The following is a 72,089-nucleotide window of genomic DNA, read 5'->3' as shown; positions in this document are numbered from 1 at the left end:
TTATCACTTTTGATTTTCTGTTTGCACTTATTTCACTGAACTCGAAACTTTAAGTGGTTTGTACCTGAAACACGCAATTCTATCCTTCCTTAAAAGTTAGTAATTGCGAAAACAGAATTACAATGTAACAGAAAAATCTAATGAAAGATAAATAATTCAGTGGCTGGAAAGAGACTAAACACTAGATCAAATAAACTACGTTTAAAATCTCTCACCGCATAAAGCTTGAGAACAAGAATAAACTCATAAAACGTTTACCTTCTTCCCCTAAAGAGACTAGGGAGAAGAGCAAAAACGATAACAACGTTACTCGCTTGAACGAAACGTTTATCCAGCTCTCTCTCCCTCCGTCTCTATCTCTCTCTCTCTCTCTCTCTTGACTTAGAACCTGAGAGAAGAGCCCAATCATATATATCGTTAAAACATATTATTGTTAAAGGAAAAAAACTGAAATATTTCCCAAATAAAAAGTTCCTTTATTAGAATTAAAACCATTAAGCTAAGAAAGAATGAACAAAACGCTAAAAACGGTTACTCTTACTGCAACGTGACACCGTGAAAATTCTCTCTCTATCGTAACGATAGAGCGCAAGTTGAACGTTCTGAACGTCAACAACTGCGGAGACAAAACAAAACGTTAGTTCAACTTTGAAAACAGTACGAGACTATCAAAGAAATTCTTTCAAAAACATTAAAATAGCATAATATGTTAACAGGTAAAACCGAAATGACGGGCTCAATGTTAATTAACTTCGGTACCAAGAAAAGACCGCCTACTATTAGGAAAGGTCGAAAATAAACAAATATAAAAATTAATTTTAATAAGTTTATAATAAAAGGAAGTTAACCGAAGAGGCCTATAAAAGGCGGAGAGATAAAAAAATAAATCTATAACTTTTGTTAAGCAAAATTAAGAAAGAGAGTCTATACTCTCTTAGACACCAACACTTCCGTCTAAGGGAAGGGTCGGCCATTTAAAGGTGAAAGAGAGTTCATACTCTCTTCGTCACCATAATTAATCAAATTAATTCCAAAAGCTAGCTAAGCTAATAATAAAACTTCCTGAATAGCGAAAGCTGAAATCTTAGAGCAATACTTCACCAAAAACCGTGAACAAGACTCCAAAATTATAAGCGTATCCATGAACGTCTTGCCGGAAGCACGACAGAGGAAAAATTGAAGTGGTGTCAACAAGAAGTACTGCAGTACCTGGCCACAGGTGGCGCTTGTGAGTACACCCCCCTCTTGTATAGCGATCGCTGGCGTATCCCTTCCGTAGAATTCTGTCGGGCAACGGAGTTGACAGCTACATGATTATCGGGTAAGTTTAATATTGAAAAAAGTACTGTACTGTATTGAACATACCTGTACTTTTCTTTATAACTGACAGGCAACTGAGTCTTCACTATACGAAGTCTTGCTGAGCTAAGTGCTCGTGCTAGCCAACATGGTAAGTCCAATTTAGTTCCTTGTTCGATGTCTTTATTACCACCAGATGGGTCCAAAAAACCTGAAAATATAAATTATAATTTTAAGTTCAAGATATTAACTACAATCATGATAATCTATAGTATTCTAATTTCTCTTGAATTATGGGGAAAGTATTTTCATGAAAAAGTTGCTTAAACAGATATATGTTAATATACAAGAGATTACTGAACAGGTACCTGCATATGTTAGTATTACTCTATTTGTCATTTATAGAAATATTTTCAAAAATTAATTCATAGACACTAGCTCTCTTTCAGTTAATATTTTGAAGGCAATCTATAATGATCACAATATCATAGGCCCAACAAGGGTCAAAATTGAATCCTTAATTGGTCACAGCTACTGTCGGGAAATTCGAACTGATCATTCGAAATCCCCGTCATTTAACTTCACAGACGCTGCGTTAAATTGGGGCAAGGCTGGAAGATCTCGCAGGCGTTTCTATGAATGAGCGCTGTCCAATACGTGACAGTATTGAGGCGTAAATTTCTACCACCTGGCGGGGAAGGAGCAGGTGTCAGAGGAACAAAGTCTTTATTATTTACAATTTACGAAAATTATATTGTATTCATTCATGCAGACAAAATTATCATTGTATATGTTTAGAGCCAAGGTCTCGCTAGTTTGTTAGATTCTGGCAAATTACGGCCTTCAGCCGAAATATTGAGTTTATCCTTTGATCTAACATAAAGCTTTAACTGTTTTTCTATCTTGTATTCTATAAAGAAACTCAATTAAACCCCTTGTTAAGTGAGAGTTCCCGCGCATTTTACAAGGACCCTTTAATTAGTGCGGGAGACAGTAGTTTTCCTTTGAGCTATGCTGAGCGATGCCCCGCATTCCTGCCTAAGCCCCGAACGGCGTAAGTACCGTCTATGAAGTTGTAGTGTGTCTCTCTGCCTCTGGCTCCTATCTACCGCCATGCCAGGTCGCTTCCTTAGTCAGTGTGAGTTATGTACAATTTTTATCTGTCTGTAAATTTGTCATCCCTGGGATTAGGGATTTGATTTATGCCTCTGATGACGTCTGCAGACACCGGTATGTCATTTACCATAGAATCATTACAGTAATGTTGTAATTTCGCCTTGTTTAGTCCAACTGTGGACTTAGAGATTTTCGGAGCACATGTTGCAAACATCCTAAGGGTTACCGTGTTCTAAGGCCATGAGAGCCTGTATTTGGTTAAGTCAATTTCTTGTCAATGTCGAGTAACTGTGTGTGCAGTAAGGTTGAACACCTAACTTTCATTTAAGTACACATTGGCTTAACCACCTGTGATGTCCTTCAGATTGTATTAGCGTGATTTGTTATTGTATTTTTAAATGATTATTTTTGCAATAAACCAACTTTTGCGACCATATTTTATTGAAACCCTCCTGAATTGTTTTAGAAACCGAACCTCTTCAAGGTCTTATCATCGGCCCACTCCATCGGGCCTAGAATCATTACAGTCTTAAATAAGTCGGAGAAAAATTCCCGACAGGTACTATAAGCGGAGAACATTGTATAAAAGCAGAATCATAAAATGGAAGCAAATGAAAAAGTACAATTGGAAAAGCTGACGAGTAGTGTAAATGTTGTACAGGGTGTTTAAAAGTATCTCCACAGGAACCTTTTTGCGTGATAACTGACTTTTGAGTAGTATAACAACGCTACAAAAGTAATGGACCTCAAATGCTCGCTACGGAGAGAATTTTGAACACCCTGTAAACAACTGTACCGGGTGCACAGATGTCACATTCGATACAGTCTGAAATCCAAAGGATAGCTTGACCTTACATCCCTCGGAATGATTAATGACATAGGAGATGCCAAGCAATTCACCTTCTCTCTTTACCATGGCTAGGGACAGAACATGGTCTAAGTGTCAGACACCTGCCCGATGCTCTTGAGTAATCACACGGAGCATGTTTAAGACAGCTGACAACCTTCGTAATATCCCAAGCTGTGTGTCTGAGTTCTCTGAGAGGACAGGACTGCTTCAAGCTCCTCATAAAAATGGACAACTCCTATAATGAAGAAAGGTCCAGGTCTTTGTCTGCAGACTTGGCTCACCGCTGAGCAATAGCTTTTTACTGCAGAAACTGACAAGAGCTTCTCTCAGGTTTCTTAATGTTGCTTTCAGTGACTCACAGATGTATGAACAGGCCATTGTATCCCTTTCTCCTACTGTACATAAAGTGGAAGGATGACAAGAGATAAACACCCTAAAAATTAGTTTCTTCATGTTTGTCTTGAAGAAGCTGTTATTTTTAAATTAATTGCAGAGAGGCTCCTACCAGAGAAGTATCCTGTTTGTGACACCAATTGCACAAGATGGCCCACTTTCCTTCGAAGATGGTTGTAGAGTATTTGAGGAAATATCCAGACATCTGTACAGTGCCATGCAAAAAGCATTTCACTCTGAGGAAATGCTGGATAGTATTCACCTGTAAACTGAAAGGAAGGCCACAGAGTTGTGGAACCTCTGTAGATGAGACTAACGGAGAAGGTTGGGCCATTAGGATAGTTCTACCAGTATCTCAACGGACCATCAGTAAGTTTGGAAACTATTCAGCCTCTAACAACTTGGCAGCAACCAATGTTAACCTAATGTTCTAGGTCATCAACAGTCTGTTGATTAATCGATGTATCAGGCAAAACTAAAGGGTTGAAAAGCATAAGAGTGCAAGTTGTCCCAGGAGTGTCGGAATGCGTCTTCCATCATGGTTGACAGGTCTGGAACTGGGGAACAAAACGCTGGCAACTTCTTGTTTGGCCTAGGGGTAAATACTGTAGGACTATCGTTGGGAACCTCCAAATGGGCAGAGTCTTTCTGCCATGCAGAGAAGTAGGGACTACAATATTCATACTACAGTACCTGGTTATGATGGCTGAGCGAGAATGCTGGGACATTCCTCTTTCCTGGAATGTATTGTGCAGACAGCTCTACTGTGTTGTCACATGCCCAAGTATGTGCCTGCTTCACCAACTCACAGAGGGGTTGGAGCATGGTCCTTAATTGCTTCTAAACGTATGCTACTACAGTAGTGTCCCTTATCAATAATACCAAGTGCCTATCAAACTCTGTTGCAAAGATTGCAAAGCTACATGTGCTACTTGCATTTCCAGCAGGCTGATGTGCAGGCTCCTCTCTTCAACAGACCATAATCCCAGGGTGATCCAATTACTCAGGAGCGCGACCCACCCCTCTTTGGATGCGTCTGTGAATAGCAGCATCTCCAGAGATGAGGAGTCGACTGGAACTCCCTTGGTGATGTTTTTGTCATTTAGCCACCATACCAGAGATCATCCACCACTAGAATTTGAAGGTGTAGTGTTGTTTCAGATACTATATTAGCGACCTCTCTAACAATAAGAGATGTCCCAGAAGACGCTGCCACTACCATGCTAGTAGTTGTTGAACAGGCATGACTAAATGAGTTAACTCTCTCAGTCTATAGATGAAAGGGTCTCATGGTGAAACTCGCTACTGCCAAATCTATCAACATTCCCATGTATTTAATGCATCTCTTGGGCATGAGACTACTTCTGCCAATTTATCATTATTCCCAATTTATGGCAATGGAAAGAAGTTTGTCTAGATCCTTAGAGCAACTGTCATCACGAGGATGAAGGATCAACCAATCTCGAGATATTGAAAATGCTGTTCATGTGGGCCCAAGCTGAGTCCAGGGAGAACACTCATGTGAAAACTTGGAGAAGTACACAGTTTGAAGCACAGGACTTGGAACTAGTAATCAACTTTCTCTAGGATGCTAAGAAATCCCTCAGACAACTACTTCCTCTTCTTCGCAAACTCCACCCACTGCAGGGGAGGCCACTCCCTACACTCTTACCAAGAAGATCACAAAAGGCTATGAAGTCCACCTCTAAATTGGTCAAGAAATACCTGCAATGCCAGCCTTCCTTACCTGAGCAAAGCCACATGTCTGGCTCAGGGGTGGACATTAACCCACGAAGGACGACGGTCGGCGTCGCCAAAGGACGAAGACGGTTTATTGATATTTATAGAAAAAAAAAAAAAAAAAAAAAAAAAAAAAAAAAGAGTAAATATATTTTTCACTCTAATATATAAGTATTTGGTATCATTGAAACCGCAAGAAGATGAGCTTTTTTAATATGGCATTTATTGTTTAATACATTGTTAATTACTTTGGATATAAAAAAAAAATTCTTTAGAAATCAGTCGCGAAAAAATCAAAGTCACTTTGAAGCTGGATTATTACAAAACTTATTATTCCTATTTGTTATAACAGTGCTCATTTTGTAAAGAATGTAATTTTGAAAAAGACCTAAAAAAAAAAACAGAATATTCTATCTAGTAATAGCGTGATAAAAAAAAAATTATATATCAACATATCAAGTGACACTTTTTCACCATTTGGTAATGCGGATTTACAAAAATATTACAGTGTTCATAATTATCTCTTGGATGGCCTATCAGCATTTTGCTGATAAATGATATTAACATTTAGAACTAAATCTAGAATTAATCTTTATTGTTCCTGTGAGTGATGTCTTTTGTGCTAGTAGGGCTTCTGCGCAGCTAGAGGATGAAGCAACAGGTTCAATGTCAAGATCGTCGTCATAAACATCACTAATAGTAATATTATCATCATTATCATGCTCACTATGGCTGTCCAAATCATCAGCACTTGTTTCTGAATCATAAAGGTAATCGATATCTTTTCTCAATATCTTTTATCCCGCCAACCAATAACAAAATCTCGATCGATAAGCCAAACGGTACCTACCCCCATCGTCAACGGCGCATGCTCAGCACACTCCTATAACCTCAAAGTACAGTATAAGATTTCTGGCAACTTTGCTTTGTAAATGATCACTGATTGGATAAAGTAGCCTGTGACGTCAATAGAAGGCGGAGCTAGAGGCATACGTATGAGGGAGCAAAGATGAAAAAAATGCATCCACAATATACACTCGCAAGTTGATGGCAATTAATGCATCCATTATATGGACGGGTCGTCCTTCGAGGGTTAAAGCAAGAAACTAACCAATCTGGAAAGAGACCCAAGACAGTGATGTAGAAGTGTACACTTGAACACAGCTGAAGCCTTGGCCAAAATGAAGGTTGTCCTGCCTGTTGGGTGGATGGGGCTTTCCCGCCATCTGGCTACTAACTATGTTAAAAGTCCAGCAGCCATTTCAGCTTTGCATTATGTGTAGGAACAAATATAGTTCATGTAAGACATGAAATTGAAGTACTGTATCATAATTACATTTAATCTCTATGACATCCCGCATGTGGATGTGCTACGTACACTATTAACACGGGTCACTATCAAGGTATCAAAATTACTTATGATTATATTACATCCTTCAAATGATTTCTCATCAGCTGTAACTCGCTTCACTCGCAAATAAATATCTCCTTGCTCTTCCATTCTGGCAATCAGTACTATAGATGGATGTGCTGCACACACCAACCATGCGAGTTATTACTTTGATGCAATTTATGACTTTCAGATAAGCAACAATAGTTATACAGTATACTAACCAGAGAGCATTGTAAATATAAACGATTACCAAAATAGATAAAATTGCACAATTTCCAAGTACAGTACTGTAGATTGAACTCCCCTGGAATTTATTTTCTTGTAATGGTTGTAACGCAGGAACTGAAGCGGGGGAAAAAAGGGCTGTTGTAAAACAACTTCTAACAACTTATGGTTACTTATGCATTAATAATTGGAAGCTTTTAATTATTTCAAAAAGTCAACTTATGCATTAATAATTGGAACCTTTTAATTATTTCAAAAAGTCAACGTATGTATTAATAATTGGAAGCTTTTAATTATTTCAAAAAGTCAACTTATGATTACATCAAACAAAAAACACTGCCAAAAACGAATGTAGTAACCTACCATCCATCAGTCTCCCAAAAGTAAACAATGGGCTTTAGACAAGAAATGGTGTCCACATAAATACGTAAGTTATCTAAGTATCATATGAACCTATTGAAAGATTTTGAAGTACAGTAATATATCATGGATTAGTTTAAACAACCTAGGCTGACTTTAGATTTATGAATTTGGGTTATATAAAGGTGCTGGATGAGACTTCACCCCCCCCCCCCCAAGTAATTTAGTAAGGAGAACCCCACTTCCTAGGATAAGTTAGGTGGGTGAGATTAGGTTAGACAACATCCCTGTATAATACTTGTTCTATGATTTCCCTTCCTTGAAACACAATTTCTCTAGGTGTTCCCCAATTCTTGCTGTTCACCAAAGTGATTCCGTATCTCTGAAAACATTCAGTTCAGATAAAAATAAAAGACTCGATCAAAAAATAATTATAAAATGCTAATTAATTTTTTACCTTTTTCTATCGAGCGAAAATACGATGAAATGGGCGACCTGTCCGCAAATCTAAACATTAACTTCATTAGGTTTCACCTCATGAACATTGACTATACCCAAATATACAAAAGACATATTAAATGCGGGCTGGAACAGAATAGCCTGAGAGTGGGTAAAACTGGAAGACCCTCGGCTCAACTACGGTACCTTATGTAGCCCCTCTGCACTTTACACTAGAGACAGTGCTGTATTAATAACCCATGGCAGGGTCCATAAGCTTCTACCTTCTTTGGGACCCTAGATATCCCTCAAACATTCCCCAGGCAAATTTCATGCTTTCGTTTAGTATAACTTACTACAATATCCCAATAATAGGGGTATATGTATGATAGCGGCCACCTGTATGTATTATTATGGCTAACTTAGAATACGGCAGTATTAGGGGGGTTGCAGGGGGCGTTAGCTCCCCCGTTTAGTAAGTAGGTAAGGACACTGCTTGTAGGTAAGGTTAGGAGGGAGAGTTTAGGTTAGTTGATGTCCATTTTTAATGAACGCGTGAGGAACTGGCAGCTGATATACAAAGGCTCCCAATAATATCACAAATAAATTAAATGACCCATAGTTTAAATGTTTAACACTAAAAGAAAAAAAAAAGATGCATCGTCAGCTGCTTTTGGTGCTACCTTAGGGATAATACGGCACTGACTACAGAGGCAAGCCATTTGGTCATAAATTAAAAAAAACTCACCTAGTCCATAAACGGGTACTTCAAATTTACATGGCACCCTATCCTGCGTGGACAAAATGTCACTAACGGAGAAATAACTTGGAAAATAACTCGAAGTGAGAGGCATTGTTTTGATTTTGGCCGGGAAACTCTTCTTCAGTGACACAAAATTAGGTCTTTAGTACCTCACGTTGGAAACTTCCGTAGATTTTAGTAACCGTAATGCATAGCAGTTGTCATATTAGCCACTAGATGTCTCTATAGGGCTTTCGAAGTTAAACTATAGATATAACAATTTTCTTATGGTAAAAGACATTATTATTATTATTATTATTATTATTATTATTATTATTATTATTGTTACTTACTAAGCTACAACCCTAGTTGGATTAGCAAGATGTTATAAGCCCAGGGGCCCCAACAGGGAAAATAGCCCAGTGAGGAAAGAAAACAAGGAAAAATAACATATGTTCAGAACAATTTTCAGAAAAATTTCCTGTAAAAACTATGAAAACTTTAACAAAACAAGAGGAAGAGAAATGGGATAGAATAGTGTTCCCGAGTGTACCCTCAAGCAAGAGATCTCTAACCCAAGACAGTGGAAGACCAAGGTACAGGGGCTATGGCACTACCCAAGACTAGAGAACAATGGTTTGATTTTGGAGTGTCCTTCTCCTAGAAGAGTTGCTTACCATAGCTAAAGAGTCTTTTCTACCCTTACCAAGAGGAAAGTAGCCACTGGACAATTACAGTGCAGTAGTTAACCCTTTGGGTGAAGAAGAATTGTTTGGTAATCTCAGTGTTGGCAGGTGAATGAGGACAGAGGAGATTCTGTAAAGAATAGGCCAGACTATTTGGTGTATGTGTAGGCAAAGGAAAAGTGAACTGTAACTAGAGAGAAGGATCCAATGCAGTACTGTCTGGCTAGTCAAAGGACCACATAACTCTCTAGTGGTAGTATCTCACCGGGTGGCTGGTGCCCTGAAACGAATATGAGACTTATGTAGATATGGTGTTATTTAGCATAATAGGGAGGACGTATAGTAGAATTTGAATTGATAAAGTTGCACAGTTATTAAAAAGAGAGATCGATAGAAGAGTATTGATGGTGTAAAACCACTCAAAGGTTTAGGATTTTGAAACCTTAAGCCAATACAATTCACAAGATATTACAATGAATGCTTGTTACGACTTACGAAAGAGATCATATGGGAACTTCAAAATTAAAAGGAAAAAGATGTATGAATTACACATGACCCTATACTTTTGATATATTCAACCACAAAGTAGTTGAGATGATATTAAGCGTTGACTGACTTTAATGTAAAATTGGACCTTTTATAATGATTATCAGTTCCCATGGATGTATGTAATTTTATGCATGTGGACATAACAGTGATATGCGAACATAATTCATGATTACTTGAGGTCAGGAGGCATTATACTGCAGAAAGGAGAATGTGAAGAACTGCAGAAAATAATAGATCTTTAAAAAATACTTGCGAGAGACGAGAGGTGAAAGTCCGTAGGTACACAAGTAAGGTTATGGTGTTAAATGACAACGGATATATATATATATATATATATATATATATATATATATATATGTATATATATATATATATACATATATATATATATGTATAGGCTATATATATATATATATATATATATATATATATATATATGTATATATATATATATATATATATATATATATATATATATACATATATATATATATGTATAGGCTATATATATATATATATATATATATATATATGTATAGGCTATATATATATATATATATATATATATATATATATATATATATATATATATATATATGTATATATATATATATATATATATATATATATATATTTATATATATATATATATATATATATATGAGGAGATCTAGGTACTAATGAACTTTTGGTGTAGTTGTGGGAAATGGAAATGTTGTGGAAGCTTTATGCATAAGAAGTTTATCCATGATTCAGCAGCTAAATTATGAATGTGACAGGGTCCGCTGCGGTTTTGAGATTACATGGAGCTACCCCTGTATGGGAAACTGTTTTAAAAACTAATCTGTATCTTATTCAAACACGGTACGCATTAAACCCTGTGAATTATTGACATATATAGAAGCCATCAATCTAACATACTGTATATGTTCAAAACAAAGATATAGATCTATCTTCATAATCTTACCTATACTTTAGTTTATATTACTTTGACGACTGTTTCCAAGGTCTTGATTGTACCCTCAAGCAAGATAACTCTAACCCAAAACAAGAGAAAAATGGTTTTATTTAACTGGAGTGTCCTTCCCCTAGAAGAGTTGCATACCATAGCTAAAGAGTCTTTTCTAATCTTTCCAAGTGAAAAGTAGCTAGTGTAAAATTATACTGCAGTAGTTAATCGCTTAACTGAAGAAGAAATCTTTGGTTATCTTGGTAGTGTCAGGTTTACGAGAAAAGAGGAGAATATACAAAGAATGTTCCAAACTATTCGGTGTATGTATAGGCAAAGATGAAATGGGCCGTAACAGAGAGGGGTCCCCTGATCCATGATCCAATGCAGTACTATCAAGCCAGTCAAAGGACCCCATAACTTTCTAGCGGTAGTATCTCAACGGGTGGCTAGCTAGTGCTTTGGCCAGCCTACTATCTATTATTATTATTATCATAATTCTTCTTCTTCTTATTATTATTATTATTATTATTATTATTATTATTATTATTATTATTATTATTATTATTATTATTATTATTATTATTATTATTAGCTAAGGACACAACCCTAGTTGGAAAAGCAGAATGCTATAAGCCCAAGGGCTCCAACAGGGAAAAAACAGCCCAGCGAGGAGAGGAAATAAGGAAATGAATAAAATATATGCAAAGTAATGGGAGCTTATTATACAATCTTTCAGCCATACATTTGAAAGACCGAGATGCATATTAACTCTAATAACTTAAAACTTTCAGTAAGTTTCGTGTAGGTACGACTTGTTGCGGCTGCTTAGTGTATAGCAGACCTCTTAAATATTTTGAACGTCAAGTTCAGATAACTTGATGAGCCATTTCTCGTATCTTCAAAAAAAATTATTCTAGCCTACCTGGGTAACAAGTGTAGTTCATTCAGTACAAGGGAAATCCACTTAAGTTTTGTAACTTATTAAGTTGCTCTTTTGGTAAGTGTAAATATAGTTGCAGTGATCGATTCTGGTAATAACACAGTTAATCACAAGTTTCATTGTAGAACACATTTATCCAGATATTTCTTTACTAAAGCAATGTTTCTGAGATGATATCCAATGATTCTTGTTACTTTTTTTTTTTTTAAATCCTAAGAGACAAATTATAGTTAAGCAACACACATAGGACACAAACTCTACTTAATATTGGGCACAAATTGTCATTAATATCTATTTGGGTACCACCACAGGTTTCTTAAACTAGTTTTCTTTGTAAATATCATAAACTGTTTTATTTTAATTTAGTTATAACTGTTTCAATTACATCAATTCCATAACGCTAGTTACGACGTTGTTTAATTTCTCAGTGAAATATGTGTTTCATCTGATACTCCATACCTCTGTAATATTTTTGATGGGTCAATGATACAGATAAGAAATACGATTAGGGAAAATAAAATGATTAATAAGAGAAATAAGAATATCCATTCTGTACATAATACATACTGTCATTCAAGTAACCCATCAATTAGTTAAGAGCATCATCATTAATACCAACAGATCGTAAATAATTGTATAATTTTACTATTATAAAAATGAGTGTTATATTTATAAATCAAATTCAGTCGCTCCTTTCCTCTTGTGAAGGGTAGAAGTGACTCTTTAGCTATGGTAAGCAGCTCTTCTAGGAGAAGGACACTCCAAAATCAAACCACTGTTCTCTAGTCTTTGGTGGTGCCATATCCATAGCCTCTGTACCTTGGTTCTCTATTGGTTTAGGGTAGATTTCTCTTGCTTGAGGGTACACTCAGGCCCGCTATTCTATTTTATCTCTCTTCCTCTTACTTTTTAAGTTTGTATAGTTTATATATGAGAGATATATTTTAATGTTGTTCATCATCATCATCTCCTCCTACGCCTATTGACGCAAAGGGCCTCGGTTAAATTTCGCCAGCCGTCTCTATTTTGAGCTTTTAATTCAGTACATCTCCATTCATTATCTCCTGCTTCACGCTTCATAGTCCTCAGCCATGTAGGTCTGGGTCTTCTAACTCTTCTAGTGCCCTATGGAGCCCAGCTGAACATTTGGTGAACTAATCTCTCTTGAGGAGTTGAGGAGTACGAAGAGGATGCCCAAATCATCTCCATCTACTCCTCACCATGATCTCCTCCCTATACCTGTATGGCACTCAAGTAATTTCTCTCATAGTTTCATTTCTAATCCTGTCTTGCAATGTACCTGTGGGCTTTGTTCACAAATCTACAATATCTGTTGGATATTGTTTCATTGTTATACTACGACTCATGTTTGTACAGTAATAGTAGGTAGTAGGTTGGCCAGGGCACCAGCCACCCGTTGAGATACTACCGCTAGAGAGTTATGGGGTCTTTTGACTGGCCAGACAGTACTACATTGGATCCTCCTCTCTGGTTACGGTTCATTTTCCCTTTGCCTACATACACACTGAATAGTCTGGCATATTCTTTACATATTCTCCTCTATCCTTATACACCTGACAACACAGATTACCAAACAATTCTTCATCACCCAAGGGGTTACTGCACTGTACTTGTTCAGTGCTACTTTCCTCTTGATAAGGGTAGAAGAGACTCTTTAGCTATGGTAAGCAGCTCTTCTAGGAGAAGGACACTCCAAAATCAAACCACCGTTCTCTAGTCTTGGGTAGTGCCATAGCCTCTGTACCATGGCCTTTCACTGTCTTGGGTTAGAGTTCTCTTGCTTGAGGGTACACTCGAGCACACTCTCCTATCTTATTTCTCTTCCTCTTGTTTTGTTAAAGTTTTTATAGTTTATATAGGAGATATTTATTGTTGTTACTCTTCTTAGAATATTTTATTTTCCTTTTTTCCTTTCCGCACTGAGCTATTTTCCCTGTTGGAGCCCCTGGGCTTATAGCATACTGCTTTTCCAACTAGGGTTGTAGCTTAGTAAGTAATAATAATAATAATAATAATACCGATCTCACTAATTAAACAGAAAAATAGCCTGATCATATATGTAATTTCCGGCGATTTGATTTCCAAATTTTACTCAGTCTAGCCATTGTCAGAGTTGCTTTTTTCAATCTTTCACTAAACTCCAATTCTAAAGAACCCGTACTAGAGAGCATAGTTCCTATGTATTTAAATGATTCTACCTCATTAAACCTTTCTCCCTCCAATGAAATTCCATCTTCTATTGCATATTCTCTCTCTCTCTCTCTCTCTCTCTCTCTCTCTCTCTCTCTCTCTCTCTCTCTCTCTCTCTGGTATGTCATACGTGATCAGCATACTCTAGGTCAGCTAATTTCCTGTTACCAATTCAGTCCAGTCCTTCTCCTCCATCAAATGTTCTTTGCACTAAACAAGTTGTTACTGTTCTTGGAATATTTTATTTTAATTGTTCATTACTAGTCTAGTAGTTTATTTATTTCTTTGTTGCCTTTCCTCACTGGGCTATTTTTCCCCGTTGAAGCTCTTGGGGTTATAGCATCCTGCTTTTCCAACTGGGGTTGTAGCTAATAATAATAATAATAATAATAATAATAATAATAATAATAATAATAATAATAATAATAATAATAATAAGGTATTATTGTACTGCATTACAGGGTAATGTAACTTAGGAAAAAAATACTTTTTTTTGCTATAGAAAAAGGTCTGGTCTCCTCGAAAATGACACTCGTTCTTGTCGGAAATAAATAATAATAATAATAATAATAATAATCGATAATAATAATAATATAAAAAAAAAAAACTTTTATGGTAGGTAAATCCATTTTCTATGATAGTACGATAATTTTTAATATATTAACCGCCCAAAATATTCCCGTCTGTCCTCCAAGATTCTTCTTCTCTTGCCGTGTTGTTTGTGACGGTGGCCCTGAGTCGAGCATAATATCCTAGTAGACATGGCTGCGCTAAGGATCTCATCTTGTCGAATGGTAAACAGCCTACGGGGGCCAGTCCCTGTCAATGCTGCTGGCATAGCAACAACCAACATCATGGTGAGAGTTAACTCTGGAATGTTATCTTAATTATTGGTTTTCTTTTAAGTAGAAATTACTGGTATTAGGTTTAACCGTTGCGTCGTCTGCGGGATTTCGCCGGTCCAGTAAAACATCGGCTGTAGTAACGTGATTTTCAGAGATTTTCGGGAAAAGGATGCTGGTTTTTGAGGCACGCCCATTTTAATTAGCGCATGCTCATTTAATGTATTTTCCAGATATTATTTAAGACTTTATGAGAGTAGGGTTGCCTGGTGGAACCAGATTGTATGGTTGAATGCTTAATACGTTGGTTGATATTTTGTTACCCTAAATCTTATATAACCAGATAGATGATAACTTCTTTTGGTCCGAGATCTTAAAGGTGATGGCTACTTCTTGGTTATTGATCACCTGTTCATGAATTGTTTAGCCTAATCTCTAATAAAGGGAGTTAAGAATCGGTGAATGTATGATACTCTCTAACTTCTAGCCAAATACATGAACCATGTAATTTTCCTACTCATTATCTTGTGTTTTATGCATTTCTGGCTATTATTATTCGGGCAAACCACCCGTTCATGAAATCTTGGCCTCCTTAATATAAGTATAATTATGGGGACACCAGTTGAAAACCAGGGGTTTATTGGGTAAAAAAAAAAAAAAAATTGTTTACAAGAGCACGCTCTCCATTCACTCCAAAATTATGCAGTCCTGCAGCACTTCTCTTCTTGTACAGTAATTAGGAGGTTCTTTAAATGCTGGGAAAGCAGAGAAGTGACTGAAAATGAAAGTATCAAAATTCTCAATGATTCACTTTATGACCCTCTAATAGATTTTTCTCTGCCCTGGCTCACTTTTCTTGCTAAAAAAAAAGATAATCTAATTGCTCCTATGGTCTGGCAAATGGTACGTGGATGTGCTGCCCACGCCAGCCCTGTGGGTCACTGCGGGGGATATTTTATTACTTTCACATGAACAACATTAGCTGTACACTGAACAGGGAGCATTTTCATTATAATCGACTGCTGACATAGATTAAATGGTTAATATATTATATTTTAATTGTTAGTGAAACTGGAATTCGCTATACGAAATGGACGAGTGCTGGCTAGTTTGGCATTTTTATACATGTTTAATTGGGGATGGGACATAATAACTTAACATGTCGGTCTATTAAAATGTGAAGTTTATTTTTCATAAGTCCATTGTTTACATTTGAGAGACTGATGGATAGTTATTGCACATGCGTTGGTTCCGATTAGTTTGCGGAGCATTCTATGTATTTACAATGACTTAATAATTACCTGTTTTTTTTTTTTTTTTTTTTTTTTACCAATTACAAGCTTCTAAATATATATTCTCAAGTTCCCGGGTGTTGTTTTACAACAGCTATTTTTTTCCATCCTCCCATTCAGTTTCAACTTTACTACCATCATAAACTTGTTTACTTACTTGTTTACTTGTTTTGGGTTTAAATCCAACCCTCCACTGAAGTCAAGTGAACTACTTTCGGGCGGATCCATATTAATCATCTAACGAAACATTTTCATTATAACTTATACAATTCTTTGATTGTAGTATCTTCCAAATCATATGATCTTGTGAAAAGTAATGTCTTTAGTTTCTTCTTAAGTTCAATTGCTCCCTTCAGGTCCTTCATTTCCTAGAGAGATTTACAATCTATTTTGAAATTTAGTGTAATTTAATCTATACTGGTAATTATATACAGTATTATGAAAACACACTGCGTTCAGTGTATAGCTATTGATGCTCACGTGAAAGTAAAAAATATTCCTGAAATAGTGTTCCTTGGGGGTGGTGTGCGCAGCACATCCATGTACCGTTTGCCAGAATATAGGTGCAGTGAGATTGTTTGTTTGCAAGTGAAGCGAGCCACGCCTGAGGAAAAACCATTAGAAGTACTTGAAGTGAATCATAGGGAATTTTGATACTTCCACTTATATGAACCATATAATTTTACAACTGGTTATCTTGTGATTATTTAGCATTTCCGACCATTATCATTGCTGCAAATACAGTAACTCGTGGTGTGTTTTTTTTTTTTTTTCTCCCACCCAAAAAGTCTTGGTTTCTCACTGGTGTCCCCAATAATTGTATTTATTTAAGAGAGTCCAAAAACTCATAAATGGGTGGTTTGCCCCCCAATAATCATGGTCAGAAATACATAAAACACAAAATAGTAAATGTAAACAAACAATGGAGTCAGAGAGAAAAATACTTCACATTTTAATAGACTGATACGCAAGTTATTATGCCCCATTTAACATGGAGAGAAAAAATCTCAAGCTAGCCAGCACTTGTCCATTTCTTACAGTGAATTCCCGTTTTGATAGTAATTAAAGTCATATATTAACCGAAAAATGGATACAACTTGCATTAGTATTGGTTAAATGTTTATTTACGTGTTGGCAAGTAAATAGGGTCAACATTTATTATAGTACAATATTCCTAATGAAGAAAATAAGAAGTGCTCCTGGTGTATTTATGGGAACTTTGAACTAATATCTGTTGAAAATGATTGAGAGGAAATCAGTATTTTGCAAATTATAGACCTTTTGAAATTCCTGAAGTTTTGACTGAAAAATCGCTTTTAAAAGGGAAACGGAACATAAAGAGCACAGTTTTAGCTAAGGTTCTTCACCTAATCATATCAAGGAGTCGTATCCATACCTTGTTGTAGGGGTTGTCGGCTGCAACCTCCGTTTAGGCTTCCCTAAGTCTAGGTCGCACTCATCTTTTTTTTTCCCAGTCAGCTTCCCTTCGGAAACTAGGTTTTTCAGACCGATAGTCTAATTTAACCCATCCATAAAGCTTGAAGAATATATACCGGTATTTCTGGCTAGTAACAATATCAAAACTGTTCAAAATCCCCATAAACACAACAGTAACACTTAACAGTATTTCCTCTAATGGTAATACTGTAATAATGGTAGGCCTACAAAGAATGATAAATTCAGTATGTTTCCTGAACCTTTTTACTGTATCCAAAACTTTCTTGATAACATTGACGAGTGAGACGTCAAACTACCTAACTAAAATATCCTTCGTGAGGCAGTTTAGTTGAATTAAGTGGTGTCTTTCAAGATTGGTAATGTGAAGGTATTTGAAAAGAAATATATCTGCAGAGTAGAAATTATTTAGAAAATTGTGTACAACTTAATATAATTGTTTCCACTAACTATTGTTTTTGTTTTTCATGTAAGGCTCAAAAACACAATATTAGTCTTTAGTAACATTTATGTCCACATAGTTTAGATAAGGAAAATTTTAGAATTTGTTGATTGTTGATTAGTTATAGAACTGTAGATAGTATCATCAATTTCACTATCACTCAGTGTTGTTAAAGTGGTTTATACAAATATTTATGTGCTCTGTTTATAACAGTAGAATATGACCTTGTCCTAATGTGTTTTAAATTCTTTCATCAGAAAACAAAAATAGGAACTACAAAGGTTAAGCAGGTAAGCAGTAATTGTAACAAAGCTATTGCACATTGGAAGCTGCATGAGGTTATGGTTAATATAATTCATGCTCATTAATGCATTTGCTGATAATTGTTTTTGTATTTTGATGTCTATGTCATATAAAAGTAGATAAATGTTGCAGCTTATACAGTAGTGAACTACCAAGTCTTTTGTGATATAATTGATAGTGTTATTTATGTATATGAAACTCCCATTTAGTGGGTTTTTAGCCTTTGATATTTGCCGAATCTGACTACAGTAAAACCCTCTCCTCATAGTTTATCGAAGGCTTGAGCAAGGTAAGGAAGTTTTTATTTTGATATATCAGCTAGCCTTGCCATAAATATTTGGCAAGCATGAAAATGAAATAAATAATGATGTAGTGTAGGTAATTTTTTAGGAATTATTGATATTTCCAAGTGAAAATCATGTTTAAGAATTAATGATAACCTCAAGTGCCTATATATTTTATTCTCATTTTGTTTGGAAGTATGATATAAGTATTTAATTCTTCCAAAACTATTCAGGTTGTTTGTTTTTTATTCATGAGGGGTAATACTCTTACCCTTAATAATTTACTGTACTTATCGTTTTAGATAATAGATGGTAGTTATAACACTGATCTGATCTAATATAAAACTAAGAACAAAGGTTAATATGATAGTTGATTACTCCTGTTCAACAAATCTTACACAGTATTTGCATCATAGTAAAAATAATTCCGAGTTTTTAAGAATTAATTTGTGTTGCAATACAATTTGTTACAATATAAGGAATACTAAAGAAGTGACTTTTTAATGCTATTGTTATTATTGCTTCATATATCCACATAAAATTTTATAACAAAAAAACTACACAAGTAGAATTTGTGAATACTGTATAATCTTTAGTGTGAGTAATTTTGTCACCATTTTGCTTCTTGTAAGTGCAGTTCAAGCCCTCTGAAAAACCAGGAAAGGATCTCAAATTTGGAAAACGTTTGGTAAGCCTTTCTTTCATTTCTCAAAAATACAAACCTTGTCTGGCTGACGAAGGCAGCATAAAGTTTTTTATTGTTGCAATTCTTATCAAATGCACAGAAATTTACTTTTTAATTCTTGTCACGTGCACAGGAATTTGCGTTTTAATTCTTGTCAGATGCACAGAAATTTGTTTTTAATTCTTGTCAGATGCATAGAAATTTGTTTTATTAATTCTTGTCACTTGCACAGAGATTTGTTTTTTAGTTCTTATCACATGCACAGAAATTTGTTTTTTGATTATTGTCACATGCACAGAAATTTGCTTTTTAATTTTTGTCAGATGCGCAGAAGTTTGCTTTCTAATTATTTAATTATTATCTACCCTGTACAGGTATGAAATGCTTTTGATATATAAATATTGTTTCTCACATCATGCTTTTTTTTTTTACTTAGCTTTTTGTATACAGGTTATTTTGTTTGGCACATCATAGTCATCTTATAATTTAAAGAAAAATAATTTAGCACAGACAAAATGTTTTTTGTTATTTTATAAGGTGGTTGGTTCAGATTGCCTGGATCTTGCCTCTTAGACTAAATGTCATAACCCCCAATTTATAAGGATTTTCTTTCTAGTGGTATTAGCTGTCTTAATACAGTACAAACCATTGAATTTTGTTCTTATGAAAACAATTAAAATTTGATTGGCTTCCGTTGCAGTGAAGTTTCATGTTCCACGAACTTTCAGTATATGATTATAAAATCAATTGCTGTACTAGATAATTACATTATCACAGAAATGGGCTAACTACTGCACTGTAGGTGTTCAGTGGCTACTTTCCTCTTGGTAGGGGTAGAAGAGAGACTGTAGCTATGGTAAGCAGCTCTTCTAGGAGAAAGACACTCCAAAATCAAACCATTGTTCTCTAGTCTTAAGTAGAGCTTATAGCCTCTGTAACATGGTCATCCACTGTCTTGGGTTAGAGTTCTCTTGCTTGAGGGTACTCTTGGGCTTACTATTCTATCTTGTTTCTCTTCCTCTTGTTATTTTGAAGTTTTAATCCTCTTGTTATTTTCAAGTTTTTATAGTCTATATATGAAAGATTTATTTTACTATTGTTCTTAAACTTCTCGTAATTTATTTCCCTATTTCATTTCCTCACTGGGCTATTTTCCCAGTTGAAGCCCTTGGGCTTATAGTATCCTGCTTTTCCAACTAGGGTTATAGCTTAGCAAGTAATAAAAGTAATAATAATAATAATAAATAAAGCTGAAGTATATTACAGTAATTTGTAATGCAAAATTTTTGGGGCGATTCAAAATTATTTCAGTATTCATAATGTACTTTTGAAATAATTTTGAATTAACTCAATGATGTAGTATTACCAAGTAATATACTTCAGCTTTATTTATGCCTGTTTCTGTGATCTAGTTATCTAGTACTTGATTTAGTTACCTGGTACAGTACAGTATTTGATTTTGGTTTTGATTGGGTATTATATTACTACAGGGTAAACTAAAAGTAGGAGGATAGTAAATAACATTTATTACATTTAGTAGAGTTATATTTGTTAATACATACATACTGTACATATACCAAGGAACTTCCCCCAATTTTGGGGGGTAGCCGACATCAACAAATAAAACAAAACAAAAAGGGGACCTCTACTCTCTACGTTCCTCCCAGCCTGTTAATACGATTGAATTTTTATTAAAAAAAATTTACGTTTACAATAAAATTTTATTGTATACAATAGTACAGTATAAATAAAATGCCCTGAAAATCTTTATAATGCAGCCGCTGAAACTGCTGTCCATCAAAATTTACTCAGCTTTGAAATCTAGCTTTTGCTCTACAATAAACGAGTGTTGCACAATTCCATTTGTTTATTGATTTCTTGAAATGCATCTCTTGATGTTTTTTTTTAGATCACCAACACTAATTGGTTTGACAATAAACTTTGTGTATTGATACTCCTCAAAAGAAAAAAAATCCAATAAGGTAAAGTCAGCGAAAAGTGGTGGGCAATCAATTGATCCTCGTTGGCCGATCCATTCCTTGGGAAATGTTCCATGGGAAATAATTCATGGCAATTATCCTGCTGTAATTGTGAGACAACTTGAATTATTAGAATTACTGTATATGATACTTATCACCTGTGACTTGCATAAATAAAGAATTGTTTTAAAACACCAGAACTTTTAAATACTGTACCACCCCAATAGTGACACTAGGCTGGTATATAGTAGTTGTTGCTCTGATGTTAAATGCATGCTTTTATTATATCAATAAACACAATTATGTTCTAGTTATAATGAACGCCATTTTATAGCCCTAACACAAACCCTATGCCTCTTACTGTTCATCTCTTTTGATTTACCTTATATTTTTAAACATATAACTTACCCGGTAGTTATATATATAGCTTACGTCCCTGACGTAAGCTATACATATAACTACCGGGTAAGCATGTTCAAAAATTTATTTTAGAATGAAAATATCATATTGAAAGTTCATACAGTACAAGGATACCCCAGACTCTAGGAATTGTTTAAAACTCCTGTAAAGGATTTGGCAATCAAATACTCAATAATAAACTGTTAAAATTGCTCTTGATTACAATTGTGCTTAATAGCAATTCATAAAATTCTCCAGGATGTGATTGAGACAAAAGTATTGATATAGCTCTCTTAAAATTCAAATCTTATCGATCTAAAAAAAATTTGATTTACAAGTTTTGACGTAGAAATTAAGAGTGGACTGTAAATTTAAGACTTCTGGGTAACTTCTAATTCAGAAAACATTATATTGTTTCTACAGTAAATCATCATTAGGCAGTTTTTATTTTCCTTATTGAATTGTATATTATTTTTAATAATATACCTGCTGGGTTATTATTTTGGAAAGAGTTGAATACATTTCTATTCAATGTGTTACCCACTTCAATATAGCCTCGCCAATTGTATAAAGTGCTGCGTAATAGCTTCTTTGTCTTATGAATGTAAATTCAATTTAAAGGCTTTTTGAAGATTCAGCACTATATATTTATCTTAAGAAAGCTACTTTCCATTCAGTTACCTTAGTTTTGTCATCAATTTGTAGTTATATTGTAGTTGCTTTTTATTTTAGTTACATCTTATAATATTTGATATTGTATACTCTAATCCCTCTCGTATCCACACATTACTTTAATTGCACAGAGGTGCAAACCACTGTGTACTTGTCAGTATTGGCGTTGGATATGGAAAGTGCGAATAGGAGCCTATCTAGTGCGTATTGATTAGTATTCCCAGTGATTTGATTGATGCAACTATAATTTTGGGTGTTATGTTTTGAATAGATACTTCAATGGTTCTATGCATTAGTATACTGTCTGTCAGACCATAATTTTGGGGGTAACCTAACCTAGGCTATTCTAGGTTACGTACCCCTATATGCACCCCACCCGAAGGTCTTAGTGTGAATACGAGAGTGATTCCGCAAGTTAAATATGTTGCACAAAGTAATTTCAATATTTATTTATGTATTTTTTATGGTGTAGAAGTAGAAACACATACAGTAGTTTGGTACCAAAAGGTAGATCATTCAAGTTTTAAGAAAAATGAGAGTGCTTTAATTAGTATAGCATGTTTGAAATATATGTAGACAGTAGAATTTTGACTTCTGCAATTGTTATATGGTAGTTACGTAAGCAGAGTAGAATAATGTAGTTTTTTGTACTTTCAGTCCAAAGGCATGCATTAACTATAAATATTTTCACAGTACCTGTATTTTAATTTTAATAGAAGAGTAATTTTACTTTGTTAAAACTGTAGTACAATATTATTAGTAGTATTGAAGGAAATTTTGAATTTTAGGGAAGCAAAGAAGGTGTTCGCAAGGAAGCAGATACATTTGGAGAACTAGAAGTGCCGAACTCCAAATACTATGGCGCTCAGACGGTTCGATCGGTCATGAACTTCCCCATTGGTGGGGAGACTGAACGCATGCCTGTAAGTATTATTTCTTCCTTGATATGCAAAATTTCTTTCTCTCTTTCAACTGAAAGGAGTATTCAACAAGAGCATTTATATAAGAAATGAGCTTGTAACAGGTGGTGACTCACCAAAAAATAAAGCTACAACAGTAATGTTACTCTGAGTAATACAGTACATATAATTGGATTTACAAAGGCAATGGAATAGAAATGTTATTGTGTATGGTATCTGTATTGCATGTGAAGACAAATTACCAGTGATAGGAAGTAAATGTAGCAGTGCACAAAATTCAGGTAAAGTGGACAGTTTCAGTGATAAGAGAAAATATGCAAATAAAAAGGGAAATTATTTCTAAAAATATGCCATGTGTTTTGCGTACAACTCATCCTTGTGTTTTCCACAAGGATGAGTTGCTGTCTCAATAGAGTTTTCGCATTAATTTCATTCATATGGAGCGATTTTAACATATCAGATGCTGTCTCAATAGAGTTTTTGCATTAATTTCATTCATCTGGAGCGATTTTAACATATCAGATGCTGTCTCAATAGAGTTTTTGCATTAATTTCATTCATCTGGAGCGATTTTAACATATCAGATGCTGTCTCAATAGAGTTTTTGCATTAATTTCATTCATCTGGTGCAATTTTAACATATCAGATGCTGTCTCAATAGAGTTTTTGCATTAATTTCATTCATCTGGAGCGATTTTAACATATCAGATGCTGTCTCAATAGAGTTTTTGCATTAATTTCATTCATCTGGAGCGATTTTAACATATCAGATGCTGTCTCAATAGAGTTTTTGCATTAATTTCATTCTTCTGGAGCAATTTTAACATATCAGATGCTGTCTCAATAGAGTTTTCGCATTAATTTCATTCATCTGGAGCGATTTTAACATATCAGATGCTGTCTCAATAGAGTTTTTGCATTAATTTTATTCAACAGGAAGCGATTATAATGTTTCTTATTCTGTCTCAAATCACAAGTGACAACTGAAATAAGTATTTTAGATGTCATCATATGTAAATATTAGCTAAAATATCAAGGATGTGTACCAAAGGAGTTGGAATAACGATTCTGTAATAAAAAGTAAAATTTGATCAACTTGAAAAAATGGTTCTTTAAAAATCATCTGAAATTACAAATTATATAAATTACATATGGAGGTACATGATCATGCACAGTAATTGTAAATGAAAATTAGACATTATATTATTTCCACTGTTAGAAAGGTTATGAATTCGTCTACCTTGGTTTTGCGTAATTTCTGTTACTGTACTCATTATTCTTTTCTACAAATATTTTCAGATGCCTGTCATAAAAGCATTTGGAGTTTTGAAGAAGGCAGCAGCTGAAGTTAATAAAGAATTTGGATTAGACCCAGTCGTAGCTGATGCAATTTCCCAAGCAGCTGACCAAGTCATTAGTGGGGAGCTCTATAATGAGCACTTCCCTCTTGTCATCTGGCAGACGGTAAGTACTTCTTTATTATAACTGCATAGTCTGCATTGTTAGAAAGTGGTGGACATTTTTAAAAAATGCTACTACTTTTTTATATTGATTAATTTTTGTCATTTAAACATGAAAAGATATAGCATTTTTCAATATTAATCTTACCCGATGATCATGTAGCTGTCAACTCTGTTGCCCGACAGAAATCTAAGGTCGGGATACGCCAGCGATCGCTATACAGGTGGGGGTGTACACAACAGCGCCATCTGTGAGCAGGTACTCAAGTACTTCTTGTCAACAAGAACTCAATTTTTCCTCTGTCGTGCCACAGGCAAGACCTACTAAATACGCCGTCCCTAACTAGATTTGTTTTCACAACGTTTTGGTGAAGTACACTATTCCAGTTTTGAGCTTTCGCTATGCAGGGGTTTTATCTTCATTTCAAAACTTGAACTCGTTTTGGATAGATTTAATTATGGTGACGAAGAGAGTATGGACTCTCTTTCACTTTTAAATGGCCGACCCTTCCCTTAGACGGAAGTGTTGGTGACGAAGAGAGTATGGACTCTCTTTCACTTTTTAATGACCGACCCTTCCCTTAGACGGAAGTGTGTTTAGGTTTTTGGTAATTTTGCTTAACAAGTTATAGATCTATTTATTTTATATCTCTCCGCCATTTTTAGGCCTCTTCGATTAACTTTCCATTTATTATAAACTTATAAAAAATTAATTTTTGTTTGTTTATATGCGACCTTTCCTAATAGTAGGCGGTCCTTACTTGGAACCGAAGTTAATTAACATTGAGCCCGTCATATCGTATTTCCTTTTAATTTTAATGTTTTTGAAAGAATTTCTTTGATAGTCTCGTACTGTTTTCAAAGATGAACTAACGTTTAGTTTAGTCTCCGCAGTTGTTGACGTTCAGAACGTTCAACATGCGCTCTATCGTTACGATAGAGAGAGAGTATTTCACGGTTTCACGTTGCAGTAAGAGTAAACCGATTCTAGCGTTTCGTTCATTCTTTCTTAGCTTAAATGGTTTTAATTCTAATAAAGGAACTTTTTATTTGGAAAACCTTTCAGTTTTTTTCCTTTAACAAATAATATGTTTTAACGATATTTAATTGGGCTCATCTCTCAGGTTCTAAGTCAAGAGAGAGAGAGGGAGATAGAGACGGAGGGAGAGAGAGGAGAATAAACGTTTCGTTCAAGCGGGTAACGTTGTTCTCGTTTTTTACTCTTCTCCCTAGTCACTATAGGGGAAGAAGGTAAAACGTTTCTAGAGTTTTATTCTTGTTCCCAGGCTTTATGCGGTGAGAGATTTTAAACGTAGTTTATTTGATCTAGTGTTTAGTCTCTTTTCCAGCCACTGAATTCCTTATCTTTCATTATGTTTTTCTGTTGCATTGTAAAACTGTTTTCGCAATTACTACCTTTTAATGAAGGATAGGATTGCGTGTTTCACTTAAAGTTTCGAGTTCAGTGAAATAAGTGCAAACAGAAAATCAAAAGTGATAAAGTGATATGCGCAAAGTGTTACAGTGTTGCGTTCGAGGGTTCGTCTGTTCGTGCCAGTTGTTCACCTAGTCCGATACCTCTTACAAGCTCCCAAGCCCAGGGGAGAAGTAATGTCGAAGGACTTATGGGTTCCACAGGCCTTGATCGACGAACAGACGTTTCCCTCCGTGGTTGCGGGTGTATCTACACACGTTGCCGACGTGATCACCCCACCCACACAAAGACGAGAGAGCCCGTTTATTCCTCGTCTGCGGAAGAGGTTTCTCGCAGAAACCATGGACCAAATCTTGCAGCTTTTAAGTGCAAGTCGGTCCCTTCCGCGCAAGTCCAACGGCCTAGGTGTAGCCACTGGGTCAGTTCGGACTCGCTGCAGTCTTCGACGACTGCACACCTTCCGAGAGAGGCAAGGTGGTACCGCAACAGGCAGTAACTCCGTCTGTTGCCGCACCAGCTGTTTTAGACCCTCAGTCACAACGGACAGTAGCTCCGTTTGTTGCCGTCTTTTATAGACCCTAGTGGTCCATGCTGCAGATATGCAGTCTCAGCTTGCTTCCTTCATGCAGGAGTATCGTGCTGAGAAGGTTGACACTGCACCTGTTAACCTACAACCTGCCACGGTTGTGCGTTCAGCAGATACTGCGGCTGCCTGCTCCCACACTCCACCTGTGAGAGCTCCACCACCGATGCGCAGTCGACCCTGCCAGACGCATGTTCATGCTGCACCCTCCGTTGACATGCGTGAGCTACCGCATCAGCAGTGGGAAGGTGCTGTCAAGCTGCCGTGTTTTGCCACAATGCGGCATGCTCCGCAACCCACGGCAGTCCCTCCCACGCACCAGCACTCCGCTTTTGTTGTTGCCAGATGGGCTCTCGTGGCATGGTTGGTTTCGACCTGGCCTTTCATTAGAAGGGGCTAGCGTTCGATCCCAAGTATGAGGTAGAAATTTATTTCTATTTGAACACGATGTTGTGTTGATATTTATCCATATTGACCCTCCCACACTCCGACTGCGGAGAAGGTTGACGATGCACCCGTTGGCCTACAGCCTGCCACGGTTGTGCGCCCGGCATGGCTGCCTGCTCCCACACTCTTGTTGTGAGAGCTCCTCCACCCATGCGCAGTCGACCCTGCCAGACGCATGCTGACTCCCACAGACACACGGAGCTCTCCGTCGCCGTGCGTGAGCTACCACAAGCTGCCGTGTTTTGACACGGTGTGTCAGCCTCAGCAACACACTGTGGTTACCGCCACTCGCCCGCAGCAAACTAGTCAGTCAGGAGTTGAGGCTTCCCCACACAGCTTTGGTTGTTGCCAACTCACAGACTGTCTAACAGTTACATGACATTGCCTTCTGGTGTGCTACTAATACACCAGTGCTGTATGTCCTCACGCACCTGTTGGGGTTGACAGTTCAGTTTTTGACAGTTCACAGACTGTCAAGCAGTTTCATAACGTTGCCTTCTGGTCTGCTGCTTATGCACCAGTGAAACCCTCACTGAGATAACCTAGCTTTTCTCGGACATGGTTCCTGTAGATGAGAAAGTGCTGTTCTCCCTCCTTCTGATATTCCCTTGAGGACTCTGTCATTTGGAGAGGAGCCTTAAGCTGCTTAGCCTCCTATGGACTTTAATTAAAGCATAACATGCTTCCAGGGAGGGTAAATGGTTCCGCTTCCGTCGCTAACCCCGTCTGTTGCCACACCTGCTCCCATAGACCTTGGGCTTTGTTGCAAGACATGCAGTCCAAGCTTAGTCCTTGATAGAGGATTTTTTACGGAGAAGAACCTTCTTGCCAACGACCTTCCTACCGGTTGGTTGTACGCCCTGTTGACGCTGAGGTATCCTACTCACGTCCGCCAGTTGAGATGGTTCCTCCACCGGTGCGACCCAGTGTGGGTTGCCAATCGCACGTTGACGTTAAGCTACTCTCGGAGGTGGTTGTGGACGTTCAGTGTGTCACTGGGAAGACGTTCAACAACCAGCAGAGGTGACTTGTTGTGACGCAGTGCGGCAACCTCAGCAACCCGATAAGGGGTTGTCTGCACTACCCAGACAGTCTAGACAGTTTCGGGTTGTCGCTGTACTTCCTCGCATCCCCATGGTTGACAGTTCACAGACTGTGCAGCAGTACCATGATCTTGTGTCCGGCTCCGTCACGCATCCACCAGTGCGACCGGATTCAGCGAGTCAGACGTTGCCCACTCCGTTGCCGTTTCCTCATCAGTTTCGGATGAGGAACCCTCTGATGAGGACATGGCTGAACAAGACGATCAACCCCCAGCCCTGCTATCCATCCAGAAGATGCTGAAGAAGGAACACGGCCCTGTCAGGCTGTGGATGAGTCTGGTTAGGACACTGTCATCCGTGGTTCAATTGGTGTCACTTGGAAGACTACACCTCCGTCCTCTTCGGTTTCATCTAGCTCTTCACTGGAAAAGGACAAGACGCTAGAAGCGGTCTCGATCCCGGTTTCCGGAAGATAAGTCTGGTCTGACTTGATGAAAGGACTTTATCAACCTTTTATAGGGTCTTCCCCTGACTGTTCAGACTCCCAACCACGTTCTCTTCTCAGACGCATCGGACGTAGGCTGGGGTGCGACCTTAGGCGGTAGGGAATGCTCGGGATTATGGAACTCGAGTCAAAGGACAATGCATTTTAACTGCAAGAAGCTTCTGGCAGTACGTCTGACCTGGAAAAGCTTCAGGTCTCTCCTTCAAGGCAAAGTAGTGGAGGTGAACACGGACAACTCCCTGCTTTGATGTTCATCTCCTAGCAAGGAGGGACCTACTCTCTGACATGGTGCGAGTTCGCATGTGACCTCCTCTCCTGTTCAACAGGTCTAGACTTTTCACTAGTAACAAGTTTCTTCCAAGGCAACTTTAATGTCTTAGCAGATTGTCTCAGTAGGAAGGGACAATAATTCCGACATATTGGACCCTCCACAAAGATGTATGCAAGAGACTTTGGGTCACCTGGGGCCAGCCAACCATAGATCTCTTCGCAACCTCGATGTCCAAGAGGCTCCCAATACTTTGCTCACCTATCCCGGACCCAGCAGTGGTTCTTTTAGATGCCTTTCTACTAGATTAGTCTCATCTAGATCTATATGCATTCCCTCCGTTCTAGATTGTCAACAAGGTACTGCAGAAGTTCGCCTCTCACGATGGAACAAAGTTGACACTAGTTGCTTCCCTCTGGCCCGCGAGAGAATAACTTACCGAGGTACTTCGATGGCTAGTAGACGTTCCCAGAACTCTTCCCCTAAGGGTGGACCTGCTACGTCTGCCACGCGTAAGAAGGTACTCCAAGGCCTCCACGCTCTTCGTCTCACTGCCTTCAGAGTATCGAAAGACTCTCGAGAACTAGAGGTTTTTCGAAGGAGGCAACCAGAGCGATTGTTAGAGCAAGGAGAACATCCACCCTTAGAGTCTACCAATCGAAGTGGGAAATCTTCCGAAACTGGTGCAAGTCAGTATCCGTATCCTCGACCAGTACCTCTGTAACTCAAATAGCTGACTTCCTCTTATATCTGAGGAAAGAGCGATCTCTTTCAGCTCCCACTTTCAAGGGTTACAGAAGCATGTTGGCATCAGTCTTCCGTCACAGAGGCTTAGATCTTTCCAACAATAAAGATCTACAGGACCTCCTTAAGTCTTTTGAGACCACGAAGGAGCGTCGTTTGGTTACACCTGGTTGGAATTTAGACGTGGTTCTAAGATTCCTTATGTTAGACAGGTTCGAACCACTTCAATCAGCCTCCCTGAAAGATCTCACCTTTAAGACTCTTTTCCTGATATGCTTATCCACAGCTAAAAGAGTCAGTGAGATTCATGCCTTCAGCAAGAACATCGGATTTTCATCCGAAACGGCTACATGTTCTATATCTTGGTTTTCTAGCCAAACACGAGCTGCCTTCTCGGCCTTGACCAATATCGTTCGATATTCCAAACTTATCGTATGGTTGGAAATGAACTAGAAAGAGTATTATGTAAGAGCTCTTACGTTCTATTTTAAAAACCTTTACGAGGCCCGTCTGAAGCTTTATGGTGTTCAGTTAAGAATTCATCTTTGCCTATGTCAGAGAATTCTTTATCCTATTATTTTCAGACTGTTAATACGAGAAGCTCATTCCCTTCTGAATGAGGAAGACCAAGCTTTCTGAAGGTAAGGACACACGAAGTTAGAGCTGTCACAACTTCCGTGACCTTTAAACAAACTAGATCTCTGCAAAATATATTCGACGCAACCTTTTGGAAAAGCTAATCAGTGTTCGCGTCTTTTATCTTAAGAATGTCCAGTCTCTTTACGAGAACTGCTACACTCTGGGACCATTCGTAGCAACGAGTGCAGTAGTGGTGGGGGCTCCACCACTACAATTCCCTAATTCCAGAACCTTTTTAATCTTTCTCTTGAAATATTTTTGGGTTTTCCGGAAGACTAAGAAGCCTTCCGCATCCTGGTTGATTTGGCGGGTGGTCAGAGAAGCGCCTAGATTAGAGGTTGTGATGAGGTCCTTTAGTATGGGTTGCAGCCCTTCATACTTCAGCACCTAGGAGTTGCTCAGCATCCTAAGAGGATCGCTAGGCTCAGTAAGGAAGACGTACTTAAAAAGGCAGAGTAATGGTTCAAGTCGACTTCCTTACCAGGTACTTATTTATTTTATGTTTGTTATTTTGAATGACTGCTAAAATGAGATACGGGATACTTAGCTTCTAATGTTAACATGTATGCTGGTCTCCACCCACCACCCTGGGTGTGAATCAGCTACATGATCATCGGGTAAGATTAATATTGAAAAATGTTATTTTCCTTAGTAAAATAAATTTTTGAATATACTTGCCCGATGATCATGAATTTAAGGACCCTCCCTTCCTCCCCATAGAGAACCAGTGGACCGAGGAGAAAATTGAGTTCTTGTTGACAAGAAGTACTTGAGTACCTGCTCACAGATGGCGCTGTTGTGTACACCCCCACCTGTATAGCGATCGCTGGCGTATCCCGACCTTAGATTTCTGTCGGGCAACAGAGTTGACAGCTACATGATCATCGGGTAAGTATATTCAAAAATTTATTTTACTAAGGAAAATAACATTTTACAGCCTACAAGCTGCAAATTCACTTTAGAAAAGAAAAATTAAAAACTTCCATATAAAAAAGTCACTTTTGAATGTGACTTCTATACACTGGTAGAATAATTCATGTAAAAAAAATTACTAAAGCTAAGAGAATTTCTGTGTTAAAACTTTGAGAGCAGAAAAACAAAAAAGCAGTAGTAATTTGAAGTAACCCTAAAATAGCATTATTTTAATAAGGCAGAGTTGCACCCTTTCAAGAGAGTCTGTTGTCACCTTGTTTTCTTGAATTAATTGTGCTAGATCTTAATGACTTGGCCACCATATGCGGTCAAATTGTCTTGAAGATAGTCATTTGAAACTTTTAAAATTATGATCCAATTCACTGTATATACACAGCTGTTACAGACTGCTAATAATGCCAATCTTGGCAAGATAACTCATATGAATAGCCCAAGGTTGATACATCTATTTGAATTTTTTTTCTTTTAATTTCTATATGGTTGTACATGAAAAAGCAGCCAGGAAAGTCAAAGTTAAGATAACTAAATGTGTTGTATGCAAATCGCTGTAATTCATTGTGAAACTCCAGTCATTGTAAATGTCTATATAACCTCTGGAGAAATTAAATGCAATTTTTTTAATTTACAGGGTTCTGGAACACAATCAAACATGAACACTAATGAAGTCATAGCCAATAGGGCTATAGAAATTCTTGGAGGAGAATTGGGTTCCAAGTCACCTGTGCATCCTAATGACCATGTTAACAAAAGTCAGGTTAGTCATTTGCAGGATGAATTTAAATTATGTTCAGTGATTTATTTTGTTGCAAAATGTATGAATTAATGAATAATGGACACTTTTTGTTGTAGAATGTAGATGGAATATTTGGGTCGAATATAATCTGTGAACAACAAATAGAGCATGCACCATTATTGTGCTGGCCCAAAGCACATGATCATTGAGGTGATTTATACCTGTTGATGCAATGTTCCCTTTCAGAGTTCTAATGATACCTACCCCACTGCAATGCACATAGCAACTGCAGTTGAAATTCATAACACACTTCTTCCTGGCCTATCTGCTTTGCACAAAGCCTTGGATGCCAAAGCTAAGGAATTCGCTGACATTATCAAGATTGGCCGCACCCACACTCAAGTAAGTCTGTGAAATCCTTAAAATAAAGCATGTATTTTGGTATTTTTTTAGTAATATTTTATATAAAGGTTTCCAGCTCCTACTGTATTGTTGTGTGCTAGGAGTAGTTTCCTGGTTGACTGCATTACTCTTGATATTACTGTGTTATTAATTTTATTATAATAATGTTGCTGATGCAATATAACTAGTGAATACTATGCATCATTTGATTATTCTTATGTAACTCCTGTAATATTTATGTTGCTTCTACCTAAAGTTGTCAAGGTCTACCCAAAAATAAAAACTTTCCATTCTTTTGCCTCGCAAAATACCTCGCAGTCATTGGAGTCATTCTAGTAATTAGCAGGCTGCAGCCAAATATAGTACGCTGACTAATTATCATGTTATTACCTCAATTCCACTAACTCACAGCTAAATAAATGGTCCCTGGAATTACACTGCTATATGAATATGGGGCACCCCCCCTGTTTAGGTAGGCTACTTGGCAGTGAGAACCAACAAGGTATTGAACCTTAGGCGGATTCGTTATGTCATTATTATGGTACTTTAAAAATATTGATTAAAAAATTTTTGCTTTTTTATATGACCATTACTATTTTAATGCAGAGGAATTTAGGTCAGGTTAATAAAGGAGTGAACTATGAAAATTATAAAAAAGTATTTATTTTTTTAAAGGAAAAACTTTATCCTATAACACACAAAGTTGCCGTAACTACCATGACAACCTTTTCCTTTAAAAAAAAAAAAAAAAAAAAAAAAAATGGCACCAACCACCTGTTGAGATACCACCGGTAGAGAGTTATAGGGTCCTTTGACTGGCCAGATCGTACTACATTAGATTCCTCTCAGGTTATGGTTCAAATTTCTTTTGCCTACACATACTCTGAATAGTCTTTGCTTATTCTTTACACATTCTCCTCTTTCCTCATACTCCTGACAACACTAAGCTTACCAAACTGGTTTTTTTCACTTAGGGGTTTAACTACTACACTGTAATTTTTCAGAGGCTACTTTCCACTTGGTAAGGATAGAAGAGACACTTTAGCTATGGTAGGCAGCTCTTCTAGGAGAAAGATACTTCAAAATCAAACCATTGTTCTCTAGTCTTGGGTGGTGCCATAGTCTCTATACCATGGTCTTCCACTGTCTTGGGTTAGAGCAGTCTTGCTTGAGGGTACACTTGGGCACACAATTTTATATATTTCTTTATATCCTTTCCTCACTAGGTTATTTTCCCTGTTGGAGCTCTTGGGCTTATAGCATCCTGCTTTACCAACTAGGTTTGTAACTTGGCTAGTGATAATAAAAATTATAATGTGCGACCCCAACATTTTCACAGAAAAATATTATTTTATGTATCTCATGTATCATGCAAGCTCCTTTTTTGAGACCAAATTAGAATAAACTAACATCTTTTCCTCTACCTTTTAATCCCAACTTCTAGTTCATTAAGTTGAAAAAATTTAAGAGAATGATAACAGTATCATTAGTAATGCATTTGGCTGTAAACAACTAAATGAACAACAGCCACTTTGTTATGAATAACTAGTTCTGATAACAGTTGTTTTGCTTGCATTTCAACTTTCGTAAGATAATAAACAATTACCATAGTAGTTACAAGCAATGTTAAGTAGAATATGACAGATATATTATTGCATTATACCTTTATTTTGTTTATGAAAAGGTAAATCAAATTGCACAAAAACTACCTAATGAATTGGAAGAAAAGTAAATAATTGTAGTTAAGCACCGTAAAGCATAAAATACATTCATTTATATTGTAAAATAAAAATCATAAAGTAATAATTCTTTCTTAGTAAGAGATAAAAATCCTTTGGTAGTTGCCTTAATTGGCTGATTTAAAAATCTTTAAATTTTTGGTTTCAGATGAAGAAATTATCTATGTCGGCTATAGAGAAGGTCTTATCAAGTATCTTAGTGTAACTGATTTTTTCAAGGTTTTGTATGTATTCAGGGATTTTACTTTTAAAAACTATAATTGTTAGCATGTATTAGGGTAATATAAGAAGAAATACTTTACTACTTTTTTTTTAAATGTTCACCTTTTTTTTTTTTGTAAAGTCTTTCTTTTAAAGATTCACATTTTATTTTGCCATTAACAGACTGGCTATCCGGTATTCACTTTTGTATGAGTAGGAGAAATACAAATTACTTGAAAAAACATTGATTTATTTACGTATGAAACATCTGCTAAATTTGAGTTAATTCTTGAATTATGTAAATTTCAGGATGCCACTCCCTTGACTTTGGGACAAGAATTTAGTGGATATGCACAACAAGTAGAATTCGGCATTGAACGTGTGAAAGCCTGTTTACCCAGAATTTACCTTCTAGCTGCAGGAGGTACGGCTGTAGGCACTGGTTTAAACACAAGGATTGGTTTTGCTGAAAAGGTGGCAGCCAAGGTAAGACATTACTTGTGATTCTTATTTATGAATTTTATGGGAAGTTGAAATCTTGAATCACTTAAAAGGGTATTGATATCTTTTCATGATTTATAGGTGATATTTTTAACTAAACTGTTGGTTATGGGAGAATTAGTAGCATTTTGTATATTTTAAATGCCTTTTATCTTCTAAATTTTCAATTGAAGATTAAAATTACTAAATATTGTACATATCCTTTCGAATTATAAAATTCAATATCAGACTGAACCTCTTAATTTGCTGTTTGAAGTCAGCTTATGGAATGAAAATAAAAATTATATCCTGAAATACCTGGCAAACAAAAATGTAAAATTCTCTCTATATATATATAAAAAGGCAAAATAATAAGAATGTATAAATATCAAATGCTTTAAATCTTTTATCAATGTACCTTGGTCACATGCTGCGATATTGACAGCTGTCCTGGAACTTTTTATTGTAAATATTATGATTATGATGTTAACCATCATGGCAAGTTCAAATGAGGCTGAACTTGCAAGTCTCCTATATACGCAATGAATTTGTGCATCGCATGTTGATACACTAGCCCTAGTACAGGGGAAACAATATTTCTTTGGTAATCAGGTCTTATTGGATTTTGGATTCTCTGTTCTAGCCTTGAACAGGAAAGTCAATGGAGATCACATAGCATCTCCCCAAAAATAAGATTTTCCTCTGTCAAAACTACTTATTGTGTTTAGCAATTAAAACATTGTATTATCCAGTACCTGAGTGAGGACTCATGATTTTACTGTTAAACTAGGTCAAATTTTCTTATACTGTTATGCTTGTTGATACAAAAAAGTTCAAGGATGGTTGTTATGCTACTGTGAATTCTGGCATCATTAACAGGCAACTTGGGACACTGTTTACCTTTGTTGTTAGAAAGTGATGCAAGACTAATAGTCCAAAACATTTGGTTAGCTTTGAAAGCTAAAGGAATGTTATGGAAACACGTTACTTTTCTGAATAGTGACACCTAGGCATAAAAGATTTAAGGGTACTTTTGATCCTTCACAGACATAAATGGCTTAATATTACTATATTACTTAGTTAGATAGTGTTCATGTTATCATTAATGAGCCTAATCAAAACCATATTGTGAATATCATTCCAGTCTGGAGTTTGGTATTCTTTGAAGTTTTTATTCTGTTAATTTGAAATTAAGGTGAGAATGTGTAGATAATGCAGCTGGAGCTATTTACTTGCACTCCTCTCTGTAGAGGGTTATTACACCTCATGTAGTGTATTGTAGGCATTACAAGGGCTGTTGCAGCATTCCTTTGGCCCATAGCTGCACTTGTTTTATATCCTTCTACTTTTCCTCCATTCCCTCTTCATTTCTGCCAAACCTGATATTCTTATAGAGTTAATGGGCATTGGGTCCTCTGGTAGTGACAGTGGATGCTCTAATGTAATTGTAATTGGGCTTTGTAGTTCGTGTAGTTCATACTGATTTGGAGGCTATAAAGTTTATAGTGGTTTATATGGCTGTTCATTAATTAGTTTTTCTAAATCTTGTAAACTGAATGGCTTACCTACGCCGCTATCATTGCCTCACAGAACCATATAATGAGCAATTGGAAGGGGGGGAGTGGCTTTGTAAGTGGGGGAAAACACGGAATTTAAATTTTTATGACAGATGTCAAAACTTAGTGAGCCTTGAGTAGGAAAATAAATGAACCTCCGGTGAATATAGTGGTGAATGTAGAAATAATAGATTTTATTACAATTCCAATTTTGAACTGTTAACATATGCAAAATGAATGTTGATATTTAATAAACCTATGCAATCTCCAAGAGCTTTTATAGAGCAGCATCCAGATACACATATCATACTTCCAGATTGCAAGTAATTTTGACAATGTTTCCAATATATAGAGGTTAGGATATTAACAGTCCTCTCATTACTTTTTGTTGTAAATCTGGCAGAATATTTGTGTGTGGCTGTATGCATCAATCCCAAGATCTTTACCATGTTCAATTTACAAAATGCTCCAGGCATGTGCTTAAATTTCCTAGTAATTATGATTTTTGGCATCAGGATAAATTTCTCTTTAGATACCAAAATATTGAATTGACCAGTACTAGCTTTATTGTACTTCTTTAGCTTTCCCTGGTAATTTGTGGAACTTATTTTTAAAATAATTTCTAGATAGTATAAGTTTGATTATTCCAACAATATTGATCATGATATTAACAATCTTTTCAATAGCTAGTCTGTTTTTCTAATTAAAAGGTTTTGTCCAGTACTAGAGGAATGAGGACTATCATAGTTTTCTGTAAAAGTTGGATAGCTGCTCTGATAATGTTAAGCTTGCTGATATAAAAACAGTTTTAAGGGAGGAGGTTTTGCTATTGTGAATTCTGGCGTCATTAACAGGCATCTTGGACAGTTTTCCTATGTTGTTAGAAAGTGATGCAAGATTAACACTCCAAAACATTTGGTTATCTTCAAAAGGTAAATAAATGCTATGGAAACAGTTTACTTTTCTGAGTAGTGACACCTAGGCATTGAAGATGTTAGAGTACTTCTTATCCTTTGTAGACTGACAGGTTGATATTGTTGTATTAATTAGTAAAATGTTGTTCAGGTTGTCATTGACAAGCATAGCCAAAGCCTTATCATAAATATCATTCAAATTTAGAGTTTGGCATCATTTTTTGTCAGTACATTTCATGTGCTTACTGTAGGCAATATAAGGGTCTTTGCAGCATTCCTTTGGCTTGTAGCTGGGCTTGCTTTATATCCTACATTTCCATTTCATTTCTACCAAATCTTTGCAAACTCTATTTAAGGGAAGCCTGGTTTTCTTATTTGAGTGTTAATGGTCATTGGGTCCTTTTGGTAGTGAAAGGGGATGTTCTAATATAATTGCATTTTGGGATTGTACTTCAGGTAATTCATATTGATTAGGAGGCTTTAAAGATTCTATTGGTTTAAAGGCCCTTATTAGTATTTCTCAGTTGAGTAAACTGAATGGTGCCCATGCCGCTATCATTGCCATACACCACCGTATAATGAGCAATCGTATACTGGGAGTTTGAGGCTATTTAGGTGAGGGAAAATGGGAGATTGACATTTTTAATGAGTTCAACACTTCGGGATCTTTGAAGAGGAAGCTAAATGAACCTCCGGTGAGTTTAGAAAGAATAAATTATTTTAATTCCAATTTTAAGCTGTTAACTAGTGCATAATGAATGAAAGTTTTTCGATAGTCAGCAATGCTGTCCCAATTACACATCTCGTACTACCAGATTGCAAGTAATTTTGGCGATGTTTCCAATATTCAGAGGTAAGGATATTACCAGCTCTCTCATATATTTTGTTCTAACTTAGGCGGAAAATTTTATTTTTGTATGTGGCTGTGTGCAGCAATCCCAAGAAGTTTACCGTATACAAATTTCCAAGTAATTATGATGTTTGGCATCAGTATATAGTACATTATTTCTTCAGATACCGAAATATTAAATTGACCAGTACTATAGAGCTTTATTGTAATTCTTCAGCTTTAAAAGTGGGACAGGTTTCCCTGGTAATTTGTGCTTGTTAATGAATGTTAGATGCTTCAAATCTTTTATTACCATCCTTGTTGACATAGTGGGATGTCAACAGCTGTCCTGGAACTTTATCTTGTAAAAAATAATTTTTAAGTAGTAAAAGTTTGAGTCCAACAATGTTGGTCATGATGTTAATCATCATGTTAATATCCCATTCTGTTAGGGAATTAAAATGTTTTATCCAGTACCAGAGGAATAAGGACTATCATAATTTTTTTTTTTAAAGTAGGTCAACTGCTCTTATAGTGTTATTCTTGTTAATACAAAAAAGTTTAAGGAAGGTTGTTATGCTGTGAATTCAGGCATCATTAACAGGCAACTTGGACACTGTTTTCCTTTGTTGTTAGAAAGTGATGCAAGATTAATATTCCAAAACATTTGGTTAGCTTTGAAAGCTAAAGGAATGTTATGGAAACAGTTTACTTTTCCGAATAGTAACACCTAGACATAGGAGGTGTATGAGTACTTCTTATTCTTCAAAGACTTAAATAGTAAGACTTAGTTCATTGTGTTTTTAGTGAGCTTTGGCAAGGCCATATCATGAATATCATTTCAGTCTGGAGTTTAGGGTCCTTTGTTGTTTTTATTCTGTTAAATTCACATGGTGGTTGGTGCTGAAATTAAGGTAAAAAGGTGTAGATAATGCAGCTGGAGCCAATTACTTGCACTCCTTTCCATAGAGGGTCAATACTGTCAGTGCACTTCACCCACTTCTTATGGGTTTTGCAGTATTCCCTTTGCCCTTAGCTGCACTTGGTTTATATCCTCAAATTTCTCTTCCTTCTTGCTGTCCAACCTCTTGTAACTTTTCCTTCATATATTGTAACTGTAGGGCTTTCTCCCCTCGTTGAATTTGGGTTTTAAATGGTCTCACCGGTCATAGCATTGTTCTTCATGCCCCCAAATCAGTCTAATACAGTATAGAATAAAGTAAAAATATTCATTATTAGGTATGAGGCTAAATCTCTTGTAAAACAGGGATTGATCTTGATTTATACTCATACTACAGGATGCATTTTGAATTGCACCAAAATCCCAGTGTCATATTGTAAGTAACATTACTTTAAGGACGGCTGTTCGTAACGATGAATTGTCATAACCTGAGACAATCATAACCTGAGGACCTCCTTATAGAGGTGATGGTATATATTAATAGCTTTCTCAGACTTTTCATTGGTGGAATATTTTGTTGTGAGAATGAAGAAATTCCAAGCCCTTTACTATGTACAGTATATATCATGCTCAAAGCTCGCGTTTAACTCTCTCAGTAATTGTTTATTGCCATTAGAATATATCATTCCCTAAGATAACAAAATATTAAATTTACCAGTATTGTAGAGCTTTCCTGCTTCTGCACTAAAAGTGAGGCAGTTTCCTGGGTAATTTGAGCATGTTGATATATGTTAGATGCTTCAGATCTCTTATACCATCTGTGTTCACATGGTGGGATGTTATCAATTGGCCTGAAATATTTTTGTTTTTTCATTATCCCAACAATGTTGATCATGAAGTTTTACCATCATTTTAATATCTTATTTTGTTTGTGAATTAAATTGTTGTGATATCCAATAGTGGAGGATAGAGGACTATCGATTTTTCTGTGAAAGTAGGACAGCTGGCATCATTAACTGGCAATTTGGACACTGTTTTCCTTTGTTGTTAGAAAGTGATGCAAGATTAATACTCCAAAAAATTTGGTTAGCTTTGAAAGCTAAAGGAATGTTATGGAAACAGGTTACTTTTCTGAATATTGACACTTAGGTGTTGAAGATACAAGTACTCTACTTCTTATCCTTCACAGACTTAGATGGTATGATATTACGTATTATATTTAGTAAGATCTAGTTCTTATTGTCATTAATGAGCTTAGCCAAAGCCATATCGGGAATATCATTCCAGTCTAGAGTTTGGCATCCTTTGTTGTTTTTATTCTGTTGAATTGGCATTTTTGCTGGCTTCGAAATGAAGGCATGAATGTGTAGATAATGCAACTGGAGCTATTTACTTGCACTACGCTCTGTAGTGAAAGAAGGACAGCTGATTTGATTGTTATGCTCGTTAATCCAAAAAAGTTTAAAGGAAAGTTGTTTCACTGTTGTGAATTCTAGCATCATTAACAGGCAATTTGGACACTGTTTTCCTTTGTTGTTAGAAAGTGATGCAAGATTAATACTCCAAAACATTTGGTTAGCTTTGAAAGCTAAAGGAATGTTATGGAAACAGGTTACTTTTCTGGATATTGACACGTAGGTGTTGAAGATACAAGTACTCTACTTCTTATCCTTCACAGACTTAGATGGTACGATATTACTGTATTATATTTGGTAAGATCTAGTTCTTATTGTCATTAATGAGCCTAGCCAAAGCCATATCGGGAATTTCATTCCAGTCTAGAGTTTGGCATCCTTTATTGTTTTTATTCTGTTGAATTGGCATTTTTGCTGGCCTCGAAATGAAGGCATGAATGTGTAGATAATGCAACTGGAGCTATTTACTTGCACTACGCTCTGTAGTGAAAGAAGGACAGCTGATTTGATAGTTATGCTCGTTTATCCAAAAAAGTTTAAAGGAAAGTTGTGTCACTATTGTGAATTCTAGCATCATTAACAGGCAATTAGGACACTGTTTTCCTTTATTGTTAGAAAGTGATGCAAGATTAATACTCCAAAACATTTGGTTAGCTTTGAAAGCTAAAGGAATGTTATGGAAACAGGTTACTTTTCTGGATATTGACACGTAGGTGTTGAAGATACAAGTACTCTACTTCTTATTCTTCACAGACTTAGATGGTAAGATATTCTTATTGTGATTAATGAGCCTAGCCAAAGCCATATCAAGAATATCATTCCAGTCTAGAGTTTGGCATCCTTTATTGTTTTTATTCTGTTGAATTGGCATTTTTGCTGGCCTCAAAATAAAGGCATGAATGTGTAGATAATGCAACTGGAGCTATTTACTTGCACTACGCTCTGTAGTGAAAGAAGGACAGCTGATTTGATAGTTATGCTCGTTAATCCAAAAAAGTTTAAAGGAAAGTTGTGTCACTATTGTGAATTCTAGCATCATTAACAGGCAATTAGGACACTGTTTTCCTTTATTGTTAGAAAGTGATGCAAGATTAATACTCCAAAACATTTGGTTAGCTTTGAAAGCTAAAGGAATGTTATGGAAACAGGTTACTTTTCTGGATATTGACACGTAGGTGTTGAAGATACAAGTACTCTACTTCTTATTCTTCACAGACTTAGATGGTAAGATATTCTTATTGTGATTAATGAGCCTAGCCAAAGCCATATCGGGAATATCATTCCAGTCTATAGTTTGGCATCCTTTGTTGTTTTTATTCTGTTGAATTGGCATTTTTTCTGGCCTCGAAATTAAGGCATGAATGTGTAGATAATGCAACTGGAGCTATTTACTTGCACTACGCTCTGTAGTGAAAGGACAGCTGATTTGATTGTTATATTCGTCAATCCAAAAAAGTTTAAATGAAAGTTGTTTCACTATTGTGAATTCTGGCATCATTAACAGGCAATTTGGACACTTGTTTTCCTTTGTTGTTAGAAAGTGATGCAAGATTAATAATCCAAAACATTTGGTTAGCTTTGAAAGCTAAAGGAATGTTATGGAAACAGGTTACTTTTCTGAATATTGACACGTAGGTGTTGAAGATACAGTGGAACCTCTACATACGAATTTAATCCGTTCCAGAACCAACTTCGGATGTAGAAAATGTTCGGATGTCGAAACGAATTTTCCCATAAGAATACATTGAAATAGGATTAATCCGTGGTTGAGCCCAAAAACCTATGATAACTTCTTTATAAACTACTACACATAATTTTCCCATGAGAATAATGAACACTAAATTAGATAATAGACATGTAAATAAGAAGAATAGACATGTAAATAAGAAGAATTAGCAAAAAATGATAAATAAGAAACGGGTTTTTAGCGTCACTTTACCTTAGAAACTCCAGCGCAGGTGTTGTTAGTCTTGCTACGCAGAGAGGAGACGGACGGGCGGCGAGGAGGTAGAGAGGTTAACTACGATAAACGTACACTACCATAACTTATTCTAACTTACACTAAGTGAACTTTAACATAACTTAGCTTATTTTTTTTTATAATTTATATTTTTTTTTTACATTTTCTTTTTTTCTTTTTGATGATTAATTTTAATCACTTTCACTCTCTACACTTAAAATTGATTGAATTTTTTTCTCTTCACTCTTTGCTGTTTTCCTTGAACCACTTCCTTCCTCTTCATCACGAGTTCGCTTCGTAGTTTTTTTAAAGAAGCTATCGCTTTTCAGAATGTTTCGAAAATAAGTTAGGGAAACATCATCAAACTGCGCAACTACACGACAAACCTGCAATTTCTTTGGATGGTATTTGTCGATGAAGTCGACCACATCTTGATATTTTCCTAACACCTCTTTTATTTTCGCGGAACTTATTGCAAGTTCACTCATACGGACGCCACGCTCATGCTTTTCAATAATTCCTTGCTTTACTTCTAAAGAAAGCATTCCCTTATTCCTTTTCTCACCACTACCACTACCACTTGCGAAACTAAGCCTTTTAGGACCCATGATTTTCGTAAAATACCGTAAAAGGATGAACGTAAAAAATCACGATTAAAACACAATTAATAGCAGAACGCACATGGCACTACCACACAAAGCCAAAGAGAACAGAGGACTGACCCAAGCCACGCTAATTGAGGGTCCCTCCGAGTTTGAAGTGCTGCCTTCTATTGGCGGAAATAAAAAACAAATCAGGCGCTATGAGCACCGACTACGCATTGTTTACTCCGGGTGTCGAAAAAAAAATTCGGGTGTAGAGTAGGAACGTGTTCGAATTGTACTTCGCGTGTCGAAAAATTCGGATACAACCGGTACGACGAAAATTGCTTGCTTCGTGTGTCGAAATAAAATTCGGGTGTAGAGTCAAAAATTTGCTCGAATTTTACTTCGGATGTTGGAAAATTCGGATGTAGATACGTTCGGATGTAGAGGTTCCACTGTACAAGTACTCTACTTCTTATCCTTCACAGACTTAGATGGTACGATATTACTGTATTATATTTGGTAAGATCTAGTTCTTATTGTCATTAATGAGCCTAGCCAAAGCCATATCGGGAATTTCGTTCCATTCCAGAGTTTGGCATCCTTTATTGTTTTTATTCTGTTGAATTGGCATTTTTTCTGGCTTCGAAATGAAGGCATGAATGTGTAGATAATGCAACTGGACCTATTTACTTGCACTATGCTCTGTAGTGAAAGAAGGACAGCTGATTTGATAGTTATATTCGTTAATCCAAAAAAGTTTAAAGGAAAGTTGTTTCACTATTGTGAATTCTGGCATCATTAACAGGCAATTTGGACACTGTTTTCCTTTGTTGTTAGAAAGTGATGCAAGATTAGTACTCCAAAACATTTGGTTAGCTTTGAAAGCTAAAGGAATGTTATGGAAACAGGTTACTTTTCTGGATATTGACACGTAGGTGTTGAAGATACAAGTACTCTACTTCTTATCTTTCACAGACTTAGATGGTACGATATTACTGTATTATATTTGGTAAGATCTAGTTCTTATTGTCATTAATGAGCCTAGCCAAAGCCATATCGGGAATATCATTCCAGTCTAGAGTTTGGCATCCTTTGTTGTTTTTATTCTGTTGAATTGGCATTTTTGCTGGCCTCAAAATTAAGGCTGAATGTGTAGATAATGCAACTGGAGCTATTTACTTGCACTACATTCTGTAGTGAAAGTAGGACAGCTGATTTGATAGTTATGCTACTTAATCCAAAAAAGTTCAAAGGAAAGTTGTTTCAGTATTGTGAATTCTGGCATCATTAACAGGCAATTTGGACACTTGTTTTCCTTTGTTGTTAGAAAGTGATGCAAGATTAATACTCCAAAACATTTGGTTAGCTTTGAAAGCTAAAGGAATGTTATGGAAACAGGTTACTTTTCTGAATATTGACACTTAGGTGTTGAAGATACAAGTACTCTACTTCTTATCCTTCACAGAATTAGATGGTACGATATTACTGTATTATATTTGGTAAGGTCTAGTTCTTATTGTCATTAATGAGCCTAGCCAAAGCCATATCGAGAATTTCATTCCATTCCAGAGTTTGGCATCCTTTATTGTTTTTATTCTGTTGAATTGGCATTTTTTCTGGCTTCGAAATGAAGGCATGAATGTGTAGATAATGCAACTGGAGCTATTTACTTGCACTACGCTCTGTAGTGAAAGAAGGACAGCTGATTTGATAGTTATATTCGTTAATCCAAAAAAGTTTATAGGAAAGTTGTTTCACTATTGTGAATTCTGGCATCATTAACAGGCAATTTGGACACTGTTTTCCTTTGTTGTTAGAAAGTGATGCAAGATTAATACTCCAAAACATTTGGTTAGCTTTGAAAGCTAAAGGAATGTTATGGAAACAGGTTACTTTTCTGGATATTGACACGTAGGTGTTGAAGATACAAGTACTCTACTTCTTATCCTTCACAGACTTAGATGGTAAGATATTCTTATTGTGATTAATGAGCCTAGCCAAAGCCATATCGGGAATATCATTCCAGTCTAGAGTTTGGCATCCTTTATTGTTTTTATTCTTGGCTTTTTTGCTGGCCTCAAAATTAAGGCATGAATTTGTAGATAATGCAACTGGGGCTATTTACTTGCAATCCGCTATGTAGTGAAAGTAGGACAGCTGATTTGATAGTTATATTCGTTAATCCAAAAAAGTTTAAAGGAAACTTGTTTCACTATTGTGAATTCTGGCATCATTAACAGGCAATTAGGACACTGTTTTCCTTTGTTGTTAGAAAGTGATGCAAGATTAATACTCCAAAACATTTGGTTAGCTTTGAAAGCTAAAGGAATGTTATGGAAACAGGTTACTTTTCTGAATATTGACACGTAGTTGTTGAAGATACAAGTACTCTACTTCTTATCCTTCACAGAATTAGATGGTACGATATTACTGTATTATATTTGGTAAGATCTAGTTCTTATTGTCATTAATGAGCCTAGCCAAAGCCATTTCGGGAATATCATTCCAGTCTAGAGTTTGGCATCCTTTGTTGTTTTTATTCTGTTGAATTGGCATTTTTGCTGGCCTCGAAATGAAGGCATGAATGTGTAGATAATGGAACTGGAGCTTTTTACTTGCACTACACTCTGTAGTAAAAGAAGGACAGCTGATTTGATAGTTATGCTCGTTAATCCAAAAAAGTTTAAAGGAAAGTTGTTTCACTATTGTGAATTCTGGCATCATTAACAGGCAATTTGGACACTGTTTTCCTTTTTTGTTAGAAAGTGATGCAAGATTAATACTCCAAAACATTTGGTTAGCTTTGAAAGCTAAAGGAATGTTATGGAAACAGGTTACTTTTCTGGATATTGACACGTAGGTGTTGAAGATACAAGTACTCTACTTCTTATCTTTCACAGACTTAGATGGTAAGATATTCTTATTGTGATTAATGAGCCTAGCCAAAGCCATATCGGGAATATCATTCCAGTCTAGAGTTTGGCATCCTTTATTGTTTTTATTCTTGGCTTTTTTGCTGGCCTCAAAATTAAGGCATGAATGTGTAGATAATGCAACTGGGGCTATTTACTTGTAATACGCTACGTAGCGAAAGTAGGACAGCTGATTTGATAGTTATATTCGTTAATCCAAAAAAGTTCAAAGGAAAGTTGTTTCAGTATTGTGAATTCTGGCATCATTAACAGGCAATTTGGACACTGTTTTCCTTTGTTGTTAGAAAGTGATGCAAGATTAATACTCCAAAACATTCGGTTAGCTTTGAAAGCTAAAGGAATGTTTTGGAAACAGGTTACTTTTCTGAATATTGACACTTAGGTGTTGAAGATACAAGTACTCTACTTCTTATCCTTCACAGAATTAGATGGTACGATATTACTGTATTATATTTGGTAAGATCTAGTTCTTATTGTCATTAATGAGCCTAGCCAAAGCCATATCGGGAATATCATTCCAGTCTAGAGTTTGGCATCCTTTGTTGTTTTTATTCTGTTGAATTGGCATTTTTGCTGGCCTCAAAATGAAGGCTGAATGTGTAGATAATGCAACTGGAGCTATTTACTTGCACTACATTCTGTAGTGAAAGTAGGACAGCTGATTTGATAGTTATGCTACTTAATCTAAAAAGTTCAAAGGAAAGTTGTTTCAGTATTGTGAATTCTGGCATCATTAACAGGCAATTTGGACACTGTTTTCCTTTGTTGTTAGAAAGTGATGCAAGATTAATACTCCAAAACATTTGGTTAGCTTTGAAAGCTAAAGGAATGTTATGGAAACAGGTTACTTTTCTGAATATTGACACTTAGGTGTTGAAGATACAAGTACTCTACTTCTTATCCTTCACAGAATTAGATGGTACGATATTACTGTATTATATTTGGTAAGATCTAGTTCTTATTGTCATTAATGAGCCTAGCCAAAGCCATATCGGGAATTTCATTCCATTCCAGAGTTTGGCATCCTTTATTGTTTTTATTCTGTTGAATTGGCATTTTTTCTGGCTTCGAAATGAAGGCATGAATGTGTAGATAATGCAACTGGAGCTATTTACTTGCACTACGCTCTGTAGTGAAAGAAGGACAGCTGATTTGATAGTTATATTCGTTAATCCAAAAAAGTTTAAAGGAAAGTTGTTTCACTATTGTGAATTCTGGCATCATTAACAGGCAATTTGGACACTGTTTTCCTTTGTTGTTAGAAAGTGATGCAAGATTATTACTCCAAAACATTTGGTTAGCTTTGAAAGCTAAAGGAATGTTATGGAAACAGGTTACTTTTCTGGATATTGACACTTAAGGTGTTGAAGATACAAGTACTCTACTTCTTATCCTTCACAGACTTAGATGGTAAGATATTCTTATTGTGATTAATGAGCCTAGCCAAAGCCATATCGGGAATATCATTCCAGTCTAGAGTTTGGCATCCTTTATTGTTTTTATTCTTGGCTTTTTTGCTGGCCTCAAAATTAAGGCATGAATGTGTAGATAATGCAACTGGGGCTATTTACTTGCAATCCGCTATGTAGTGAAAGTAGGACAGCTGATTTGATAGTTATATTCGTTAATCCAAAAAAGTTTAAAGGAAACTTGTTTCACTATTGTGAATTCTGGCATCATTAACAGGCAATTTGGACACTGTTTTCCTTTGTTGTTAGAAAGTGATGCAAGATTAATACTCCAAAACATTTGGTTAGCTTTGAAAGCTAAAGGAATGTTATGGAAACAGGTTACTTTTCTGAATATTGACACGTAGTTGTTGAAGATACAAGTACTCTACTTCTTATCCTTCACAGAATTAGATGGTACGATATTACTGTATTATATTTGATAAGATCTAGTTCTTATTGTCATTAATGAGCCTAGCCAAAGCCATATCGGGAATTTCATTCCAGTCTAGAGTTTGGCATCCTTTATTGTTTTTATTCTGTTGAATTTGCATTTTTGCTGGCCTCGAAATGAAGGCATGAATGTGTAGATAATGCAACTGGGGCTATTTACTTGCAATCCGCTATGTAGTGAAAGTAGGACAGCTAATTTGATAGTTATGCTCGTTAATCCAGAAAAGTTTAAAGGAAAGTTGTTTCACTATTGTGAATTCTGGCATCATTAACAGGCAATTTGGACACTGTTTTCCTTTGTTGTTAGAAAGTGATGCAAGATTAATACTCCAAAACATTTGGTTAGCTTTGAAAGCTAAAGGAATGTTATGGAAACAGGTTACTTTTCTGAATATTGACACGTAGTTGTTGAAGATACAAGTACTCTACTTCTTATCCTTCACAGAATTAGATGGTACGATATTACTGTATTATATTTGATAAGATCTAGTTCTTATTGTCATTAATGAGCCTAGCCAAAGCCATATCGGGAATTTCATTCCAGTCTAGAGTATGGCATCCTTTATTGTTTTTATTCTGTTGAATTTGCATTTTTGCTGGCCTCGAAATGAAGGCATGAATGTGTAGATAATGCAACTGGGGCTATTTACTTGCAATCCGCTATGTAGTGAAAGTAGGACAGCTGATTTGATAGTTATGCTCGTTAATCCAAAAAAGTTTAAAGGAAAGTTGTTTCACTATTGTGAATTCTGGCATCATTAACAGGCAATTTGGACACTGTTTTCCTTTGTTGTTAGAAAGTGATGCAAGATTAATACTCCAAAACATTTGGTTAGCTTTGAAAGCTAAAGGAATGTTATGGAAACAGGTTACTTTTCTGGATATTGACACGTAGGTGTTGAAGATACAAGTACTCTACTTCTTATTCTTCACAGACTTAGATGGTAAGATATTCTTATTGTGATTAATGAGCCTAGCCAAAGCCATATCGGGAATTTCATTCCAGTCTAGAGTTTGGCATCCTTTATTGTTTTTATTCTTGGCTTTTTTGCTGGCCTCGAAATGAAGGCATGAATGTGTAGATAATGCAACTGGGGCTATTTACTTGCAATCCGCTATGTAGCGAAAGTAGGACAGCTGATTTGATAGTTATATTCGTTAATCCAAAAAAGTTCAAAGGAAAGTTGTTTCACTATTGTGAATTCTGGCATCATTAACAGGCAATTTGGACACTGTTTTCCTTTGTTGTTAGAAAGTGATGCAAGATTAATACTCCAAAACATTCGGTTAGCTTTGAAAGCTAAAGGAATGTTATGGAAACAGGTTACTTTTCTGAATATTGACACGTAGGTGTTGAAGATACAAGTACTCTACTTCTTATCCTGCACAGACTTAGATGGTATGATATTAATGTATTATATGTTTTAAGATCTAGTTCTTATTGTCATTAATGAGCCTAGCCAAAGCCATATCGTGAATATCATTCCAGTCTATAGTTTAGCATCCTGTGTTGTTTTTATTCTGTTGAATTGGCATTTTTGCTGGCCTCGAAATGAAGGCATGAATGTGTAGATAATGCAACTGGAGCTATTTACTTGCTCTATACTCTGTAGTGAAAGTAGGACAGCTGATTTGATAGTTATGTCGTTAATCCAAAAGAGTTTAAAGGAAAGTTGTTTCAATATTGTGAATTCTGGCATCATTAACAGGCAATTTGGACACTGTTTTCCTTTGTTGTTAGAAAGTGATGCAAGATTAATACTCCAAAACATTTGTTTAGCTTTGAAAGCTAAAGGAATGTTATGGAAACAGGTTACTTTTCTGAATATTGACACGTAGGTGTTGAAGATACAAGTACTCTACTTCTTATCCTGCACAGACTTAGATGGTATGATATTAATGTATTATATGTTTTAAGATCTAGTTCTTATTGTCATTAATGAGCCTAGCCAAAGCCATATCGTGAATATCATTCCAGTCTATAGTTTAGCATCCTGTGTTGTTTTTATTCTGTTGAATTGGCATTTTTGCTGGCCTCGAAATGAAGGCATGAATGTGTAGATAATGCAACTGGAGCTATTTACTTGCTCTATACTCTGTAGTGAAAGTAGGACAGCTGATTTGATAGTTATGTCGTTAATCCAAAAGAGTTTAAAGGAAAGTTGTTTCAGTATTGTGAATTCTGGCATCATTAACAGGCAATTTGGACTATGTTTTCCTTTGTTGTTAGAAAGTGATGCAAGATTAATACTCCAAAACATTTGTTTAGCTTTGAAAGCTAAAGGAATGTTATGGAAACAGGTTACTTTTCTGAATATTGACACTTAGGAGTTGGAGATACAAGTACTCTTATTTCTTATGCTTCTCAGACTTAGATGGTATGATATTACTGTATTATATTTGGTAAAATCTAGTTCTTATTGTCATTAATGAGCCTAGCCAAAGCCATATCGGGAATATCATTCCAGTCTAGAGTTTGGCATCCTTTGTTGTTTTTACTCTGTTGAATTGGCATTTTTGCTGGCCTCGAAATTAAGGCATGAATGTGTCGATAATGCAACTGGAGCTATTTACTTGCACTACGCTCTGTAGTGAAAGAAGGACAGCTGATTTGATTGTTATGCTCGTTAATCCAAAAAAGTTTAAAGGAAAGTTGTTTCACTATTGTGAATTCTGACATCATTAACAGGCAATTTGGACACTTTCCTTTGTTGTTAGAAAGTGATGCAAGATTAATACTCCAAAACATTTGGTTAGCTTTGAAAGCTAAAGGAATGTTATGGAAACAGGTTACTTTTCTGAATATTAACACTTAGTTGTTGGAGATACAAGTACTCTATTTCTTATCCTTCACAGACTTAGATGGCATGATATTACTGTATTATATTTGGTAAAATCTAGTTCTTATTGTCATTAATGAGCCTAGCCAAAGCCATATCGGGAATATCATTCCAGTCTAGAGTTTGGCATCCTTTATTGTTTTTATTCTGTTGAATTGACATTTTTGCTGGCCTCGAAATTAAGGCATGAATGTGTAGATAATGCAACTGGAGCTATTTACTTGCACTACACTCTGTAGTGAAAGTAGGACAGCTGATTTGATAGTTATGCTTGTTAATCCAAAAAAGTTCAAAGGAAAGTTGTTTCGCTATTGTGAATTCTGACATCATTAACAGGCAATTTGGACACTGTTTTCCTTTGTTGTTAGAAAGTGATGCAATATTAATACTCCAAAACATTTGGTTAGCTTTGAAAGCTAAAGGAATGTTATGGAAACAGGTTGCTTTTCTGAATATTGACACTTTGATGTTGGAGATACAAGTACTCTACTTATCCTTCACAGACTTGGATGGTATGATATTACTGTACTGTATTATATTTGGTAAGATCTTGTACTTATTGTCATTAATGAACCTAGCCAAAGCCATATCGGGAATATCATTCTAGTCTAGAGTTTGGCATCCTTTGTTGTTTTTATTCTGTTAAATATGTTATTTTTATTACTAAAATAAATTTTTGAATATACTTACCCGGTGATTATATAAGGTGCAGCTCTGCTGCCCGACAGAAAAACTCTACGTTCAAAATACGCCAGCGATCGCTATGCAGGTAGGGGGTGTACATCAACAGCGCCATCTGTCGAGCAGGTACTCAGTACTCAATGTAAACACAGAACTCAATTTTCTCCTCGGTCCACTGGGTCTCTATTGGGGAGGAAGGGAGGGTCCTTTAATATATAATCACCGGGTAAGTATATTCAAAAATTTATTTTAGTAATAAAAATAACATTTTTCAATATTAAACTTAGCCGGTGATTATATAAGCTGATTCACACCCAGGGGGGTGGGTAGAGACCAGCATTACTTGTTTACATTATTATGAGCTAAGTATTTTGTATTTCATTTTAGCAGTTATTCAAAATAACAAACATAAAATAAATAAGTACCTGGTAAGGAAGTCGACTTGAACAATTACTCTGCCTTTTTAAGTACGTCTTCCTTACTGAGCCTCGCGATCCTCTTAGGATGCTGAGCGACTCCTAGGAGCTGAAGTATCAAGGGTTGCAACCCATACTAAAGGACCTCATCAAAACCTCTAATCTAGGCGCTTCTCAAGAAAAGAATTTGACCACCCGCCAAATCAACCAGGATGCGAAAGGCTTCTTAGCCTTCCAGACAACCCAAAAAAACAACAATAAAAAACATTTCAAGAGAAAGATTAAAAAGGTTATGGAATTAGGGGAATGTAGTGGTTGAGCCCTCACCCACTACTGCACTCGCTGCTACGAATGGTCCCAGGGTGTAGCAGTTCTCGTAAAGAGACTGGACATCTTTAAGATAAAAAGACGCGAACACTGACTTGCTTCTCCAATAGGTTGCGTCCATTATACTCTGCAGAGATCTATTTTGTTTAAAGGCCACTGAAGTTGCGACAGCTCTAACTTCATGTGTCCTTACCTTCAGCAAAGCATGGTCTTCCTCATTCAGATGGGAATGAGCTTCTCGTATCAACAGTCTGATATAATAGGAAACTGCATTCTTTGACATAGGTAAAGAAGGTTTCTTAATAGCACACCATAAAGCTTCTGACTGTCCTCGTAAAGGTTTAGTTCGTCTTAAATAGAACTTAAGAGCTCTAACAGGGCATAAGACTCTTTCTAGTTCATTTCCAACCAAATTAGAAAGGCTTGGAATGTCGAACGATTTCGGCCAAGGACGAGAAGGTAGTTCGTTTTTGGCTAGAAAACCAAGCTGTAAAGAACATGTAGCCGTTTCAGATGAAAATCCGATGTTCCTGCTGAAGGCGTGTATCTCACTGACTCTTTTAGCTGTTGCTAAGCAGACGAGGAAAAGAGTCTTTAAAGTGAGATCTTTAAAGGAGGCTGATTGTAGTGGCTCGAACCTTTCTGACATAAGGAATCTTAGTACCACGTCTAAATTCCAACCTGGTGTAGCCAAACGACGCTCCTTCGAGGTCTCAAAAGACTTAAGGAGGTCCTGTAGATCTTTGTTGTTAGAAAGATCTAAGCCTCTGTGACGGAAGACTGCTGCCAACATTCTTCTGTAACCTTTGATCGTGGGAGCTGAAAGAGATCTTTCCTTCCTCAGGTATAATAGGAAGTCAGCTATTTGGGTTACGGAGGTACTGGTTGAGGATACTGATACCGACTTGCACCAGCTTCGGAAGACTTCCCACTTCGACTGGTAGACTCTAAGAGTGGATGTCCTCCTTGCTCTAGCAATCGCCCTGGCTGCCTCCTTCGAAAAGCCTCTAGCTCTCGAGAGTCTTTCGATAGTCTGAAGGCAGTCAGACGAAGAGCGTGGAGGCTTGGGTGTACCTTCTTTACGTGTGGCTGACGTAGAAGGTCCACTCTTAGAGGAAGAGTTCTGGGAACGTCCACCAGCCATTGAAGTACCTCGGTGAACCATTCTCTCGCGGGCCAGAGGGGAGCAACTAACGTCAACCTTGTCCCTTCGTGAGAGGCGAACTTCTGCAGTACCTTGTTGACAATCTTGAACGGGGGGAATGTATAAAGGTCTAGATGGGACCAATCCAGTAGAAAGTCATCTATATGAACTGCTGCTGGGTCCGGGATTGGCGAGCAATAAATTGGGAGCCTCTTGGTCATCGAGGTTGCAAAGAGATCTATGGTAGGTTGGCCCCATGTGGCCCATAGTCTCTTGCACACATCCTTGTGTAGGGTCCATTCTGTTGGGATGATTTGACCCTTCCGACTGAGGCAGTCCGCCATGACATTCATGTTGCCTTGAATGAACCTCGTTACTAGAGAAAGGTTTAGATCTCTTGACCAGGTGAGGAGGTCCCTTGCGATCTCGTACAACGTCATAGAATGGGTCCCTCCTTGTTTGGAGATGTACGCCAGGGCCGTGGTGTTGTCTGAGTTCACCTCCACCACCTTGCCTAGAAGGAGGGACCTGAAGCTTTTCAAGGCCAGATGAACTGCCAGTAGCTCCTTGCAGTTGATATGTAACGTTCTTTGACTCGAGTTCCAAGTTCCCGAGCATTCCCGACCGTCTAATGTCGCACCCCAGCCCGTGTCCGATGCGTCCGAGAAGAGAACGTGGTTGGGGGTCTGAACAGCCAGGGGCAGACCCTCTCTGAGGAAGATGTTGTCCTTCCACCAAGTCAGTGATGACTTCATCTTCTCGGAAATGGGGATCGAGACCGCTTCTAGCGTCTTGTCCTTTTTTCAGTGAACAGCTAGGTGAAATTGAAGGGGACGGAGGTGCAGTCTCCCTAACGCAATGAACTGGTCCAGGGATGAAAGCGTCCCTATCAGACTCATCCACTGTCTGACTGAACATCGGTCCTTCTTTAGCATGTTCTGGATGCATCCTAGGGCTTGACTTGTTCTGGGGGCCGACGGAAAAGCCCGAAAAGCTTGACTGTGAATCTCCATCCCTAAGTACACTATAGTTTGGGATGGGACCAGTTGGGACTTTTCCATATTGACCAGGAGACCCAATTCCTTGGTCAGATCTAGAGTCCACTTTAGATTCTCCAGACAGCGACGACTGGAAGAAGCTCTTAGAAGCCAGTCGTCCAAATAGAGGGAGGCTCTGATGTCCGCTAAATGCAGGAATTTGGCAATATTCCTCATCAGTTTCGTAAAGACAAGAGGCGCCGTGCTTAGGCCAAAGCACAGGGCTTGAAATTGGTAGACAACCTTCCCGTAAACAAACCTTAGAAAAGGTTGGGAATCTGGGTGGATGGGGACGTGAAAGTAAGTGTCCTTTAGGTCTAAAGAGACCATCCAGTCTTCCTTTCTGACCGCTGCTAGAACAGACTTTGTTGTCTCCATGGCGAACGTCTGCTTTGTGACAAAGACATTCAGAGCACTGACGTCTAGCACCGGTCTCCACCCTCCTGTCTTCTTTACCACTAAGAAGAGACGGTTGTAGAAGCCCGGGGATTGATGGTCCCGGACTTTGACTACCGCTCCCTTTTCTAGTAAGAGAGACACCTCTTGCTTCAAAGCTAGTTTCTTGTCCTCCTCTCTGTACCTGGGAGAGAGGTCGATGGGAGACGTTGCTAGAGGGGGTTTGCGTACAAATGGGATCTTGTACCCTTCTCTGAGCAACTTCACAGATTGTGCATCTGCGCCCCTTTTCTCCCAGGACTGCCAGAAGTTCTTGAGTCTGGCTCCCACTGCTGTCTGAAGAAGGTGGCAGTCAGACTCTGCCCTTAAAGGACTTGGTACCTTTCTTAATCCCACGTCTCCCTTCGGCACGAGCACCTCCTCTGCTGGAGGCTCTGCCACGAAAGGGCGGAATAAATCTGGACGCTGGAGTGTCCATCCTGGGTCTAGACACGGTAGGCAAAGGGGTGGCTTTGCGGGCAGATGAAGCAACCAGGTCATGCGTGTCTTTTTGAATCAAGGAGGCAGCAATCTCCTTTATCAACTCCTCTGGGAAAAGGCACTTTGAGAGAGGAGCAAACATAAGTTCCGATTTCTGACATTGTGTTACTCCAGCTGACAAGAAGGAGCAAAGGTTTTCCCGTTTCTTGAGGACCCCGGAAACGAACGAAGCCGCAAGTTCACTGGAACCGTCCCGTATGGCCTTGTCCATGCAGGACATAATGAGCATGGAAGTTTCCTTGTCAGAAGGGGAGGTCTTCCTGCTCAACGCTCCCAAACACCAATCCAAAAAGTTAAAAACCTCGAAGGCTCTGAACACTCCTTTCATCAGATGGTCTAAGTCTGAAGGAGTCCAACAAATCTTGGAGCGTCTCATGGCTAGCCTGCGGGGAGAGTCTACTAGACTTGAGAAGTCGCCCTGGGCAGAGGCAGGAACTCCCAAGCCGAGAACTTCTCCCGTGGCATACCAGACGCTCGATCTGGAAGAGAGTTTCGCAGGGGGAAACAAGAATGCTGTCTTCCCAAGGTGCTTTTTGGACTGCATCCATTCTCCCAACACTCTTAAAGCTCTCTTAGACGAGCGGGCGAGGACGAGCTTCGTAAAGGCAGGCGCGGATGACTGCGTGCCTAAAGCGAACTCAGATGGAGGAGAGCGTGGGGCTGCAGAAACAAACTGATCAGGATACATCTCCCTGAACAGTGCAAGCACTTTCCTAAAGTCCAAGGAGGGAGGCGTGGTCTTGGGTTCGTCGATATCCGTATGCGGGTCGTCAAAGTGTGCAGCGTCGTCATCATCAGAGAGTCCATCGTCTGAATACTGAGGAGGAAGCGGCAAAGGAGTAGGAATTGGCTGGTCAGCTGAGTCCGGCAGCACGGGTGCATGCGTGACTGCACTGGACGCAACGTCATGGAACTGTTGCCCAGTCTGTGAGCTGGCAACAACCATAGCAGCGCGGGGGCGCAAAGCGTCTACTCCTGGCTGTCTAGTCTGCTGTGGGCGAGTAGTGGTAACCACACTGGGTTGCGGAGGTTGACGCACCGCGTCAAAACAAAACAACTTAGGTTGTTATTGTAACTCGCGAACGTCAGCGGAAGGCTCCGTGCGTCGCTGAACGTCAACATGCGGCTGGCAGGGTACACTGGAACGCATGGGTGGCGGGACTCTCACAGCTGGAGTGCGGGAGAAGGTAGCCTCAGCGTCCACTGGACGCACAACCGTGGGTGGTTGTAGGCTAACGGGTGGTGCAGCGTCAACCTTCTCCGCACGAAAGTCCTGCATTAATGACGTCAACTGGGTCTGCATGGTCTGCAGCAAAGACCACTTAGGGTCTACAGTAGCAGGTGCGGCAACAGACGGTGTAACTGCCTGCTGCGGTACCGCTTTGCCTCTCTTAGGAGGTGTGCAGTCATCGGAAGACTGCAGCGAGTCCGAACTGACCCAGTGGCTACAACTGGGCCGTTGGACTTGCGCGGAAGGGACCTTGCGTTTAAGAGGCCGCGAGACCTTGGTCCATTGTTTCTTTCGGGAAACGTCTTCCGCAGACGAGAAATAAATGGGATCTCTCGTCTTCTTGTGGGTGGGGCGATCTTGGTTAGATACGTCCGGAACCACGGAGGGAACGTCTGTTCGCTGATTAGAGCCTATCGAACCCTTTGGTCGTACGACATTGCTTCTCCCCTGGGCTTGGGAGCTTGCAAGAGGTCCCGGACTGGGAGAACGACAGGCACGAACAGACGCACCCTCAAGCGCAACACTAACACTTTCCACAACACTACCACTCACTTTGTCACTACCCACTGCACTCTTACACTTCAACTCCTTGACGTCTGCCATGAGTTGGTTACGGTCACTCGCCAATGACTCGACTCTCTCACCCAGAGCCTGGATGGCACGCATCATATCTGCCATCGAAGGTTGTTGAGTGCTAGAAGGGGGATCAGGAGCAACCACTACAGGGGAAGGAATAGGTTGTGGGGCATGAGGAGAGGAAATATCAACGGAGCGAGATGAACTTCTCCTGACTCTATCTCTCTCTAGCCTACGTGAATATTTCTGGAATTCGTGAAAATCGAATTCCGAAAGCCCAACACATTCCTCACATCGATCTTCCAATTGACAGGTTTTATCCCGACAGTTGGAACAAACGGTGTGCGGATCGATAGAGGCCTTCGGAAGACGCCTTGAACAGTCCCTAGCACTACACTTTCTGTATTTAGGGACTTGAGAAGGGTCAGCCATCTTGAATTAGTCAAAGGGGAATTCAAAATCTATCCAAAGTCGTCAACAAATAATCCAAAATCAATAAAAGAATGCAAGGATGTATTGAAGATAACCTCTGCAAAGCGAAAGCTAATAACTAGAAATGTGTACTTCACCAAAATCTGTGAAAACCAATCCAGTAAGCAACAGCGAATTTAGTAGGTCTTGCCGGTGGCACGACAGAGAGAAAATTGAGTTCTGTGTTTACATTGAGTACTGAGTACCTGCTCGACAGATGGCGCTGTTGATGTACACCCCCTACCTGCATAGCGATCGCTGGCGTATTTTGAACGTAGAGTTTTTCTGTCGGGCAGCAGAGCTGCAGCTTATATAATCACCGGCTAAGTTTAATATTGAAAATAACATTTTTGCTGGTCTTGAAATTAAGGCATGAATGTGTAGGTAATGCAACTGGAGCTATTTACTTGCAGTACGCTCTGTAGGGGGTCAGTACACCTCATATTGTGTACTGAAGTCATTATGAGGGTGTTTGCAGTGTTTTAGTGGCCTGTAGCTACATTTTCTTTATATCTTCTTACTTTACCTTTATTCCTGCTTCATTTCTGCCAAATCTGTTTTTACTAGCTCTGTTTAAGAGCTACTGGGTGTTGAGTGCTCTGGTAGCTACAGATGATGTACTAGTGTGGGGTTTGTACTTCAGTAATGCATATTGATTAGGAGGCCTTAAAGTTTATTTTGGTGTATAGGCTTTTATGGCAACTGACAGGCTTGAAAAGCGTACCTGGCACTTGGTGAGAAATGCTCTTGATGGCTACTCATTAATCAGTATTTCTTAATCAAGTAAACTGAATGGTTTACCCACACCGCTATCATTGCCTCACATCACCATATAATGAGCAGTTGTATACTAGGGGGATTGTGGCTTTTTAAGTGAGGTAAAACGGGGAATTTACATTTTCATGACAGATGTCAACACTTAGTGAGTTTCAAGGAAGAAGCTAAAATAATACATTTTATGATTCCAATTTTGATCTGTTAACATATGCATAATGATTGAAAGTATTTGATTTTCAACAATGCTATGCTATCTCCAAGAACTTTACTGAGCAGCACCCAAATACACATCTCATACTACCAAATTGCAATTAATTTATCAATGTTTCCAATGTTTAGAGGTAGTGATATTACCAGCTCTCCTTCATTTTATTCTAACATTGATGGAATAATGTGTGTGTGTGATTGGCTGTATGCCACAATCCTGAGATCTTTACAATGTACAATATACAAAATGCACCAAGCACATCCTTAAATTTTCAAGTAATTGTGATTTTTGGCATCAGAATATATCATTTCTTTAGATACCAAAATATTAAATTGACCAGTACTATAGAACATTCTCTTGAAGCTGACCAATACCATTGCTTTTTCACAATGTTTTTGGTCATTGTATCACTTGCTAATGTTTCTCATTGATCTATAAAAGCAGACATGTTTGAACATTAAGAACATGTTGCCGTTGATTCGTCAGTTTCAGTACCTATTTTTCAACTTCCCATGATTTGATATTTTTTATTGAGAATCATAACTACTTATTACTTCATAGTGATTTTAATGAGATTGTACAATTTTGGCAGATTGGTCCCCCTCATACCTTGTTCATGCTTCGCGATAATATTTTTTTCACTTCTCTGGTAATCATTATCTTACCTTTACCATTTTTTTTGGGGGGCCTGTTGGCACAATACTGTTAACTTTACAACATAGCACAAAAAGTATTTATGAAGAGTAATAGCAATCACAACTCGACAAAGAATACATGGTCACAATTGTACAGGCAACAATTCCAAAGACGTGTGCTCACAACGTTTTTACTAGAACTGTTTGGAGAGTGGAAGAGATAGGCTTTGAGCAAGGGTAGTTGCAAGCTAATGTGAAACAAAAGAGTAAAAAGCCTGTGATTACTGCACGGTTGGTGTATGGTCACTACGTGGGGGTCTTGTTAGTATTTGTCTACTAAAAATATGCATTGGGAGGTAATTTTTTGCTCCCAGACTGGTTCAGATTTGTATGCTCATATTCAAAGTTACTAGTTATCCTAGATCTTGTGCCATGCTCTCAATTTGTAATTCACTCTGCATTGGTAACAATTAAAATGGAATATTTGAGCAACTTTTCTTTATTATCTCCAGGCTCTTTTAAGCAGCACATAATGAAAATTTGTACTGCAACAAATTAGGTATCACTGCAGATAGGCGCCACTTATTTAATGCATTTTTTCTTTTTTATAGGTGTCAGAACTTACAGGACTGCCTTTTGAGACTGCTCCAAACAAATTTGAAGCCCTTGCTGCTCATGATGCATTGGTTGAGGTGTCAGGCGCCCTTAATGTGCTCGCATGCTCTATCATGAAAATTGCTAATGACATCAGATTTCTAGCTTCCGGCCCACGTTGTGGACTTGGAGAGATTTCTCTTCCAGAAAATGAGCCAGGATCTTCTATTATGCCAGGTTTGTGCAGGATTCATACATAGTTTTTATTTATGACAGGTTTATGCATGATTCTGATAATTTCTGTAGCTACAAGATGATGTCACATGTGCATGTTTCTTTGCCCCTCTTAGAAAATTGTTGCAAAGCTTTGCACAAATTAGCAGGGCTGAGGAGTCGGAGTCGGAGTCGAGGCCAATTTATGGACTAGAGGAGTTGGAGTCGGTAAAATTCCACCGACTCCGACGCCAACTCCTCAAAAATGAAATTTTTGCGCTGGAAAAATATTCTCTCTTCGTATCCTAAGTCACAGTTTTTCAAAGTCGCTCAAAAAACGTTTCATATTACCCGCCGTTTTCTTTAACACCCTCTCGAATAAAGGCAATCACTGGGAAACACATATAGCTCTTGCCATCTCTCATCCATAAGCCAAACCAAAACAATAATATTATACATGCGATCAGCTATTCTTTCCACGCACGAGTCTCTGGACATTAAAGTAATTTCATGATTAACTCTTCATTTAATCACCATTAGCCATTTAAAAGGTAGGAGTTGTTACTGATTCATAGTTTTATGCAGCACGTATATGAATAATCTTGGAATGAAGTCATTACAGTATTTATATGTAAACATCTTGAAATGACGGGTGTTTTGATTACAGTTTCGTGTAACCTAGGAAAAGCTGAATCCAAGAAATCACGTGAAATGTTTTCAATAAAACAATTACTTACTAGACTAGTAGGCTAGTAATGATGAAATGCTATTTTGACTAATAGGCAACATAAAATAAGAAAATTATATGAAAATATTGAATTCTTATTTTTTTTTAAATTGGAGTCTGAGTCGGTTCTAAAAAATTATAGGAGTCGGAGTCGGATGTTCAGAGTCCCGACTCCCCAGCCCTGCAAAATAGTAAATATTTGTGGAAAAGCTGTAATTGTATGGGGGTCCTGCTTGGCTTCTCAGTAAAATCATAGCAACAAAATGCAGGAAGGTATCAAATATGACACTGCAACTATATGTAGTATATTAAACCATGTAAACTATCACATGTATCTGAATTGTTTTATTTTTTATAATGATCAAAGTTGTTAGTTGCTGAATTTAGCTTAGTAATATGTGTAAAGTATTGTTGAATAGTTGGTATTTAAATTGGATTTTGTGTTTCAGGTAAAGTCAATCCAACACAGTGTGAAGCAATTACAATGGTTGCTGCTCAAGTAATGGGAAATCATGTTGCCGTCACCGTGGGTGGTTCTAACGGTCATTTTGAACTCAATGTTTTTAAACCAATGATGGTTGCTAATGTCTTAAGGTAAGTCTAAAAGTCTAATTGCAAATAGGCTCAAAGACTTTATGCAGCAATGTTGAATCTGAAATGCTAATTGTTATATTTTTATTTATCTGAACAGTTTCTAAAAATTTCTTTCAGGTCCATTCGATTGATTGGTGACAGCTGTCATGCCTTTGTTGATAATTGCGTTGTTGGAATTGAAGCCAATCGTGAAAGAATACATAAGCTTCTTCACGAGTCACTTATGTTAGTTACCGCTTTAAATCCTCATATTGGATATGACAAGGTAAGTTCACATTTAAAAAATGTTTGATTCTAATTTATAAGCTTTTCAATAAAAAATATACATTCAATTATTGTATTTCAGCGCAAAAATTTTTCGCTTCCTCGCCTGATAACTAGTTGAAACTCTAAATTCTTTCTTTGTTCCAACACGAATACAAACCCTTTTGCTCTTTATAGTGGATATTATTTTGGAGCTCTAAATTCTTTCTTTGTTCCAACATGAATAAAAACCCTTTCGCTCTTTACATTGGATATTATTTTGGCGAATGCTGCAAACTAGCCAAAAGACATTTTAGCGAGGTATTACTACCCACCGCTATAAAGGGGGGGATAGCCTTCACTTTTTATTTTGGCATGGGAGTGAATAGACAGTCAGTCTCTCTCCCCTGATAACGCTTATAAATTTGTTTGTTTGTGCTCTGTTAAAAGGCGAACGAGTAGAACAATGATCAGCTGACCCGTGGATATCGATGCTTCCCTGAGTGAAGTAACGGCGCTCTCCACCAGGGGAGGCGCTCTTGTTGCTGCTTACGGCACATCCTTCCTTCCTTGAGGCTTTTACACCTCCCTATTAAAAAATTTCGGTCTCCTCCTTTGATATTCTGAAGATGTTAGGTCTAAGGAACCTCCCGTGTCTCTGTCAGCAGTAGTCTTAGCTCCTTTTGTTCATGCTACTTCGATAGTTAGACGAGCAGTTGCTAAAGAGTACCCCTTGGGTTTTCCTGCTAGGCTATCCTTTCTAGGAGAACCCAGAAACTGGCTTTGGTCACATTTTACAGCTTGTAGCTAATGATACCTACCTCAGTCTTTGTCTTCTCAGCAGACTGAGGGTATACAAGTTTGCTACACCGAACACCACCTTCAGCTAATGAACGCCCTCTCCAGAGTGGTCCTGCCAATGCTTGTCGTAGCTACCCATCGAGTTCCCAGGGCCCCAATGAGTCTCATTATCTTTTCTCTTCTGGGTCTTTGCTACAGATGGCGATGCCTGCCGACTGCTTGAGGTCACCGCTTCCCATCTACGAATCTTGGAGACAATAAACCTTCGGGGCTATTGCCTTCATAAATTATGCCTGCTTTGTGTCTGTTTGGCATAACAAAGCTCATGAAGTGTTTTGGGACCTGTGCATCGGGGTTCCACCTCTGACGAAGAAAAACCTGCTGTTCTAGAAGTTCAACATAGCCCTATAAATCGCCTTGCGAATTAATAACTCCTCAGGTAGGAGGGTATGAGACAGAGAAGTCAAGCTTCCGTTGCCTCAAGTACACGCTGCTTTGGTAGTCCTTACTTGCCATCAACAAGTACATCATTCGCCGAACCTTACCAACGTGCGCCTCGCCAATGTTTTACAGCTCTCAGTGTTCGACTCGCCAACATTTGCCTTGCCAGCGATCACCTTGCTGACATTCACCTTGTTATTGCTTATCTCACCTGCGTTCCCCTCCAACGTTTGACAGCACTCGCTAGCGTTCGCCCTGCCAGCATTCAACAGCAGTTGCCAGCAAACACTTCACCAAATAAGTTTGCAAGACCTTACTTACCAACCTCATCTGAGAATCTGACTAGTGTAGACAGCATTTGCCAACGTTAGCTTCACCAAATGAGTTTGCAAGACTTTACTTGCCAATCTCCTCGGGGAACCTGACTATGTTTATGTTCTTTGCTTGCTAAGGCAAATAATCCTACCATGCAAGACTATTCATTTTCATAAGAGAAACCTACCCGACAATAAAGAAAGGTGCACAGGGAACTCTCCTCTGCTGAGGTCTTCGCCTCAACAGGTGCCTCGCTAATAACAACAACAACTACTACTACTACTGCTACTACTACTACTACTACTACTACTACTACTACTACTACTACTACTACTACTACTAAAATATCTTGGATGTTGACGGTTTGTTGCCTCCACCTATCCCTGTCTTTAACCATTTGTGGCACTAGATTAGGTATATAATTACCCTCCAGGCTAACACCATAATAATAAATAGTAAGTGGATGACATTAGCTACTTTGGTTCCTCATGCGCTCTCGCCCGACCGCCAGACCTCGCCAGGAAGGTAGAAACCTAGAATTCCAAGAGTCTCGTTAGACAAAACCCAATGGGGTTATTGCCGCAAATGAGGATGCTTGCTGACTGCTTTAGGCCGTCACAGGCCACCATTATGCCCTGGGACTCAACGAGTCTCATTAGACAGTCCTACCCAGCTATTGCCACACATCGGAATGCTTTCCGACTGTCTCATTTCGCCATGGTTCGGAAATGAATCTCGGGGAAATATAATCCTTTTGGGTATTATCTCTGACTTCTCCTCTCTACTGGTTAGAGAACTCCTCGGAACACGAGCATGATATCCATCTCCAATCTCCGCCTCACTTCGTCATGCTCTCAAGGCACAAATCTTGTGAGACATAACCCTTTGAGGTTATTCTTTTAAGCCTTCCCTACGGAATGGAATCTTCTCATGCTTACATTTACGAACGATAGCAAACATATAGTTGCTTACAAGTATAGTTACCCCACCCAAGAGGTGGGCAAGTCCCTATTACCAAAGGAGATCTGATCACTAGGCTAGCTATGTATGCTCACGAACATTTTCATGTTTACAATGCTAATTCTAGTCAACACTCATTTTCTTTTGAGCAATGATGTTGCGCTTCATAGCATGTGCGTTATTCTCGCAAGTGACTTCACAAGCTACCACGTAGATGCTTGCTTACGGAAACGTTTTTAGGAGCTCAAAACTTGTGAATGAATGCCTATCCTGGGTCAGGAAAGTTGCCCGCATGCAGACACTTCTGCATGCGGGCAACTAAGTTACTATGCCCAACGGAGGCTGTTTACTCCGTCAGTTCCACGCACTACCCAAGCTGACGGATGCATGCCCATGAGTAGAAGTATGGGCTACTTACTATCACACAACAATTTGAACTTTGTTCCAATACATTCTTTTCTCATTCCATTGTTATTCATAAACCACCTACTGTCATGTAACCAGACATTGTAGTCTACCCTCAAGTGCCCCCCCCATAAGAAATGCTATATATATATATATATATATATATATATATATATATATATATATATATATATATATATATATATATATATATATATATAAAAGCAAATAACCTTCAAAAAGCTAAAAAGGGACAAAGTTGCTCCGTCCAAATTACGGATAAAGACTCGGTTAAACAGTATGTCCTTTCCTCAAGCAAAAATCCTACGGACGCACTAATGGCTGTTCCGGAGGGGTTGCTTGATCAACTTCTGTGATCCTGGCAAAAATCATAGCTTACGTCCCCTCTAGGTATGGGCAACGCAACTGTTCCTTTAGGTATTAACTGGGATTTTATGGACTTGGAAGTCCAATAGGATCAGAGCACTAGAGAGACCCGAGTTGGGAGGTAGAAATCACTAACCTCAGGGTCGGTGACATTCCCTCTCCTTCACTTTCGATGCTCTTTAGGGATGCATCAGAAGAAGGGAGGGGGCTCACGTTTCGTTGCACAAGGCCTTTGAGCTGTGTTCCAACACATATTGGCAGTGCCACATAAGTCTTCCTGGAGTAGAGTGCATTGTTTCTTACTCTTAATCTCTTCTAACAATGGTGGTAGCAAATACCCAGACACAGTATTCTTGGTATGGCATAGAAAACACTGTCAAAGATTTTCTTTGCTTGACTACTGTCCGTCTAGCCGTTAGAAGATGGAGTTAGACGGGAGACAACTCGATTACCTTCGGCAACCCAATTCAGTGTCAAATGACTTTCACAGACAAGGAAACTTCTTGGCAGTCATTCCGACCAGGGGGACTTCAATATTGGGCTTTGAGGGATCTTTTTCTCCCACAGTTAGCCATGTAAGCCTTGTAACTGGCAGGAATTAAGGACGAGATGTCAGACCAGGATCTCTGATATCCAGAATTTTCCGAGACACGGTTAATCAGTATGGGGTAACCAGGCTCCTCTAGTAGAGGCTAACCAACATCCGTGGAATGCTTATGTGCTTCCCACCCCTTCTGTCTGAGGAGGAGACTCATTCATAGAAGGACATCAACAGAGCAATTGATAACCGTGATAGTTCCACAGTGGCAGCAAGTAGAATAACAACACAGAACCTCTATTCCTGCCTGCAGAGATATTGAGAAAACTGTTCTCTCCTTTCCAGAGCTACTCATAATACGATCAGCAGTGTCTTTACAGCCTTTCACTTTTAGGGTATTCAAACTCATCTCCTTCAGATGCTTCTCACTAGCCCTTACGAAAAGGATGCCTGGATACCCCATGAAGTCGTTGGCTGCCTTTCATCAGGCGAAGTGGTCTATCAACTAAGATTAAGATCCTGGAAAGAGGCCTCGCACTGCACGATATCCCTCTGTGTCCCTGGAAAGCGAAGCTTTCTATACCTCGGGGAAGAAAGACTTACTTGGTCTCAACTGTGACAGGATGCCGCTCGGCTTTGAGCCTCGCCTACCATTTTGAACAGTCAACTTTTCCTCAACAGAATTGTCACTCGTCTTTCAGTCTCTAGTTTACTGGTCCCCAAATCAGAAGTAACACCACCTCCTCAATGTGTAATTCGAGTACTTCATGCCATTAGTCAGTCCTCAGAACATGACTTGACTCTCAAGATGGTTTTATCGTATTAGCTTTGGCCTCGGCTATGAGTGTCAGCGAAGGAAATGGTCTTTTCTAAGACATATCTCGGCCAGGGGACGGAGGTCTAGTAACACGCGACTTCATCCTTGGGTCCGTTGCCAAGTCCCAGACTCCAGCTGTAGCAATCCAGAGGTTTGGACCCTTCCAGATTAAATGCCTCCATAACTTTGACTCAAGTCATTTGTTACTACCTGTATGTACCATAAGAGCTTGGAGGTGTCTTATGTGCTCTGCGGTAGCTCACCTGGACGTTTTAAGTTTCCATGAACATTAGCAGGGTCAAGAGGAGTCACCAAGTATACTATCTCTTCTTGGATCCGACGGGATATAGATCTGTCCCTGAACTCAGACTATCCTCCAAAATATATTTGATGTTAGGGGCATACTATGTCTCTACCATTTATAAAGCACCAATCTGGGATGCAGGCATTTCAAACTGGTGTGTGGAAGCGCCAGACTAACTTCCCAGCCACGACTTGCAAGATGTTACCCACAGGAACCTGGATACCTAGGTCCTGTGGTGGCAGCACCACATACGGTTTACGATAAACTCTGCTCCTTTGCAGTTAAAGTAGCAGGCAGTTGAGTGCAAGCATTTCCCGAGATTAGTCTGGGATAAACGGTAGAGTGACTGGCCTCTCCTTTTATCTTACCCTCTCAGGGCACAGCACCCATGGAACTCAGCAAGCTGACCTCTGATAGCAGGTAAAAACTATATCCATGTATAGCCTAAAATTTGAAAAGTATTTATATCCCCTTCCTCCTAGCGAAGGGGAGCCGTGTAATGGTTATGTTAAGTGTAAAGTTCAACTCCAGACAATCCCTTACCTGGTTAAGTCACAGTGCTTAGTTCACACACAATCACACCAGTTGCACAGGCCTTTACCACTCTCATACATTCTGAGAGTTAGCAAGGTGTCAGTGTCTATTAACCTCGTGTGAAGTACAGAATCACAACCCAGATCTGAATCGCAACCCGGATCAGAAAGCAGTCAGTTGGTTTAGGACTTTCACCCACCTAAGGACGAGTCTCCACTGTAAAGAGCAAAAGGATTTGTATTCGTGACAGAACAAATGACAAATTTGGAAACTATTTCTATTGTTCCTAATCATACAAACCTTGTGCTCTTTAATCATACCTATTCTGCCATCACGTAACCCCCGGGAAAATCCTGCCTGCTATTATAAAGTGAAGGAATTTCACCGGTGTGTGAGCAGGATGGTTGGTCTATACCCACTAAACTCACCCCCCCCCCCCCTGATAACTAGTGGTGGGTAGTAATACCTTGCTAAAAAGTCTTATGGATAGTTTCCAGCATTTTCTGAAATAATGTCCACTGTAAAGAGCTCAAGGTTTGTATAGTAAGGAAAAAGACAAATTAGTTATAAATACATCATAATTTATAATTCAAATGTTGTTGTATTCATCAATTTCCAAAGATTTAAAATTTTATTTTGTGTTTCAGGCTGCCAAGATTGCAAAGACAGCTCATAAGGAGGGTTCAACCTTGAAAGAAACTGCATTGAAACTAGGCTATCTATCAGAGGATGAATTTGCCAAGTGGGTTCGACCTGAGGATATGCTGGGTCCCAAGTAAAAGAATTATACAAGAAGAATGATACTCAGTGATGGGCTAGATAAGAATGAAAATGATTTGTACCAAGTTCTAAAGCAAAGTCAAATACAGTCAGTAGTTCCATAACTAGTTACTACACGGGGCAAAATTTAGTCATCCGTCAGTGGCCAAAAGTTAATATTTTACAATACTCTGAAAATAAAAACTAGTGATGATAATATTTGTGCTTGTGTATGGGTATTTATGAACTAGAACACTGCACATAAAAGTGTAGATAGATTTTTTATGCAAATGTATCATAATGTTAAAACAAATTTGAACTATTTTCATATGGCTTATAGTAGGAATACCGGTATGTCTTATAATAATTTTGTTGTGTTTTATATATTTACTTTGACAACATTAACACCTGCAAATGGGTGGTTAAATGTGCTGTATATAACTTCCATTATCTTTGGTGTCCTGATAATATTTTGTTGTGAAAAATTTACATAAAATGAATTTATGTTCTTAAAGTATGGTTTTTAATTCTTTTTTCTCCTTGTGTATAAATGGGGAAATCCAGTATAGTACAGTTATGATAATTTTTGTAATAGTTTCAATTCAGAGAAACTCAAGAAGAAGTTGATGTGTTCTAAGTACTGAAAAAAGAGGGCCAATGATAAGCATAATTTTTTACGCATTACAAAATCTTCTCCAAAGCATAGTTAAATTCAAGTTTGCCATCCCACACAAGACAGAGCTGTACTTAAGTCATTTTCAGTAAGTGTTGGTGTCTACTAATTTTGACGGTCCAGTTGAGATGCTTAATGCAACTAGGGGGAAAACAGATATGGTGGTAAATGACTAATTATATCTTGATGGCAGAATTTGAAAACAGTCCCTAAAAAGACAAAAGCCTCTTGCCTAAAAGTTATGATCTAATCCAATCTAAAAGTCATATTTACAATGTGTATCAATGGTGTTTCAAGTAAAAACTGCAATTTAAAATAAAATTTTTCCATTGATGAAAAATACATAAGAATTCCAGGTATTTTTTTTCTTTTAAAGGCTAGCAGTATTTAAGGTTGTCCAGTTCCTATTGGAATTATTCTTCCCTCTCATTACTTAGAACTACAGTATAGTGATAAATACAATCCCTCGAGGTTCACCGATTACGTCCTCGGTGTACAGTCAGCCCTCCATATTCACGCGAGTTAGAGAATAGAGATAAGCACGAAGATCAAGAATCTGCAAATGCTTGCTGCCCTAGGATAGGTCAACTCATAACCTAACAACTCTCTGGCCACTGACCACGCATGGTCGACTAACACTAGGTAACCCACTGTACTGCACTAATACAGTCAGCCCACACTTTACACTAGTTTATACTTCGATTTCACTTGTATGCGACACAGAGAACTGCAATACATATTAAGTAAAAAATCAAATACTAGCAATAAAAAATCTTGCAGCGCGACAATTTGCACTAGGTTTGCTTTGTGCTCCTTCCCCCTCTCCCCCCAATTCGTCCCTGCTCTCGCTGTATATCCATTTACTGTGGTAAAAAATTACAGCTATATTTGAACTAAACTGGATTTTGATTAAACTGGTGTTTAGCTTAACTGTACAGTATACAATAATAATGCATGAAATATTCACATTTTAGTATAGTATTTGTAAATAAAAAACAGAGTTAAATTTTCCACTGAAGGTGGACACACCCAGGTCACAGACATTTCTAGCAAGCATTCACAATCTCGGGCCTGACATCGTGGAATGAATCCCTTCCAATACAGGATAACGTTCAGGTCATGGTTGTTATCCATGGGTACCTGAAGTTGTGCCATCGCTCTGCTGTAGTGGGCCTTGAAGTTCTTAATCATCCACTAGTCCATAGGCTGGATAAGAGCAGTAGTGTTCAGAGTAAAGAATACCACTTCCACATAAGGATTCATTACCTTGACGGACGACTGATGTCCAGGAGCATTAACAAGGGTAAGTAGGACCTTGAACTCTAACCCTTTATTCTGAAGGTAGCGCTCAACCTCCGGCAAGAAGCAGTATTGAAATCACTTGAGGAAGAGTTCGCTCATTGTTCATGCCTTCTCGTCCGTCAAGTAAACTGGCAGCAAATTCATGTTGCAGCATTGAAGTGCATAGGGCCATGATGCTGGGCAAAATCAGATGTCCTGCAGCGCTTACACACAAAATCAACACCACCTTGGGAAGACAGAAAAAAGCACAGTTGTTAATATGGGATTTAATAAACAAGGAAGATTTAAAAAATTGCAGTAAACATTTTTTCAAAATGCAATAATATATTCCCAAAATATTATAAAGTATGCAGTTACATAAATTAGAGAAATGGAAAAACTTTACACCACAAGCCTACCTGTCCTTTGCTGCTTTAAAATCGGAAACACAGCATTCCTTCTGAGCGATGAAGGTCAAGCAATAGAAAAATTTTACAGTATATATATATTAAAAATGTGAACTATTATGTACAAATGATTTAAATTAAAACCAGTAATATGGATTTTTATTATAAAAGGAAATTTTATTGCTTACTTACCGAACAATTATACAGTTGTAGGTTCCCTACGAATGGCAGACAATAGATTAAAAACTACCGCGGTGGTGCCGCCATCGCTGATGTAGGTGACGTCATCTCCCTCCACTCGAGGGAACTATAGATACAACTGTCCAGCTAACATCAATTCGTTCTGCCCAGCCATCCACCAGTGGGGAGGAGGGAGGGCTTTGATTAATAATTGTTCCGTAAGTATGCAATAAAATTTCATTTTATAATCAAAATCCATTTTTATTGCAGTGCCTTACCAAACAATTATACAGCTGATTACCCATTGCAAGGATGGGGGGCTGTGGATGTAAGTTTTACAACAATCGCATACGATTCTTAAAAATAAAGTGTACACAAAAGCACTGTTAGTGCCTGTTGTACCTTACCTTGTAAGAGAGCTACTGCAGGAGAATACTGCCTCTGGTCGGTGCTCATCTTACATAGTAGAAGGCTAGGAATATGACCAATGGGTGCCTCTACATGGAGTGGAAGATCCTCGTAGTCATGGTGTTCACCGCTGACGAAGATACAAGAAAATATCGCCCATGCCCTGGGCTAAGACCAGAAATAACCAACATGAAAAGACTGTCACCTACACCGAAATAAAAACCTTTACCCACCAAAACTAACACTAAAATGATTGGGGAGTACTCGAGGTACACTGTACCCCCAGACTTCCCTTTAACTCGCCAACTTTGGTACAAGGCGAAACATAGGCTAACAGAGGGAGCAACCCCCTATGTCGTTCCTCCCAACACCATGCCAGCTACCGAAAGTGGACCGAGAAACTTACAATCTTCAAACACTGTTTCAATTTCTTTCAAATAATGCATAGCAAACACATATTTAGACCTCCCAAAACGTACTTTGCAGGATAGCGGATAGCGACTAGTTGTGTCGAAAAGCGAGAGAAGTCGCTACCGCTCGAACTTCGTGCGCTTTCACTCTCATTAAAGGAAACACTGCGTCGATAGCTTGAAAATGTGCTTCTACAATTAACTTTCTCAGAAAACTCTGTTCTGCGGAAATAATATCTTGATGCCCGCACGGGACATAAGTCGTTCTTCTTCTTCCTGGCCTATCAAGAACAAATTTTCGTGGCCACGAATTAGAAAAGTTGCGCGAATAATGTATGTGCGATGAATCAAAACATTATTGTCGAAAGAATTTTGATCGTTGATTAACTGTTAATATTTTCTTGAATGAGGGTAAACATGTTCTCAAACAAAATATACAGTTATAGAGGTGATCATTTCACCTTTGGTTTATCCCTCCTCTGTATGTGAGGGGCTAGCCAGTGTTCATTACACAGAAAACGGATGTCTGGTTACCTGTGGGCGGAGTTTGAAACGTTCGTAAACGTAATGAAAAGTTGCCCACGCTGTTCCTATCGTTCTTTTAATGTCGGCTAACAAAGTTCCTTCGGGACCAATTGTTCGAAACAATAACCCTGTAAGGATAGAATAAATGGTCTCAGAAGCCTATCATGTAAAAAGCAAGTCGTTATACCCAGGGTAGAATGACGGGGGAGGCTGCCTCCATCAAAAGGTAGAACCGAGTTTAAGACAATAACCTCGCAGTTTTGTCTTGGCTACAGAGTTAGAGAGTATGCTCTAGGATGGCCTACGGCCTTCATGAAGTTTAAACAACACCCATTGAAGTTCTGTGAACACTTCTCAAGAACGAGTCTCCCGAAAAGGGTGAAGTTTGCTTCAAGAATGCCAGACATAATTGCCATCGACCGGTTACCCGAAGGGGTTGCCATTGAACGCTTTCTTGCTAGTGAGAAAAACTACCGTCTAAATCAGGCAAGGCCTGCCAGGGAAATAAACTGGAATGTA

The 72,089-nt window shown here is 38.0% G+C and overlaps 2 protein-coding genes across 4 annotated transcripts in view; one reads left to right on the top strand and one right to left on the bottom strand.

The window, feature by feature from the left end:
* LOC137645895 (DNA replication complex GINS protein PSF3-like) overlaps positions 1 to 8,719 on the bottom strand; it is a 46,197-nt gene extending 37,478 nt beyond the window's left edge. The window contains exons 1-2 of the mRNA XM_068378926.1: positions 8,563 to 8,719; positions 1,366 to 1,510 (exon numbers count right to left, since the gene is read on the bottom strand). Of these exons, the coding sequence (XP_068235027.1) occupies positions 1,366 to 1,510; positions 8,563 to 8,668 (251 nt within the window). The 5' untranslated portion in view covers positions 8,669 to 8,719. The remainder of the gene's footprint in view (positions 1 to 1,365; positions 1,511 to 8,562) is intronic.
* A 5,871-nt stretch (positions 8,720 to 14,590) lies between these two features.
* LOC137645894 (fumarate hydratase, mitochondrial-like) lies at positions 14,591 to 68,208 on the top strand. Of its 3 annotated transcripts, XM_068378923.1 has the most exons (13): positions 14,591 to 14,751; positions 18,183 to 18,215; positions 18,497 to 18,517; positions 19,150 to 19,200; positions 23,036 to 23,170; positions 24,467 to 24,631; positions 31,853 to 31,978; positions 32,204 to 32,359; positions 34,609 to 34,785; positions 59,666 to 59,885; positions 61,038 to 61,182; positions 61,300 to 61,447; positions 67,575 to 68,208. In XM_068378923.1, the coding sequence occupies exons 1-13, from the start codon at positions 14,656 to 14,658 to the stop codon at positions 67,704 to 67,706; spliced, it is 1,605 nt and encodes a 534-aa protein (XP_068235024.1). In that variant the 5' UTR covers positions 14,591 to 14,655; the 3' UTR covers positions 67,707 to 68,208. The 3 variants fall into 3 exon arrangements, with proteins under 3 accessions (XP_068235024.1, XP_068235025.1, XP_068235026.1); XM_068378924.1 differs by lacking the exons at positions 18,497 to 18,517; positions 19,150 to 19,200 and having other exon boundaries at positions 14,592 to 14,751; XM_068378925.1 differs by lacking the exons at positions 18,183 to 18,215; positions 18,497 to 18,517; positions 19,150 to 19,200 and having other exon boundaries at positions 14,595 to 14,751.
* Positions 68,209 to 72,089: the final 3,881 nt, after the last annotated feature.

The sequence above is a fragment of the Palaemon carinicauda genome, chromosome 8, assembly GCF_036898095.1.
Source record: "Palaemon carinicauda isolate YSFRI2023 chromosome 8, ASM3689809v2, whole genome shotgun sequence".
NCBI classification, from domain to species: Eukaryota; Metazoa; Arthropoda; class Malacostraca; order Decapoda; family Palaemonidae; genus Palaemon; species Palaemon carinicauda.
Note: the sequence above shows the minus strand (reverse complement) of the source record. Positions and strands in the feature narration are given on the sequence as shown.

Coding starts and splice junctions, on each gene's coding strand:
- LOC137645894 (XM_068378923.1), top strand. CDS start 14,656: ATGGCTGCGCTAAGGATCTCATCTTGTCGAATGGTAAACAGCCTACGG. Junction 23,171..24,466: donor GGGAGACTGAACGCATGCCT/GTAAGTATTATT, acceptor AAATATTTTCAG/ATGCCTGTCATAAAAGCATT. Junction 32,360..34,608: donor TTGGCCGCACCCACACTCAA/GTAAGTCTGTGA, acceptor TGTAAATTTCAG/GATGCCACTCCCTTGACTTT.